Raw genomic sequence first — 72,089 nt, forward strand, 5'->3', positions numbered from 1 at the left:
TTATTTTCATGAATGACAACCAATAATAAGAAATTCCCTTGTGTAAAAAAAAAGTGCGTGCGTACAAAGTACACATGTCAGAAGTGAAACTTTTTTGGCGAACTAATTTATAAGTCTTGCTTATATTTATACAAATCTAAAACTTTAGATTTCCGAGACTTAGAGGAAGGGAAAAAGGAAGATATATTCCCGCCAAAAGTCTGTTGTCAATCTCAAACCTCAGTGTTGACAGTCACATTATGTTTAGATTTCTAAATTGTAAATAATTAATATTTTGCCAATTGAATTGACTAATTTAATTTCGTGCTATTTGATTAATGTTCCAAATTCTTTTCATTTCATTTCAATTCCTATTAACATTTTTCACAATAAAAATATAAAATATTAGGCTGTATGGTATGATACATTTGCCTTTCCATTTGGAAAAATACAACAACTACTACTACTGACATTTGACAAGTACTTAATTACAATAGTAGTCACTTCCGTTGCATACCTGCGTGACGTTCTGTAAAAATTTTACCCTCATGCGCCTAAAGAAGTTTCACTTTAAAAATGCGAAATTATCTATTTCTGCCGCGCCACAGCCGTGCCTTCCAGCTTAAGTCCGATGTGACGTTATTTTGATCATCTCCTAAAACATTTAGATCGCCCTGTAGCTCTAGTCGTGAGCCGCTATCTGATGTCCGTGAAAGCCTTCAAAATGTCTCGTGTGTGAGTTTCCAATACTTTGTACTCAATTTTTTTTTTTATTCCTACCTATACTGATAGCCATGAGATGCTATTTCAGCTTCTCCTTGACGTGTAGGTGAGCTCACGGGGCTCTAACCGGAGTGTTGCTAACACTAGCCCTAGCAAGAGCAGTGCTTCGCAGAATCTATCACCGGATCGGAAACGCGACCCACTGAGAAGATCCGGCGAGAAACTCGGTAGGCTGTGTCTATGAGTTAATTCACTCGTCGAGCCCTTCGTCACAAGCGACGGGTTCGACGAGGACGGTGACCGGATACTCAACTGACACAGTCGCTCTGCTGCGTACATGTGAAGTCGCCTCAATTAGACCACAAAGGATCCAAGTATCATCGAATTATGCAATAAAATAATAGATACAAATTATCATAAACCATGTTTGTTTGCTAAATATAGAACAATGCAGCATTCATAACGTTTCGACTGAATTTTATATTAGACTAGCCGTACTCGCCCGCTTCGCTGGGCATTTAAAATTAACATTATTATTCATTGTCATTATTATTCGGGAGTCCAACGCTCATATAAATATCAGCCTATCCATTAAGTACATGTATTCTCTACATGGATACCAAGTTTCAAGTAAATCGGAGACATGCTTCAGTAGTTATAACGGAACATCCTTAAAAACCACTGTAGATTTATATATTAGTATAGATTGCAATTTGGAGACGGGTTACGTGCTTGTGTCGTCAAAGAGTAGCGTCATTGTGATAATAAGAAACCAAATGAGTCGGTTTCTACGGTTATTCCCAGGGCTGGTTGTTCTAAACATTCAGCTTATTTTGACATTCTGTCAGCGTGTCTGTTATTATAATGTTTTGGACTATAAATCGCACTTTTAGAAGTGAAACTTCTTTAGGCGCGTTGAGAATTAAAGCAAGGTGGGTGGCGCATTGACGTTGTAGATGTCTATGGGCTCCGGTAACCACTTAACACATAAGTTCTAAGATCTCAGTATAGTTACAACGACTGTCCCACCCTTCAAACCGAAACGCATTACGGCTTCACGGCAGAAATAGGCATACCTACCCGCGCGGACTCCCTAGAGGTCCCACCACCAGTAAACCATTAAAAAAAAAATCTTATAACTTCGCTCCGATATTATGAGCAACAGAATAAAAAATATGTATTATTAGTGCGATCTGCTATTTATGCGTGTTTAAAGTTTTTAAACAACACACATTATTTTATTATCTCTTACCTCTATTTCGCTGTCAACCCTAATTCGTTATTCAATAATTTCAGTGAATACGAATTATTCTCACTTCAGTGGTCTCTATTGATAAATTCTAACTAATCTGAACACAAGGCTGCGTATATTTGATATTGTAACTTGTTAAAAAAAGGCAAAAGCTCGCACACGTGGTGGCCGCTACAGGGGGAGGCGAGACCTTGACACAAAACCACCAGACCATTTGATTTCACTTTTGTACGTCCACGCGCTAATTACTACATCTTTTATTAAAAACCACTTCTCTGGGTAATAATAAAACGGAGAGAGAGAAAAAAAAACTGTTTTAATATTCATTATGAATTTATAATTTTGTTTACTTGCAACACAGCGTTGTTTACAGCGAAAATGTTTGGCGGGAACTTGATGTCATATTGTGCAGTTTTGTTTTATTGTTTCTACGTTGTTTTTTTTGTAGTTAGTATTTGACGAAGTGCATAAATATGTAAATGTAACGAAACGGAAATTTATCGGATTCCTCCAAGAAGCCTATTCCGGCTATTATATAGAGGATTATTGTTAGAGTGTATTTAAACAATAAACACAATAAAATTATATAATAAGTACTTATAGAGCAAGAGCTCGCGACGGTCAGACCTTCGTTATTTTATAAAAGCTGAAAGTTTCTCTGTGTAGGTATGTCTCCAACACAGGTAAGAACGACCCGCGACTATAGAGTTCCGATTGTGGTTACTTGGGCAGGTAACAGGCAGTAAAGGTATATAAAATAGTACCTTAAATTCGTTAAAGTATAAAGTTAATTTTTTTTTTATTATTTACTCCAGAATATCTATCTTTAGAAATCATGGATAGGAGACATACACAAGGAAACTTTCAGCTTTTATAAAATAACGAAGGTCTGGCCGTCGCGGGCTTTTGGGCTATTATTTCTATTAGCAACAAGCAGAATTTTGTTGAAGTATGTTTGTTGAAGCTTAAGTTTGAATCGACAATGCTAGCCACAATTCTCCTGTATCAGATTATAGTGTGTAAACTCAATGCCGATAAATTTAGTGTAGAAAAAAAACCTAAAATGTTTTTTTTTATACTCTGACAGCCTAAGCTATTCCAGCTACGAGCGGACGGGAAAAATAATTACGGTGCCTTTTACGAAACTAAACCTCAAGATTTAAGACGATATCTGTTGCTTGTACTATTATTTTCATACGTATGAACGTTCTCATACGCACCTGGTATTCACCGGTTAGTGGAGTCCATGGACATCAGAACGTGAACGGCGCTACCCAACTTGAGTCACGCGATCTCAGAAGCGGCAGTCCCACTGTTAAGACCGGAACGCCTGGTCATACGCGACTTTTTTTTCCTCACCTAAGCTGATTACCTTGACGATATACGCCTAACCCTAGGACCATACTGGACCAGAATTGCAGAGGACCGAGTCCAATGGAGAGAGCTGGAGGAGGCCTATGCCACGAGACACGCCGAACTGCGAGATATATTATAAGAAATAAAATGTAAAAAAAACACAAAAATGTTAAATTCCATCATGCATGTAGTTCGGAATTAAAGGGCTTTATTATTTTTATTTTAAGCTGATTACCTTAAGAGGCTATGTCAGGGTAACCATGTGTAGGTGAACTCTCGGGCCTCTAGGAGCGTTGCTAACACTGGCCCTAACAAGAGCAGTGCTTCGCAGAATCTACCACCGAAGGTAGTCCCACTCTTAAGGGTTTGGGTAGACTCACAAGACGCCTTACCACCACTAAAACAGTAATTAATTTGTTGATTTTTATTTTTTTTATTGCTGAGATGCGTGGACGAGCTCACAGCCCACCTGGTGTTAAGTGGTTACTGGAGCCCATAGACATCTACAACGTAAATGCGCCACCCACCTTGAGATATAAGTTTAAGGTCTCAGTTTAGTTACAACGGCTGCCCCACCCTTCAAACCGAAACGCATTACTGCTTCACGGCAGAGGTAGTTAGGGTGGTGGTACTGACCCGTGCGGAGTCACAAGAGGTAGAGACAGCTAATACGGTGATACAAACTAATCCGGGCCTAACAGTGAAAATAACTGTTAACGCCTCGCCCGGTCCCTTACAGGATGGGTGACCGTTTAGCTTATCTCCCACAAATAAACAGGGTCGGAATGAGTTAATTGAAACAAATTAGAAAAAATATAATATTTTATTTTAACCCAAAATTTTAATTTTTTATTGGTTATCGTATTAGATACTCTTATGCCTTACGCTTATAGATCTATCGCCGAATAGTCGAACGAATATCGAAGGCTCTAGTAATATCTAGAACGCTCGAGAAGTACAATGCCATCTATTGTCAGATAGCGGAAACATACAACACTAGACTTTTTGTGGTATATTCTCGACGTTTCTAGGGATTTCGTCTCGACTATAAAAGTGTTGCAGAAATGGCACTAAGTCAGTTAGTAATCGGAACTACTCGAAGCGAAACAGCGAACGGGTCACCTGAAGCGAAACAGAAGACGCGAATTGAGAATTTTAAAGTGTTATAAGTTTTGAATACAGTTTTTAGTTGTACTTTGGTGAAACATTCATTTATCCCAAACCTCAGCGCGTAACAGTATTTCTGTCGTGAAACAGTAATGCGTTTCGGTTTGAAGAGTGGTGCAAAGTCGTTGTACTGTAAAAACTGAAACTTAAGACTGTCTCTAGACGAGTGGCCGTGAGTGACGCATTAAAGTGATGAGGCAGTGAAGGTGCGTGCCGTACAAGCAGGAAGCGGGGTGAGACGGAGCGGCTGCGACGCTGGCTTGCTGTGGGACGACTGTTGATAACTTGTTTAATTACAAACAGTCAAAGTTTATGACGCGCTAACTATGTATTGCGAAGGCTGCAGTTGTTTCGTGCAGATCACCAGTTTGGGAGTAACAAAAAAAGGAAAGATCTTCCACCGAGAGTCACGTCATTTCGGATCCTCCCGATCCACTAACGGTGCTTTTAGGTACCTCAAGCACCGGTCATCGTTCTTGGTAAATTAACCCTCAGACACAGCCCACTGAGTTTCTCGCCGGATCTTCTCAGGGGGCCGCGTTTCCGATCCGGTGGTAGATTCTGCGAAGCATGGCTCTTGCTAGGGTTCGTGTTAGCAACGTCGTCAGGTTTGAGCCCCGTTACGCTGTACTAGTTAAGGTTACGCTGATATAGCCTCTCAAGGCTCTCAGCTTAGGTAGAAAAAAAAAACACCGAGAAGTGAATTTACTCAGTAGACCAACGATCCTCTTGTTAAAATGCACCATGTAGCCTTCCAGGGACCAGAGTCATCCAAGGGAGGGCAAACGTCCCAGTGAACGCAATCACACTTGATGGTCGGACCAAATTCGGTCTTGTCTGGACATCAAGCTCCACGATGCCCTCCACGAGGCCAAGGATCGCAGCAGATGGAGAACAATCGTACAGACCCTCAGTAATGAGGAGAACGACGCAAGGAGGAGGAGTCTTCCAGGCGGACTCCTATAGGGGTCCTGGTGTAACCATTTCAAGTGATGGCCTATTTTGGTAGTGTCAACGCCGCTGGCCATTTCAGACCGGGTTGTACAATGATTGTTAATGGTATCAGTATTTGTTTCGAATAGGCTCCGAAACTACTGGACCGATTTGAAAAATTATTTTTCCATTAGAAGCCGACATTGTCCCTGATGAACATAGGCTACTTTTTTTAATGTTTTTTTTTATTTTTTGTTTCATGTGTGTTTTAATGTTTCCGAAGCGAAGCGAGGGCGGGTCGCTAGTTTTAAATAATCTTATCAAACTTATCTTGAAAATGTTGTTAGCGAGATTCATTCACCTATTACACATCTTGTGTTCTATGATAGCTACCAACACGGTACAAATAAACTAGAAAAAAAATATCTCAAATAACGAATTTATAAAAATTTACATGACTAAGCGGTTAAAAAAACATGCAACAGTAGCATTACTTTAATAATACGAAATAGTGACGAACGTAACCAGATAGAAATGACTAATGGATTTATTATTATGTTTAACAAAGAATGCTCCTTCAGTATTCAAATTGTAATATGGTGTTATATTCTAGCTAAAGACGTCAAATTGTTACACAACACATTAATACATAGTTTTTAATTAATTTATATTAATATTGATATTATTGATCGTATATTTGTTTTAAGACAGTAAGTAATAAAATGAACTATAAAGAACAACAAAAACCCGACTCCTTTAAAAATGCTTACCTAAAAGCGGACAACGAGCTTCTATACCATCACTCTAATATATAATAAATTATTAAGTACTACGCAAACTTAGGTTAGCATCAGAGCCTTTAAGTACTTGGTACTGGTGGTAGGACCTCTTGTGAGCCCGCGCGGGTAGGTACCACCGCCCTGCCTATTTCTGCCGTGAAGCAGTAATGCGTTTCGGTTTGAAGGGTGGGGCAGCCGCTGTAACTATACTAAGATCTTAGAACTTATATCTCAAGGTGGGTGGCGCATTTACGTTGTAGATGTCCATGGGCTCCAGTAACCACTTAACACCAGGTGGGCTGTGAGCTCGTCCACCCAACTAAGCAATAAAAAAAATAAAAAAAAAGTGATACAGACAATGCAACAGGAAGAATGAAAATCATGTAAAACACAGATTAAAGATAATCGATATCAATTAATATTTACGACAATTCCCCCGGTCAGGCGCGCGGGGTAAGGGGTTACGGCGACCAACACTGCAAGGCTAGGGCCACCCCTAGGACGCCCGATCGATGGAGCCTTCCAGGCGAAAAGAGGGTCCGTCAGGCCGCCCATGCGGCAGGGCAGAAGAGCTCTCCCTCTCTCTGAACGGAACGCCGCTGCCCCTTTCTGCGAGATGGTGGACTCGCCGAAGTCGAACTTCGCCTTCCAAGATGCGTTGCTATTAGGCATTGTAACCAGGGACGTCTTAAATCAGGCTGGGGCCCTTGGGCACACAAGAATTTGAGGCCCTTTTGGAAAGTAAAAAAAAGCGAATTATAATAACATTGTTTTATTGAGTATGACCATTTATTATAGGTAATCAATACAGTATGACATAATATGTCATTAATGATATTAGAATGCTGAGTGGCTTTTTGGTAACGATAACGGAAACCGTTATCGTGATCGCTAGATGGTGTACTTAGTAAATTAGGTAGGATGCGTTCAGAAATATTATTAATTAGTACAGTTGAAATAGTCATCGATATAATGGCGTAGTATATGCCTTGTAATAATATAACCTTCTGATAATATTACTGATTTGTGAAAAAAGTGTAATGTGCCCGACAAAAATGTTTTGAGAATAAATGTGTGAGAGAAATTGTCGGGCCTTCGGGGCCCCCTGAGAATGGGGGCCCTGGGCACGGACCCCGTGTGCCCTTATGGTAAAGACGGTATTGATTGTAACCATAACAGTCGGCAGCGACAGGTTCTCTCCTATGACCGCGAGTGTGTCTTCGCTTTGCCCTCCGCGTCGCATCATAGCAATGGTGGTGGTGGAACTGCGCCGTCTATTCCGTCATCAATCATGGTCGATGAGCGCCTAAACCAGCCGAAAGAAGGCGTGGATATATATTTGTACAAACTCTTGCTAAGAGACTATCCAAGTTTAGTTTTGCAGAGTTAGTGCCACCCTAAATAAGACCCTGTGCGTGTTTCGCACAATACTTATCTGATTACCCGTTAACGATAACGTTTTAAATAAACATTGTAAATGGTGGTTCACCGTTAGTGAATGAAAGAATGAGTGTGTGGCGTTTAAGAGCGTACATTTTTATGATGCGTAAGCCGGAACGCTCAAGAGGTCGAAAAAGGAATATAGTCTGTGACACGGGACCTTTTTAGGCCAAATATTTAAAACGTAAAAATAATTTATAATGTGTTAAATAACTAATGTAATATAATTACTTAGAATTGTTTATGCCGCTACAACAATAAAATTTATATTGTTCCAACTGTGGTGTTAATTACATAAAACACGACTTTACGGCGAAATAAAGAAGGGACTCTATATGAACTCCCTCAAGTGTAATGTTAGAACTGGTTTTTTGCAAATTGAAACTAGTAAATTACGTTTGAACTATAGAACATCATGAGGACGTATCTGTAAAAGTTTTAGTTGATATAAAATGCACAGAGAAACTTTAAGGTAGAGATATCTCTTTTTTTTTTTAATCTAGCAATCTACTTTCGTAACTGCGTGTATTCTATGACCTATATTTAAAAAGTTCGACGGAAACAAAATATAATGGCGTCACTAAAAAAATATCGTAGTCGAGAGAGTAGTACGAGTCTGTACAAATTCTACACAGAAAACGTTTAGCGAGAAAGAGATAGAACATCTCTCTCAATACCCCGCGTGAAATCAAAATTGTTACTATTGTATACGGCACGTGTAATCACGATCATACAGCCTACATCGCGTTACTTCTACGGATTTCACAAATATGAAATATACTAAGAAACAGTGCATGTCACATACGTACTGACTTTGATTATCACTTAATTTGCTTAGGTTGGTAGACCTGTTGACGAATCAAATAAATTCTCTTAACAGTAGCAACCGGGTAATTTCTCTATCTTATTCTAATAACTTTCAGTGCCTTTTTGTAAAATTTACTGTAGCGCCACCCTTATTTAGCAGATTTTAACGGACACTTTTTCACACACTGAGACCGTTTTTCTTACCTCTACCCTCCCTCCATACCTATTATGAACAACCATCAATATAATTCTCTGTAAACAGCCTTAAGTTAAGCTTGTTTAGCCATCGGAAAAATATCCAAAAATCCCTAAACGTTAAAAAGTTTATCATCATTAGTGGTCGCCCGGTAGTCGAAATTCGACTATAATTAATTAAAATTATAGGTCTGTACACTATTATGATTCTATTGTCAAAGACTATTTTACTTCTATAATCAAAGATTTCGCCAAGAGACAAATATTAATAAAGACAAACAATATTAATCTATTGTTCATTTGACCACAGACTTTAAAGAATAAGAAAAGTTTGACAATATACAAATATTATGCATGCGTGTGTGTGTCGAATACATGGTAGTGTGTGTAATGTTTTTTTTATTGATTTAATGTATTTTTAAGGCATAATTTAAAAAAATATTAACATACTGCACTCCTTCTCTATATTCTCTAGAAGTGTGGGAAATTTCATACTCCTCCGTCCGCGCAATTTTCGTAAAAAGGGATACAAAGTTTTTGCTTCACGTATTAATATATAGATACCACACTGACATTTAATTCACAATCGCTTAGCACAGTTATAGCGATGTTATTAGTCATCTGATGTTTTACACGTTCATATATTGAACCAAACGTGAAAGTTACGACGAGCTCCTGCGTCCCTATTTCTGCCGCAAAGCAAACTTGCATTCCCATCTGCGATACAACAATCATATCAGTACTAATATCGACATCTGATAAAAGCCTTCGTCTTTTAACTCGTCTCTAACTTTTACTGATTGTAGGACGTCTTGTGAATCCGCACGGGTAGGTACCACCGCCCTGCCTATTTCTGCCGTAAAGCAGTAATGTGTTTTTGAAGCACGGGGCAACCGTTGTACTGTTAAAAGTGGGACTTTAATACTCTTGTCTTGCGGTGGGTGGCGGCATTAACTTTGTAAATATTTATGGGCGCCGGTAACCACTTAACAAAAGGTGGGCCGTGAGTTCGTCCACCCATTTAAGCAATTAAACACAACGTTTTTTTATTTTTATTTTTATAACAACGAATGGCAAACGAGCAAGACGGGTCACCTGATGGTAAGTGATTCACCGCCGCCCACGGTCACCAGCGTTTACGCCAGTGCGTTGCCTACCCTTCAGGTAAGAATATGCTTATAAATTTCCTTATCATTACACTAGTGTTCGAATATGAGGTGTTAAATGGTTGCAGGAGTAGTTAAAGCGTGAATGCGGTCACCTGCCTTGAGACATGAGGCCGAAGTCTCAATCGTAACAGCAGCCCCACTGATCAGTCGGTTCGTACGTTTGTTGTCTATTTAATTTCTTTAATAAGGGTATTAAAAATTACCACTGACAGTGAATGGTCATTCTCGTTCAATTGTTTTTCCCGGTCTTCAAAATCATACCTGTCAAGTCTTTGTCTTAATCTCTTTATTTTTATTTTTTTTATTACTTAGATGGGTGGACGAGCTCACAGCCCACCTGGTGTTAAGTGGTTACTGGAGACCATAGACATCCACAACGTAAATGCGCCACCCACCTTGAGATATAAGTTCTAAGGTCTCAAGTAAGATACTCTCTTTTTTTAAGGGATTTTATGACTTGGTAACTAAGACCTTTAAGTCATTTCTTATTTTAATTCATATTCTTATTTTTGCGAAAAATGATATTAAGGAGTGAAATGAAATGGATTGAAGATGATTAATTTGAGACATTAATCAACTAGGATGAAATTAAATGAAATGAAAAGAGATGATATGGGATGAAATATAATCTCAGTAAACTGGTGGTCATTTACTGAGACTTTTTCTGTGAACCTTTTTGAGGATCCCGAGAAGTTACTTCCAGCGGCTTTGTTTGATTTTCCCACATTTGTGCACTTTCACAGATATCAAACAGTTAATAAACCACCGTTATTACGCATTTAAACCTGAAGAAACACTGCATAAATAAAATAAAACAAATCACACAACTTCACACCTCGCGTTCCCGCCAAAAAATCTCTGTCTTAGTCTATGTCTAGTCATTGTAGGATTTCTATCAAAGAGGTGATACGCCACGACACCCACCCTTGAAACTGAAACGCACGACTGATCAGAAACAAGTGGTCTTATTGAAAAAGGACTGATCTTAATCTACTTTTAATATCCTTCTGTCTCTTTCTTGTAGTAGTGATACGGAGCATCTGTATGATTACGTGACGTTGAAAGACAAAAAATATCAAAACTGTTTCAATTTTAATTATAGTTTTCTTAATAAAGTCCTCGGTTACCAAGAAAACTGACGCAATAACAGATGGAATTATAAAGGCGATATTAAACCATCAGCTTTTGCCTGCGACTTGGTCCGCGTGGAATAGTTCACAAAGAATGCTTTATTTTATAACAAATTTGGTTAGCATAAAAAACGTTATAGTGAACCAACCTTAACATATAGACATATGCTGTCACGGACTTTTTTTTAGATCTTTTAAAGGGGAACAATTCTGTCAGACATTATTTTAGCGAAACTTTAACCGTTTCTGCAGCGCACGCAGCGGAAGCTCTCAAAAGGGAAAAAAACCCCGATTTTTAAACATTCTTTATTGGTGCTCCGCTTGTATTGGTCTTAACGTGATGTTATATAGCCTATAGCCTTCCTCAATAAATGGGCTATTTAACACTGAAAGAATTCGGCCCAGTATCAAATCGGCCCAGTAGTTCCTGAGATTAGCGCGTTCAAAGAAACCAACTCTTCAGCTTTATAATATTAGTATATATTAAAATGAACTTTTAATTATTATTATGTCTACGATTCGCCAAAATCAAACTAAATACTACAAAGAATATCCGCATGATTAAAGCCCGTAAATTAATCACTTGAAACTTTGACCCTGGGTTGGGAACACGCGAATTTTTAATCACCATTACTTAGTGAATAAATCATTCGAACTTTTATTATCAGTTGAAAAGTCAATGTATAGGGTATAAGGTATAGGCTACTTAATAAAATAATGGTAGTCTAATGAGGTGTTCCAACTACGCCAGAACTGGCAGATGTGCTCACGGAGCTCAACCTCCGAGGACTTTATAACACTAACCTTAGGAAGAGCAGTGCTTCGCTGAATCTAGAACTGAACCGGAATTGCGACCCACTGAGAAGATCCGCCGAGAAATACAATAAGCTGTGGAGAACCCACAAAAACATCATGTTTATAAGCCTTGGGAGGTTGTGAACTAATCCGGTGGTAACCGCTTCAAAATCGCCAATATCTTGCTAGTAAGCTAGTCTAAATTGTAGACTTTATCTATACTAATATTATAAAGAGGAAAGATTTGTTTGTTTGTATTGAATAGGTTCCCAAACTACCGAACCGATTTGAAAAATCCTTTCACTGTTTAGAAGCTACACTATTCCCGAGTGACATAGGCTATACTCTTTTTTTTTTTAAATGAGGGATCCTTACTAAAACTCCAATAATGTAACCCAAGGTGTAAAAAAATTACCTAAACTATTCTTTACATCGCGTGCCCTGCGAAAACTATTGATGATAGAATAAAATAATGTACTACGACTTTGTAGGACACATTATTATTTACAAAAAGTGTCGTGACAGCGTATGTCTAACTATTATAGTTGTGCCGCAATAAGTGTTCGTTTATTTAAAAAAATAAAACAAAGTCAAATATCGTTGAAATTTTTGTTAAAAACCCGAGCGGAGCCGGAGCGGGCCGCTAGTTAGTAATAAAATATCTCAACGCTGTCGAGAAATAAAAAGTCTTTAAAGAAAATTGACGTTTCATATCTAAATCTAAAGTTTAACAATATTTGGTATGTGTATGTGCATTACTATAATTCTCATGTTGTATTTGTTATTTTAGTTATGTGTTATTTGTTCTACACACACTTATCACTTTTTATTATTATTCTCATTATCCTCTCGCAGGTCTGCTGGAAGAGATTTCTTAAAGAAATAAGCAGTGCCTTTGTACATAATTTTCCTATTACTCTGTACTATGTCTTTTTTTCTGTGTGTACATAAATAAATAAATAAAAAAATCTAATACCACATCCCCTAAAAAGTCTAAGGAAATTTGGTCTAATACCACAATCTAATAGTCTTAAGTAGATCAGATTCGGTCAAGATTCCATAAAATATTTATTCATCACTGTTTCATTCAAATAAAATAACGAATAAATTACCAAGGAACGCTTTTGAGAGTATCGAAGTCAAATTCTCTCAAGTCTGCTACAAGCAAGCGTCGATCATCAAAGAACCAGAAATGAAAAATGCAATCAAACGAAACACGACCGAGTACAAACCTGTAAAGTTCGCAGGTAGGTAGGTATGCGGGTACCGCAAGCCGTGAGTGGCCAACGGCGAACCGGTAACGGTTACCGTCGCCGCCGTGAATCATCTTTCCGCTTACCATTAATACCGTATAAGCTTAAGATCAAAGTGCATTTTTGTTAAGTTTATTTTCAGATTAAAACACATTATATCACATTATTTTATACGTATTATAATATTATAGGCCGTCAGCACAAAAGTGGCCTAAGCTTACAATAGTTAGTATTGAGATAATGAGGTCTATGAATTTACTTTTACACTACTACGTAAGCAAAAACAATACGTGCAAAAATCCTATTTTCGTATTAAAAGTGTGCAATTTCAAAAAATATTTTAAAATTGAGTTAATACGCGGAATAATTTGGTATCACCAGTATTTTTCTCCTAAATACTGTCAAAAGAGCGTAGTTTAGTTGTTTACCTATATTTTGACTACTATTAACAAAATTAATACATAATTTTATCTTACTTTGAAAGACAGACGATGTAACTGGTTAAAAATAAAAAATAAATGTTGCAAAGATGATTAATATTAAAAATATCACATGTTAAACCTTTAAAACACTCTCCTGTAAAATTAGTAAGTTTTGAGATTATCTATATATTAATACGTGAAGCAAAAACTTTGTATCCCTTTTTACGAAAATTGCACGGACTGAGGAGTATGAAATTTTCCACACTTATAGAGAATATAGAGAAGTGCACAATGCTAATTTTTTTTTTAAATAATGCATAAAAGATACATTAAATCAATAAAGAAAACATTACACACACTACATACCATGTATTTGACGCACACACGCATACATACTATTTATTGTCAAACTTTTATTCTTGACGTCTGTTGTCAAATTGAGAATAGAATATATGTAGTTTGTCTTTGTTAATATTTTTTATAGTATAGTCTTGGCGAAATTTGTGATTATAGAAGTATAAAATACAATCATAATAGTGTACAAACTTACAATTCCAATTAATTATAGTCGAATTTCGACTACTGCGGGACCTCTAGTACAGTTTTAATGCGAGAAGATGAAATAATGTTTATAAAGCCATCTAATGATTATAAAGCCATCACTCTATGGGTGAGACTAGGTATAGGCCGGTTTTGCAAATTTATTAGATATGTTTTAAATAAATTGCAATATAATATATAAGCACGAATATGAAAAATTGTGGGTAAGGCCACTTTTGCGCGGACGGCCTCATATCATCTTTTTATATTAATACGTGAAGCAAAAAATTTGTACACCTTTTTACGAAAATCGCGCAAACGGAGGAGTAGGAATTTCCCACATTTATAGAAAACATAGAGAAGGAGTGCATAACGCTAAAATTATGCATAAAAAATACATTAAATCAATAAATAAATAAATTACACTCCCTACCATGTATTCGACACATACACACTCTTTTGTTTATTGTTAAGTCTGTCTTCAAATTAAGAACAAGTTAATAAAATCTGTGGTTTAATTGACAATAGATTAATATTGTTTGTCTTTAATATTATTTGTCTATAGTGTAGCCTTGGCAAAATCTGTGATTATAGAAGTACAGTCTTTGACAATAGAACCTAATAATATTCAAACTAATTACTTCAATGAATTATGGTCGAATTGCAACCACTAGGCGACCACTAGTCCTTATTAGAATTCATATTATACCCAATCAAATTAAAAAGGTTTAGCTCTAAATAATATAAGATTAGTTATGATGTATTTATGTCAATTATGAGTCATAATTTAATCATATTTGTCACTATCTTTGAAGTTTTCTTAACTCATGCAAGCAGATAGTAAGTTGAGTACTGCTGCCTGTGGCATGTGAACATTCGTGAACACTGCCGATTTCGGATTTACTAGAGCCTTAGGTTCTATTGCGTAATTTATCAAAGTGGACTGATTCAACTCCAACTCAAAAACAAAAGGTTATTGAAAAAAAAACAGGAGACAGACAATTAAAAACCAACTTCAATTCAACTCGACAATTACCAAACAATTTCTATCAGTATTTTGAATGTATAAAAGCGTCTTTTCAGTCAGTAATTTCATTTTCGATCGACGGTTCCCAAGTTGGTTTATATGCATGTAATGTCTATTGCCAATGATTTGTGCCCATATAAATTAGAATCGCAAAAATCTGGAAGGAACCGGAAACATTTCTGATAGATAGTTTATTGCCTTCGAAGGCTGGTGAGCATCGTCACACCTGAAGGAGTGTGTTGTTACCTATGAACACAGGGGAACAATCAAACCGCAACCAACAACTTCGCATTCCTATCTGACCTTCAAAGAAGAACAAGTCATAGATACTATAAGCGGATTTCATAAGCGATTTTTTTTCTAATCTATACTAATATATAAATCTACAGTGGTTTTTACGGATGTTCCGATATAACTATTGAACCATGCATCCGATTGACTTGAACCTTGGTATCCATGTAGAAAATACATGTACTTAATGGATAGGCTAATATTTATATTAGTGTTGGACTCCCTAATAATAATGACAATAAATAATAATGTTAATTTTAAATGCCCCACGAAGCGGGCGAGTACGGTTAGTCAACAATAATTGTACCAGTCAAGTGTTCCTTCCAATTTCTCATAACTATACACAGCTTAAAGATCTTCTAAAGAAAATGCAGATTTATGGTAGGCAGCGGCTTGGCTCTGCCCCTGGCATTGCTGACGTCCATGAGCGACGGTGACTACTCACCATCAGGTTGGCCGTATGCTCGTCTGCCTGAAAAGGCAATAAAAAAAAAAAGATAAACCGACATTGGAATCAAAAATTGGATCAAACATATCGTAACGGTTGCATGAGCTAATGACGAAAGAATTTTAAATTATATTTTATCTAGATTGTACGAAGAAAACTATCAAACTTCAAAAATGTATATAGAAATTTGAATATTAGTTATAATTAGGATGGTTGATTGATGCACCGGTTTAATCAAGAAGTCATTTTGTACCGTAATGTTAATTAAAATCGAGAAATATTGAGGCAATTTCGTGAATCGATTTGCATAACATGCATCGCGTACACGGGATAATTTCCCGTAACTGCTTACAGAGGTCAATATGTACATCGATGTTAATGTTTATTGATTAGCTAATCTCGAAATTGTGGTGACCGGTAAAATAGAGGGAAAAAGGCCTAGGGGTAGAGGTCCCAAACGACGGTCGGACCAAATAGCGGAGGAACTGGGGATACCTATCAGCGACGCACTCCACCGGGCTGCAGGGCGGGATCGATGGAGACAGTTGGTTGACGAAATCGGACGGAGTCACGATCCTCAGCAGTGAGGAACCGATCGAAGAGAGAGAGAGAGAATCTCGAAATTTAAAAAATAAGAAAAATGATTGACAAATCAAAAAAAATGTAATTAAAAACACGACTTAAGAGCGCAATAATTAAACTGACTATCAAATTAAAAGTTACTATGTGCCTTACGATCTTTTTCCTTTGTTCTAATATAAGTTCTATTATCAAATGAACAAAGACTTTACTGGTGGTTAGGACCTCTTGTGAGTCCGCACCCGGCCTATTTCTGCCGTGAATCAGTAATGCGTTTCGGTTTGAAAGGTGGGGCAGCCGTTGTAACTACACTTGAGACCTTAGAACTTATATCTCAAGGTGGGTGGCGCATTTACGTCGTAGATGTCTATGGGCTTCAGTAACCACTTAACATCAGCCGGGCTGTAAGCTTGTCCACCCATCTAAGCAATTAAAAAAATAAAAAGTTACTCTGTTCAACCTTTTCCTTTATTCTAATATAAGTCTAATTATCTGAAAGAGAAAATGTGACACATAAAATCACAATCACGGGATGTCCGTGATATCGGTCCATCAGTGAACATTAGTAAACGCTAATTGGCTTTGCAAATTCGTATTTCGTGAACCCGCTAACGTTACGGCAAATGGCGACCATCGGAGGTCGTTGAACCGCGCGTCAGCTGATCTTCAATTGCATACATTACGTGCAGTGACATACCATCGTCATTTTCCTCGAGACAATAATTTGCAGTCTTCAATTCGATGCATGATTTTTGAATATTTCTTTTTTATATTTAATTTTAGCCAATTTCATATCGAAATGGTTACTTTAAAAATAAAAATTTTCGAATTTGAAAACCATGTCAATATTTTTGTTAAAAATGACGACAACTTCGACTATGATTTCCTAGTCGGGTTAGACTGTATACAAAATTTTCATTTAACTCAAAATGACAATTTAAATATATTAACCTCTATACGAAAAAGAGGTTAACATGTTATAAAGATGACATAAATGGAATTTTGAATATTGAAACATTAGAAGAAGGAACATTAAAAATATTAAAACATTTTTGAAGATTGAAATATAAAAAACATAAAAAGTTGTGAAGCAATAGCTTTAAATGTTGTTTCTCTTTATAGAGCAACTCAGTTTGTGTTACTAGGCTAAACTTGATTTTGATGTAAATAATATAATACATTATATACATTTTATAACAGTCACCCGCGCTATTCAATTATTTATTAGCATTACAGCATACGATTTTTCATTTTACCTATTACTTATTAATGTAGAAAAACATCTAATAAAACTGCGAATTCACCTAGAGACAGCAAAATTTTGAGATACATATATTCAAGGGTGATTTAATATTAACTAAAGGTCCGGCAGTAGTCGAAATTCGACTATAATTAATTGGAATTGTAAGTTTGTACACTATTATGATTGTATTTTATACTCCTATAATCACAAATTTCGCCAAGACTAACAATATTAATAAAGACAAACAATATTTAATCTCAATTTGACAACAGACGTCAAGAACAAAAGTTTGACAATAAATAGTATGCATGCGTGTGTGCGTCAAATCATGGTATGTAGTGTGTGTAATGTTTTCTTTATTGATTTAATGTATCTGTTATGCATTATTTAAAAAAATATTAGCATTGTGCACTTCTTTTCTATATTCTCCATAAGTGTGGAAAATTTCATACTCCTCCGTCCACGCTATTTTCGTAAAAAGGGATACAAAGTTTTTGCTTCACGTATTAATATAAAGATGAATTTACAATTTAGATCGATCTGATAAGGAAAGAACATTTGTTGTTTCGGAAACATTAATACATACTTTATTTTTTGTTACTAGTTTAGTAGACGAGAACTAGACTTCCGCGGTGTTGCTACCGGGGGTATCTATACACATTCGAACGCTGTTTTTTTTTATTTATTGCTTAGATGAGTGGACGTGCTCACAGCCAGGTGTTAAGTGGTTACTGGAGCCCATAGACATCTACAACGTAAATGCGCCACGCACCTTAAGATATAAGTTCTAAGGTCTCAGTATAGTTACAACGGCTGCCCCACCCTTCAGACCGAAACGCATTACTGTTTCACGGCTGGCTGAAATAGGCAGGGGGTGGTACCTACCCGTGCGGACTCACAGGAGGTCCTACCGCCAGTTAACTGAATTCGAACGCTGATTCCATCACTCCTTTTGAGGCGTGAGGTCCAAGTCTCAATTGTGTAACGGTTGTGCCAAGCTCCTAACCGGATTCACGGCATACGCAGAGTTGTCTATAACCCAAACCGGACCACGATACAAAAATTTATATGGTAATTTAATTATTTTTTGGCATTAAACAAACACCTAGATACATAGTTGATTACGTATCAAAGCTTGATCTAACGTGTGTTCAAACCAATTTCACGATGAAAGAATAACAGTGTAACAATAATAATAAAACAGATTTATAACATTCCGGTAAGCAGCGGTGGTATCTTCAATTTGTTTTTTTATTGCTTTGATGGATGGACGAACTCACAGCCCACCTGTGCCGGTATCTCGTCCACCGATCTAAGCAATAAAAAAAGACTTAAATGATTCAAATTTACTAGTGGTAGGACCTCTTGTGAGTCCGCACGGGTAGGTACCACCACTCCGCCTATTTCTGCCGTGAAGCAGTAATGCGTTTCGGTTTGAAGGGTGGGGCAGCCGTTGTAGATGTCTGTGGGTTCCAGTAACCACTTAACACCAGGTGGGCTGTGAGCTCGTCCACACATCTAGGAAATAAAAATAAAAAAAGAAGTCGCGTTGGCTCTTGAACTTGTTGACCCCTTGAGGCGAGTTCACAGTAGTTTATTGACCAATCCCAAGAGACTATCAGATGACAAGCTAAAAGCGCTTCCGTCGCGAATGTCATTAACAATGTTATTGTACTAATTGTGCATTTTCATTTAATGAAATGAAATGCAATTCACGCGAAACGGAATGTTTTTGCAATAATTATTTCGAGAGGTGAAAGGTTATTTGGTTTAAGCGACATTTATCCTTGTAATTAAAGGTCCGTTTTATTTGGCATTAGCATCAACAGTTCGATGTTTTTAATTGAACCTCAATTAAGTTTACTCCATTCAAATAGCCGAAGAAGTTTTATTGTTAAATTGTTTCAAAATTTTAAACTTTAAATGGCTCTCCTGACTCTATTTAAATAGCTTGAAAGTGTTTTTGTTACGATTTTTGAAAATTCCAAAATTTAATCTTTATATTAATACGTGAAGCAAAAACTTTGTATCCCTTTTTACGAAAATTGCGCAGACGGAGGAGTATGAAATTTTCCACACTTATAGAGAATATAGAGAAGAAGTGCACAATGCTAATATTTTTTTAAAATAATGCATAAAAGATATATTAAATCGACAAAGAAAACATTACACAGACTACGTACCATGTATTTGACTCACACACGCATGCATACTATTCATTGTCACTAGCTTTTGTTCTTGACGTCTGTTGTCAAATTGAGAATAGATTAAATATTATTTGTCTTTGTAATTATTTTTAATAGTGTAGTCTTGGCGAAATTTGTGATTATAGAAGTATAAAATACAATCTTAATAGTGTACAAACTTACAATTGCAATTAACGGGACCTCTAGTGCTCTTAAATGGCTCTGCTGTAAAGTTGTAAAAATGTCGCTTAAACCTTTTCACCTCTCGATTTTAATTTTTCTTTTTCCTACCAATGCTGATATGATAGTCTTGACAGGCTATTTCAGCTTCGCCTTAACGTGTAGGTGAGCTCACGGGGCTCAAACCGGAGTGTTGCTAACACTGGCCCTAGCAAGAACAGTGCTTCGCAGAATCTACCACCGGATGGGAAACGCGACCCACTGAGAAGATCCGGCGAGAAACTGAGTGGGCTGTGTCTATGGGTTAATTTGCTCGTCGAGCCCTTTGTCGCAAGCGACGGGTTCGACGAGGACGATGACCGGTGCTTGTGGTACATAAAAGCACCGTTAATGGTTCGAGAGGATCCGTAATGACGTGTTTAGGGCGACGTCGACTGTTTACCATTCGGTCCACTGGATCGGGCGTGATGTTCCACGGGGAGTGCTTTAAGTAAATGTTTATGTTGGCTACCGAACTACCGGTAGCCTCCCTTCCCTATGGATATTCTGGCTTCTCTATGGCGAGATCACGGCTAGATCGCACGTGCATATTTTACTGATGGTAGGACGTCTTTTGAGTCCGCACGCGTAGCTACATCCACCCTGCCTGCTTGTGGTACATAAAAGCACCGTTAATGGATCGGGTGGATCCGTAATGACGTGTTTTGGGCATTTTATTATTGATGGTCAGACATTTAATGGCTCGTTTTGACGCTCGCCGAGCAGAGACGAATTGAGACGAACACTCGCCTGCAGTTTCTGCGCGATGGTTTTATACACGAACCAAATGATTATGGACATTCGCTCGGTAGTTACACATCCCTACTAATATATAAATGTGAATATAAGTTTGTTTGTTACGCTTTCACGCGAACACTACTCAACCGATCATCATGAAACTTTGTACACATATTCTTGGAGGTATTAGAAGTAACATAGGATACTTATTATTAAGAAAAAAAATTTTTTTTTTACCAAATATAAAAAAATTGTTTGTCAAAAAATCTCAAAATCTAGCTTCTTCAACGCCATCTACCGGTTCAGTAATGAAGTTCCAATCCTGAGTGCTGTAAATGAAGTCGCGGGTAAAATTTAGCGTTATGCCAAAGTACATAACTATTCCACGCGGACGAAGTCGCGGGCAAAAGCTAGTTCTTCATAATTCAGTTGACTAGTGAACTTTGTCGTGAGCGGTTCACTATTTGCGATGGATTGGACGAATGAATTATACCAAAAAGTTTCACAAAGAAAACGTGTTTTTTTTGTAGCTGATTTCAATGTTAAGGTTTCACAATTAAGACTAATTTTTTTGTGCTTTACCACAGTAGTTTACTACTCTAAATGAACCAATATTGATGACACTTTTATTCAAAAAAGCGTGCTTCTCGTGTGATCCCATTTAAATTTTATCAAGATAATTATGACTAACAGTTTCAGAGATATCATTAATAATACATAGTTATCTAATTTCGACTATATTTATGACGTCATTGTATGAGTTGTCGATGTAAAATGTACAAACATATAAAGCAACGGTTTGAAACAGCAACGGTTTAATGGTGTTAAGACCTCTTGTGAGTCCGCGCGGGTAGGTACCACCACCCTGCCTATTTCTGCCGTGAAGCAGTAATGAGTTTCGGTTTGAAAGTCAGGGCAGCCGTTGTAACTATACTTGAGACTTTAGAGCTTATATCTCAAGGGGCGCATTTACGTTGTAGATGTCTATGGGCTCCGGTAACCACTTAACATGGGCTGTGAGCTCGTCCGCGCATCTAAGCGATAAAAAAAACAGTCAAGAGGTCAAAGCTCGATTAAAGAAAGCTCGTCACGGATGACGTCATTTGAGACCACAATAAATGTCGAGCTATCAATGTATTGCATATTATTAAACCACATAAATAATAATGCCTTGTAGAATAATCTAAGTCGAAATTTATTTTAAATTGTTAATTTGGTGCTTTAAGTTTTGAATTTCATTAGCATCCGTATTAATTACCTTATATAATGGTAAGTTTGAAATAAATTATCTAATCTTACGCGTCTATCGCAATAAGCAACACCGGCCGAGAGTCGAACCTGGACCCTTGACACTATTTTTTTTTTATTGCTTAGATGGTTGGACGAGCTCACAGCCCACCTGGTGTTAAGTGGTTACTGGAGCCCATAGACATCTACAACGTAAATGCGCCACCCACCTTGAGATATAAGTTGTAAGGTCTCAGTAGTTACAACGGCTGCCCCATCCTTCAAACCGAAACGGCAGAAATAGGCAGGGCGGTGGTACCTACCCGCGCGGACTCACAACAGGTCCTACCACCAGTAATTACGCAAATTATAATTTTGCGGGTTTCACTTTTATTACACGATGTTATTCCTTCACCGTGGAAGTCAATCGTGAACATTTGTTGAGTACGTATTTCATTAGAAAAATTGGTACCCGCCTGCGGGATTCGAACGCCGGTGCATCGCTACATACGAATGCACCGGACGTCTTATCCTTTAGGCCACGCCGACTAACCATTAGACCAGTAGCAACTACTACTATATCACCTACTACGTCTTTAGCTTCACCTTATCAGGCACTGTCTATATAATGGTGAGTGGTCGTCGTTGCCCATGGACATCAGCAACGCCAGGGACAGTTAAACGTCCATCGTTGAGGATTCGCCAACCTAGCTTGAAGCTCTCCGAAAACTGGATGTTCATTTTAGAGCCGCGTGGTAAGTGGCTATAATATTGACGCGCAATGTGATTTAAATACGCAATGTATTGACAATAAGATTAACCTAGACAAATGTCAAACTCTGAAAGACTTTTTGGCGGGAAACGCGAGGAGTGAAGTTGTGTGATTTGTTTTATTCTGTCTATTTAGTGTTTCTTCAGGTTTAAATGTGTAATAATGGTGGTTTATTAACTGTTTAGTATCTGTGAAAGTGCACAAATGTGAGAAAATTAAACAAAGCCGCTGGACGTAACTTCTCGGGTTCCTCCAAAAAGTTCACTGAAAAAGTCTCAGTTAATGACCACAATTTTACTGAGATTATATTGCATCCCATATCATCTCATCTCATTTCATTTCACTTTATAAAATATTAGGCTGAATGGTATGACATCTTTGCCTTTTCAGTTGGAAAAATAAAACTACTACTACTACATAAAATTGTAAAATTGACAAGAGACCGTAGAAGCAGAAGCACTCTGACTTCCTCGTCGAATCTTCTCAGTGGGTCGCGTTTCTGATCCGGTGGTAAGATTCAGAGAAGCACTGCTCTTGCTGGGGTTGGTGTTAGCAACGTCGTCAGGTTTGAGCCCCGTGAGCTCACCTACTTGTCAGGTTACGCTGACATAGCCTCTCAAAGCTATCAGCTTAGGTAGGAAAAAAAGAAAGGCGTCATGTCTGGTGGCAGGCAGTGCCTACAGATCATAATAACGGATGTGGCATCAACATTTCAAACGTAACACAATCAAATTAATGTAATTAGCAATTAATGTATTTAAACGAAAATACTTACGATAAGTTAATCAAGTTATTTGTTAGTCCACGGTATTGTTATAACGGTTTTTAGTATTTCAAAATATCTACCCTCACAAAAATGGTGAAACGAATTTCGGCTTTATTATTCCGGACCAAAGACCAAAATTATTAAATACAAGCGCACGATGTGGCATTGAAATGTAAGCCTTATCCTCCCTATTCTAGTAACTTCGAAGGGTTATACTAGAATCACAACGAGTAAATGAGCTCACGGGGGCTCTAACCTGACGACGTTGCTAACACTAACCCTAGCAAGAGCAGTGGAAACAGAGATTCACTAATTGAAACTCACACTGAAACCAGACCCACTGAGAAGATCCGTCGAGAAACTAAGTGGGCTAACCGTAAGCCAACTGAATAGATGTGAATTAAATGATCAGCTGTTACTAGATTGAATCGTAGCGTTTCGAGTGTCCTTGGATTTTGGCGGTCCGACCATGTAACACGAACGCAGCTGCTTAAAGATAATTCGCCTGAAACCGGTCCAGCAGTGGTACGGTCACATAGCAGCCATTGGGTATCGAATGTTGAACTTTCTTTTAAATCTACCAAACAACGAACGGAACACAAAATTACTTTCTAAATAATCTAACTAACGCCTCTTAAGAAGTTACCTTTCGCATATTTCGGTATTCCTTTTTTGAGTTTTGAACTAACAATCAAGTTTTTATTTTATTTTTATTCTTACGGTTAGGTATTCAAACTTTGATACGTTTGAAAATTTTCTACGAATTACGTACGAAAATAATGTAGGTATCCATGAATTTACATTGGCTTCCGGTGGTCTCGTACTCGGAAAAACACATCTATTACGTGATATGTTAACTGATCTTTTTTTTTTTTTTTTTTTTTTTTTATTGCCCTTGTAGGCAGACGAGCATACGGCCCACCTGATGGTGAGTGGTTACCGTCGCCCATGGACTTCAGCAATGCCAGGGGCAGAGCCAAGCCGCTGCCTACCGCTAAAGCCAAGCCGCTGCCTACCGCTAGCCAAGCCGCTGCCTACCGCTAGCCAAGCCGCTGCCTACCGCTAGCCAAGCCGCTGCCTACCGCTACACAATGATCTTACACAATGTTACGAAAACTTAATGCATTAAAACATGCGAACGCTCCAAATGCTAATTTATTAAAAACTTGTTGACCTACCTCATCGGAACAACGTGCCCACGGATTTTGGGGTAGTAAGAACATTATTTAGGAGGGTATATTCAACGAGTTTTTCCTCGAACCTGTTCGCACAGTACTTCTCTTCTGGAGACCGTAATGTTGAGTTGGTTCACGTAGAGCTGTGGCCACAGGCAGGCCGGGATTGGTGCAATTTGATATGAAACACAAACGTTTACACCTAATCGCGTCCTAAGCGTGGCCACCGCAGTGAACGACCGACCGGCCAGCTAACGGGATCGCGCGCCGCGGATGCTGAGCGCCTGAGTAGCGGTCTCGACTCTCGACGGACGGGCCCGCTCGGATAGGCCGGGACTGGTGCAATATCGCACACGTACCGAATATGGCGCCAGTCACTGCCCAGCCAAACGGGCCTCCCGGACAAAGGATGACGAGCCGCTCCTGTGCCGCGCCCTGTGTCCTTGACGCCTCCGCTCCTCTGCACACGTGAACGCAACGCAACTATCGTCAACTGGAAAGTTTGAACTCACGCACTGACTCCGACTGAATGTTACGCGCGTATTTCGCGGGCGAACTGACGTACGCGTACGCACCACCCGAACGTCGACGGCGGAGTGACGAAGCGGAGCGGGGATAGCGACGCGCGCGCAGCTGCTGTCGCGCCGTGTTCCCCCCGCGCACTTTCCCATCCCCGTCCGGCCCTTATCGTTCTGGGAAGTGGTTCCTGAACTTCCCGACTGGGTTGTCACCGCTAAGATTTTCCTTGATATCAAGTGAAATGAAACTGCAAAGCTGATTTGAAAGTTGTAATCCTTGACACGTTTTGAGTTGTGTCTGTATGGCACGACGTGTCTTTGATAGTCTCGTGACGCATAAAGCAGCTTTTCGTATTATTTGAGGTAAAGTTCACTCGGTCGAAACTGGAAATATTGGATCATTGATAACTTACAGAATACTGTTGTATCGAAAACAGTAATTTACAAAACTTTAAATTACTCAAAACAGATAGTAGTGAATTGACTTAAAATGGCGTTTCACTTATTGAGCATAGAATTAAATTAAAAGAGTGTAAATGCTTTACATTTTTAACAGCAGACCGAACTAATAATTCGAATTTACATTTATTTTATATGTGGGGATTCCGTCTTTATAAAATTTACCTAATTTCATCGATCCTTGATACTTTTCTAATATTCTAGTTAATTGGACACCTTCGTATTGGGTACCTACCATTTACGTTAAAAGTTTCCAAATTGGCTAATCTCTAATTAACCTAATAAAAGCATGTAAAAATAATTAATAGAATAGGTATTTATTCGGAATAACTTGTTGTTTTCAATATTGTCCCAAAAGATTCGTTTAGTTTAAAATTTGATTTGTTTTAGTTTTAGCTGGAATGGAAATTACGGTTTCCTTTCCTATAAAAATAATATAATAAAACAACAAATTCTACAACTATGCCTTCAAATACACTTTTTTTAACGAATTTTCTTTTTTACATCACCTTCTTTGAATATTATCAAATCCAGAATTTAGCACACCACCCCGACGAAAAATATTACTAATGTATTTTTTTTCTCGAACTGACAACACTGCAAAATTCGACATTCAAACCGTCCATCCCCAGCTTGCTACCTGCGCTTCATCTACCACAGAGTACATGAAACAGAGGGGCGCAGCGTATAGCTTCGCAAAATGTTGTTGCACGATTGAAAAAAAAACCACGCATTAGCCACGTGCTGATAAATTATTATGTTACATTTATGAGACATTATGACGTCACAGAGGATCAGATGTGATCATGACCTTACAAATACAATATTTTTTTTTTATAATTACGATACATACTTATTCGCCTGCAATTTTTTTTTTACTAAGCTGATTGTCCCTGCTGTATAGTGTCCGTACAATGCTGAACAACTTTAAATTTAACTGTAATAATAATGTTTTAAGTTTCTTAATCTTATCGGAAAAATAAGATTTAAAAACAAATGTGTTATTTATTAGAATAGTATTATTGTAATATTTTTAACAAAGAAACACGCGGCATTAACTGATTGTCGAAGACTAATATTATTTATTTTATGTCTAGTTTTTTTTCTGTTGTTGTAAATTGAAAAAGCACATAGCCTATGCTAGATCCAATTTCACTAGAATACGTTATGAGAGTCGTCTATTATCAAAGGTGGCAATCTGTGCATTTGGACAAAAAAAAATTATTGATATGTCAATACAGATTGATTTGAATATAATCGTCTCCTTCAAAGAATACGGTTCAAAACCTGCATTAAATAAAGGTTAATAGTTAACCTGTTATTTATCTAAGATGTCGTTCCGAAGAGTTTTGTGACTGCCAATGGAATACCAAGTCAATAATTCGTTTTTCTGATTTACCAATCATTGTCCAAAAGTCAGATTACCGGCTTTGATAATAGTCGACACATGAGCAGCTGCAGAAATAAGAATAGTTTAGACGACATACTCCATAGACAAAAAAATAATTACAACAGTCAAAATTCAGAGTCTCTCAGATAATCTAGAAATTCTATGAGGAGACTGTCGTATCATCCTAGATGTGTACACAAGCCCATGTCACATCTGATGCTAAGTGCTTGTAAGGAACGCATCATTAATGCGGCCCCCATCCTGGGACATTAGAACCTCCCATTTTTTTGTTCTTCAAGCTAAACCGTAGGCGACGCTGACCTCCTCATAAACAAAATGGTAGTGCCTGTGTGAGCTCAAAACGTCTTTTGTAAGATAAGCGCGAAAAACTCTAAAGATTTTGATGGTCCCTCCATCGGAGCAAAGTTCTTCTTCCTGGAGCCAGTGCTTTTATACCCTTCTTTTTTATGTTTGATGTGACGATATACTCTCCATTCTAATTTGCAAGGGATTGGAAAAGTTCTCTACGTTAGGCAGCGGCTTTGGTAAACTTCATGACTGTACTGGGGGCACAGATAACCCCCGGGGTTATCTGTGACTGGGGGAAACCAAATAAATTCGCTACCTAATCACTGGTAGCCTAAGGGCCCAGCTATGCCCAGACGTGTAGGTGAGCTCACAGGCTCAACCTGAGAGAATTTGCTAACACTAGTCCTAGCAAGAGCAGTGCTTCGCTGAATCTACCACCGGATCGGAATCGCGACCCGCTGAGAAGATCCGGCGAGAAATTCAATGGGAAAAGGCGGCCACTGAAACGTTAACGGCGATCAGAAAAAGAAACTTGTACAATCAAACACCATTATTGAATCAAAAACGAAAATAAATTTGTCCAAATCAGTAACATAAAGGTACTGTTACACATGCTCTAAAATAGCATGCTAAAAAGCGTGCTATTGAGTATGCTCAATACGAGCAAGCTTATGAACAGCTTACATTTGCTAGCAATAGGCATGCTAGTTTTAAGTATGCTATTTATTTATGTATTTTATGTATTTATTTGTATTATACCTGTTGCAAACGACTGATCGATACTAGCATGCTCAAAAATCGCACGCCTTTTGATTTAGCAAACACGAAATGAGCATGCTACTTTTGAGCAACATTCCTGACACACATGCCACTAAGTAGCAACTGCTCAATAGAAGCATGCTTTCATGCTTGAAACGAGCATGTGTAACAGCACCTTAATAGTTTTAGTTAGAACATTTGTTAGGGAAGACGCCCGATTCGTTTTTTCTTCAAGGGACAAAAGATCTTTGTTCAAACGAGACCTTTTTCTAAAGACACGGGGGGAAGCCCTGCGCGTATTTATTTTTTTGTTATTTTATTTTATTTAGTGGACCCAAACGTAAATCGTAACGAATTCAGCGGAAGGAAACATATTACGATTCACATTTTTTTAATGTGAACACAACGTTAAAATTCGTTAATATCCTTATGATATTGCGTATAAAATTTCTTTTGATTTTGTTCTCGGTTGAAATTTTTATGAAATCTATTATCTATCTATCTATATATATATAAATGAATTGCTGTTCGTTAGTCTCGCTAAAACTCGAGAACGGCTGGACCGATTTGGCTAATTTTGTTCTTGAATTATTTGTGGAAGTCCAGAGAAGGTTTAAAAGGTAGATAAATATGAAAATGCTCGGAATTAAATAAAAATAACAATTTTGTTTTTCATTTGATGTCCCTCCCGTCGGACGGATTCCTTTTGTTTGTTTTAAGTTTATTTTATACAAAAGTTTAGATCTTTTATTTATCTATTGAGGCACTACGAAGTCTGCCGGATCAGCTAGTCTTTTGTATATATTTTTTTATGTGTGTGTTTGTCACTAGACTCCTCCTAAACGGCTGGACCGATTTGAATGATTTTTTTGTATGCGGTTGGATGGCACCCCTGATGCTTTAGATTCACAAATCAGCCCGGCAGATGGCGCTGCAGTCGATATCTAGGATAATTTATCTTTCCTAGAAATAATTTATAAGGCCAACAACGTTTGCAGGGTGAGTTAGTTACACTGTGATTGTGTAAAAAAGGGTTTATTTTAACAAGCTTTTATCAACTTAACCCTGAACGTCAATCCAACGGTATCTTCCAACATGAGTACAAAGAAAAAAACATTTTTTTTACAATTTCAAAACTTACCATTAACTTGACAACACGCGCGCGCATCCAAAATTAATGACGATACAATAATTTTATAACTTCGCTCTGATATCCTGATCAGTATCAAGAGTATTCTAATATTTTAATAAAGTTTATTAAATAAGGATTCCAAATGAACACGACTGCTCTGCTAAGAACAACCGACTGTGATGATCAAGAGTTTTTTTTTATTGCCCTTGTAGGCAGACGAGCATAAGGCCCACCTGATGGTGAGTGGTTACCGTCGCCCATGGACTTCAGCAATGCCAGGGGCAGAGCCAAGCCGCTGCCTACCGTTTAATACTCTCCACAAGCCTAATTTTTGTACATTAATTATATCATTATTTTTATTTTATTTCGCCATGTTATGTATTATGTACGTAGTATGTAATAAAATATAGACTTAATAATAGAAATATATATACTTAGACAATAAGCAGAATTGTTTTTTTTTCATTGTCCTCGCAGGCAGACGAGCATACGGCCACCTGATGGTGAGTGGTTACCGTCGCACATGGACCTCAACAGTGCCAGGGGCAAAGCCAAGTCGCTGCCTGCCATTATATGACTGTGACTATTCCGTTTGTATATTACAATTCATGGCGTCTATTCGATTCTCGATCTAATCTTTTTTAATATTGCTACGATGGATGGACAAGCTCACGGCCCACGTGGTGTTAAGTGGTTACTGGAGCCCGTAGCTGAGAAGCCACTCACCTGAGAAATGACTTCTAAGTCTTAGTTGTTGACACTAAAACGGCTGCCCCACCCTTCAGACCGAAACGCATTACTGCTTCACGGCAGAAATGGGCAGGGCGGTGGTGCCTACCCGTGCGGACTCACAAGACTTTTATTATACACTGCATGTCTTATATTATGTACAAAATATTAGCTATTTATGCAAAAGAATTAGCACACTGAGTTTCTCGTCGGATCTTCACAGGTCGCGTTTCCGATCCGGTGGTAGATTCTGCGAAGCACCGCTCTTGCTAAGGCTAGTGTTGTTAGCAAATTCTCTCAAGTTGAACGCGTGAGCTCACCTACCCGTCTGGGCGTATCTTGAATACCCTCTTAGGCCACCAACGAATATTAAGGGGATATAAAAAAGCAAAAGAAATGCGTTAAAAAAATTCAAAAACTATTTATTACGTAAACAAAGTTCCCATATCTATATCCCTTTTTTTTTTTTTTTTTTTTTCGGGGGGAAATCCTCATGGACTACCTTCGCCTAGGGAAAAGCGAAGGGGCGTGCCGGACTCCTACCGGCTAAAACCACCCCGGTGTCCACCCACACGTGCGCGCAGGGCCGCGGGAATCCAAAATTCTTCCGCAGCATATCTATATCCCTATAACAACTATTACTGCCTTCGAAATTTGAACCATGCGAATTTCGTTCATTTAGAACAAAAGGATACGCCGTGCTACTCTAGAAGTTTATGTAAAAGCCTTCTTTTTATCGTTTTTATGCTTTAATCCTTACGTGTAAGGTTCAAAATATTTTTTCGTGTAGGCAACGTTAATTTAGCCCGGGCGTACGACGTTTGGTTCTCGGAAAACATAAAAAAAAATTCTTGTTCTGTTTTTTTTTTTTTTTTCGTGCATAAGTAACCTCATCGAACATCTTCGGTTGTTTAGAATTGCAATAATGATAATTTATTATTAAATGTTGCAAAGTTTATATTGCGCTCTAGTTTTGTTATTCAATTGTTTCTCATATTACGTAATATATTACGTAATTACTAGAAATGTATATTTTGAAGGATCAATAATATCAGTATTGTTTTATAGACACTATTGCCTATATTGCCTTTGCAAGCAGACGAGCATACAGCCCACCTGATGGTAAGCGGTTACTGTTGCTCATGGACGTCAGCAATGCAGGGACAGAGCCAAGCCGCTGCCTACCGTTGAGTACTACTCTCCACCAGCCTCGTTTGAAGAAGGACATGTCATAGCGCTCGGGAAACACCGTGGAGGGGAGCTCATTCCATAGCCGGATGGTGCGTTGCAGAAAAGATGTTTGAAAACCATTAACGAATTCAATCGACATTTAATTGATAATTTAATGAAAAAATCAGCACTGATATGATTCAGTAGAATGAAAAAAGTTTGCACACTTTTTTATGTAGGTAGCATCTGTATTTAGGATTAATATTAGTGCGAGTTACGTTCCGGCGAGGATTGACATCGTACCCTGGATATTTCTCAAGAATTTATCCTTAAAACGATATCAAAATCGTGATCATAAAATCTACTCTATGATCCTGCTTTCATTATTGATCACCGATTCATCATCAGCGTCATTTAAAGTCGTATTTGTCCAAAGCGCGTCTAATATCGAAGGCAGCTGCCAACTTTTGCTAATTGAAATAAGATCTTTTACATATTCACGAATGATTTACATGATGCTTTTTTTTATTGCTTAGATGAGTGGACGAGCTCATGGACCACCTGTTGTTAAGTGGTTACTGGAGCCCATAGACATCTACAATGTAATCTACAACGTAAATGCCGCCACCCACCTTGAGACATGAGTTCTAAGATCTCACTTTAACTACGGCTATCCGGCCCTTCAAACTGAAACGCATTACTGCTTCACGGCAGAAATAGGCAGGGCGATGATACCTACCCGTGCGGACTCACAAGATGTCCTACCACCTATGCAAGAATTAATAAAAATCAAACTCTCGATAATTGTAATTTGCGTAATAACCGGTTTTGTGGGCCCGCACGTATCACCCTGCCTATTTCAAATAGACAGTCATGAATCCCAGTTTGAAGGATTAACTATACATTCCAATTGAGACTTTATGATTCGGCAGCCACGTGGCCGGTGATCGGTGAGAGAAAAACAAAAAAAAAAAAAAAATGTCAAAAAATTATATCACGTCGAAAATCGCGAGACATATTTGTTTAAACCAACATTTTTGAACTTCATTTCCACTGGCTTTGAGACGCCTAATTAACTTGACAACTCGCACGCGCATCAAATATAGATGACGGTGCAATAATTTTATCTTATACCTTTAAACGAGCAATTCTTGTATATTAATATATATATAATCAGAATCTCGGAAACGGCTCCAACGATTTTCATAAAATTTCGGGGACAATAAATCGATCTAGCTACGATTTATTTTTCAGAAAATGTTGTTTTATTCGTGTTTTCAATAATAAACTCTTCCCGACGTCTATTGGCGAATAATAATACTATTTTTCTTAATTGAGGGCAACTAACCGCTTTAAAGACACAACAAGATTTTGTTATCAAAAAAAATCATCATCTAGTTTCTTTATATACGCAGTTTTTTTCCTACCTATGCTGATAGCCTTGGAGGATATTCCAAATTCTCCTTGACGTGTAGGTGAGCTCAGGGGGTTCTAACCGGGAGTGTTGTTAACACTGGCCCTAGCAACAGCAGTGCTTCGCAGAATCTACCACCGGATCGGCAACGCGACCCGCTGAGAAGACCCGGCGAGAAACTCAGTGGGCTGTGTCTATGGGTTATTTATTCGCTCTAATATCCTCACCAGTATCAAGAAAGAGACTATAAAAAAATTAAGATGAAATGAATTGTTAATTCCGACTTGCTATTTTAGCACGTTTTTGTTTTGTTTTTGAACTACATAATAATATCGAGGGGTAAAGGATGTTCGCTTTAAGGGACATTCCGCTTAACACGGGACATTTATCTTTGTAATTAAAGATACCTTTTATTTGGTATCAGCATCAACAGTTTGTTTTTAATTGAACTTCAATCAAGTTTACTCCAATTCGAATAGCTGAAGAAGATTTTTAATTACGATATTTATAACAAACTAGCTGACCCGGCAGACTTCGTAGTGCCTCAATAGATAAATAAAAGACCTAAACTTTTGTGTAAAATAAGCTTAAATCAAATAAAATAAATACGTCCGACGGGGGACACATTCAAGGAAAAACAAAATTGTTATTGATATTTAATTCCGAGCATTATTTATGTACCTTTTAAACCTTCTCTGGACTTCCACAAATAATTCAAGACCAAAATTCGCCAAATCGGTCCAGCCGTTCTCGAGTTTTAGCGAGACTAACGAACAGCAATTGATTTTTATATAATTAATTATATAGATAGACTAGCGACCCACCCTCGCTTCGCTTCGGAAGCTGTAATTTATTATTGATTTCTCCACTATTTAATGGATGTTATTATACATATAAACCTACCTCTTCAATCGCTCTATCTATTAAAAAAAAAAAAAACCGCATCAAAATCCGTTGCGCAGTTTTAAAGATTTAAGCATACCTAAGGACAGAGAAATCGACTTTGTTTTATACTATGTAGTGATTAGATATTAAACTTTAAATAGAACTCCTGTAAAGTTGCAAAAATTTTGGTTCAAACCAAAATTCCTTTCACCACTCGATATATCTGCTTACAACGAAATCAAACGGATATCATTGGTAGTAATGATCAATTAATATTAAAGTACAAAACGTTACATTCGTGAGAGCAAACAATGAATTGCGCTTGTGTATCTAGCTGACGAAGCTCTGGTTTATCAGTGGACCGACGCCATACACCACTGGGCAGGATGTTTAGGCTAGCAGAATAACTGCTGACAGACCACCGTGGACCACGGTCTCCGGTAACCCAACGCCGATACAATAATTCCCAGAGCACTCGAATTAAATGAGTTACGAGAAAAGTAACTAGGAAGATCGGTTTAATGTTTCATTTTATATATTATGTATATTTTGTTTCTTTCCTTTTTATTGGAAATCTTATTCGGCACAACACGGATTGAATCAATGTGTGAGTTTCGATTTAATAATTCATTAGGGCGGCTTTTGTATGCTACTAGGCAGATGAATTTACTACTCACCCGATGGTAAGTGAGGGCGTCGATCGTGGACCTCAGTTGTGTTTAGCCCACTGAGTTTCTTGCCGGATCTTCTCAGTGGGTCGTGATTCCGATGCGGTAGTAGATTCAGTGAAGCACTGCTCTTGCTAGGGCCAGTCTTAGCAAACTCTCTCAGGTTGAGCCCGTGAGCTCACCTACCCGTCTGGGCGTAGCTATAGCCTCTTAGGCTACCAACGTATAGGTAGGGAAGAAGAAAACAGTCAAATCTCGGCCTCCTGGACCTCTTAAGTTTTCTGTCTATTATACCTTTGGCTCCGATTTGAATGACGATAACTTGGTGTTAGCAAAATCCAGAGACATCAAAACGTGAATACTCAACCTGTGTTCTTGAATTAAGAGCGATCCATCATGAAATGCCTTTATAAAGCTACGTACCTATAAGCTTCATGTGCCTAGTGCCTCCTCGTTCTAAATAAATAAAACATGAATTCATTCATATTGTAGTTCAACGATAACACTTTTCTTTTTTTATGGATTGATTGGATGGATGAGCTCACAGCCCACCTGGTGTTAAGTGGTTACTGGAGCCCATAGACATCTACAATGTAAATGCCGCCACCCAACATATAAACTTTTTAATAAACACCACCCATACGAAGGATGTTCGAAAATCATTTTAAAAAAAAGTTCGAACGAAAACAAAACGAAAAACAATAAAAAAAAAAGTTTCAAAGTTTTTTTTTTGTTTTTCTTTTATAAAAATCAGTAATCCGTAGTTAATAGCCAAGAAAATTAATAAATATTTCATTCGTATGATTTCAGTTCAACAAAACAGAATTAATGGCAAATAGGACCTGTCCATAAGGCCTTCAGAAATCAAACGTCAATGAGTGACAGAAAAAAAAAATTATTAAAGCGCCCACGAAAGGTGCTCGGCGACATAATGCGTTCGGAGCGCGTGCGTGGGACAGCTGCGGGTGCATCTGCCGAGCCCCCGCTCCCCCCGCACCCCGCAACACGGTCATCCAACGCGAGCATCTGGGAGGCTCTAGCCTAGTTTCTCGTTTTGTTTTTATTTTCATAATCTTTGACCATATGTCAAATTGTAGAACGTTTCGCTTGGCGCCAACATCCGCTTTCGAATGAAATTCTTTTTTTTTTTTTTTAGGATCCAATAAATAATAATGGTATCATGTGGCAATAATAAATTGTTGTAGATTAAATTTAAAAGTTTAAAACGAGTTTTTTTTTTTCGGAATTTTAATTCTATTTACAAAATTTATTGAACAATATTTATCTTTTTTTTAAGGGGTTTTATGACCTGGTATCTAAGACCTTTAGGTCAAGTCTCATTTTAATTTATATTCTTATTTTTATGAAAAACGATAATATGGAGTGAAATGAAATGAAGATGATTAATTTGAGACATTAATCAACGGAGATGAAATTAGATGAAATGAGATAAGATGATATGGGATGAAATATAATCTCAGTAAAATTGTTGTTATTTACTACTGAGACTTTTTCAGTTGACTTTTTGGAGGATCCCGAGGAGCTACGTTCAGCGGCTTTGTTTCATTTTGACCCATTTGTGCACTTGCACAGATATTAAACAGTTAATAAACAATCGTTATTACACATTTAAACCCGAAGAAACACTAAATAGACAAAATAAAACAAATCACACAACTTCACTCCTCGCGTTCCCGCCAAAAAGTTCAATATTTATCTGAGTATGTAGTGGCAAAGAGTACATTTATTTGGTAATAGTTCAATCTCGACGTGCGTCCCTGTTCTGATTTTTTTTTGTATTATTCATTGAATATAAATAAATAACTGGTAACAAATCACGTACTGTCATTCGGCCCGAAATTAGGATTCCCTGCGCTATGGGTACCAGAGACTAACATACATACATACTTTATACGTTTAAATATATACATATGTATATAGTTAATTAGCTCCCAGCCGTTGTAACTATACTGAGATCATAGAACTTATATCTCAAGGTGGGTGGCGCATTTACGTTGTAGATGTCTATGAGCTCCAGTAACCACTTAACACCAGGTGTGCTGTGAGCTCGTCCATCCAATCTAAGCAATAAAAAATAAAAAAACAAACTGCAAATAAACCTTAATCACACGAGTGTTTTCCCGACATGGGAATCGAACCCACGACACTTACCGCAGCTGTCAGGCCCTCTAACTAATGTACCACTGAGTCAGTCAGAATATAATATATTAACGTATAATATAGTTCATGTTTTAAGGATCTTATGTACATACCTACTTTTGTTTTATAGTCCGTAAAGGAGTTCCACTAAAATTTGAAGTCGTCGTGGCCTAAAGGATAAGACGTCCGGTGCATTCGTATGTAGCGATGCACCGGTGTTCGAATCCCGCAGGCGGGTACCAATTTTTCTAATGAAATACGTACTCAACAAATGTTCACGATTGACTTCCACGGTGAAGGAATAACATCGCGTAATAAAAATCAAACCCGCAAAATTATAATTTGCGTAATTACTGGTGGTAGGACCTCTTATGAGCCCGCGCGGGTAGGTACCACCATCCTGCCTATTTCTGCCGTGAAGCAGTAATGCGTTTCGGTTTGAAGGGTGGGGCAGCCGTTGTAACTAAACTTGAGACCTTAGAACTTATATCTCAAGGTGGGTGGCGCATTTGCGTTGTGGATGTCTATGGGCTCCAGTAACCACTTAACACCAGGTGGGCTGTGAGCTCGTCCACCCATCTAAGAAATAAAAAAAAAACAGCAAATCGAAAACAGTTCATTCCCGATCCTGTGGACCGAATAGTAAACAGTCGACGTCGCCCTAAACACGTCATTACGGAACCTCCCGATCATTAACGGTGCTTTTAGGCACCACAAGCACCGGTCACCGTGCTCGTCGAACCCGTCGCAAGCGGGTTCGACGAGTGAATTAACCCATAGACACAGCCCACTGAGTTTCTCGCCGGATTTTCTTAGTGGCTCACGTATCCGATCCGGTGGTAAATTCTGCGAAGCACTGCTCTTGCTAGGGCCAGTGTTAACAACACTCCCAGTTTGAGCCCTGTGAACTCACCTACACGTCAAGGAGAAGCTGAAATAGCCTCTCAAGGCTAGCTAGCTATCAGCATAGGTAGGAAAAAAAACAGCTCTCTCTCTCTAGACCCTAAGGACAAAATTAGCTCTGCGTCGATAACATGCATTAAGCCTGGAAATAAATTGAGCAAGTTATGGCATTCGGTGGATCTTCATGGTCGACATACAGAAGAATCGTCACAGAAGGTCACCCAATTATTCTAGTTTTAAGCTTAACCCAGATCACGAATTGAATCTCCACATAACGGAACGAATCGGAAAATGAAGACTTTATTGTGGAGATTAAAAATCAAAACAAGTTTTACGTTTAAAATATTGGCAAAAATAAACAGAACAAAACTAGAATTCGCCTGTACAATTTATACGACCGATTAAAAAAGTTATTTACCCAAACACAGACTATAATACATTTACATTGCGACCGGAAAGTATTTGTAATTAGTCGGGTTAACAGCAATGGCGCACAGCTGGCGTCGCAGATGCGCGCGCAGATTGCAACTGTACCTGTTGTTGTTCCTTGGAACATTTTGTTAGCGTACTACTCGATTATTTCAAAATTAACAATTAAAAGTATGCTATGTAAATGTTATACTAAGCAAATGAAGTATAATTGAGGCGATTGCATATTATCTATACCTAAATCTTTAGAAAAAAAAAGGTATAAAAATTAGGTAGGTATATCAACAGAAGTTAATTTGTGGGTTAATAATAATATATATAGGCCATTAGTGTATTTTCAACACGATTTTATCAGCTTATTAAATATGCATGTTTGTTTGTATGTGGCCGTTTTCCAATTATAGCACAAGAGCGCATTATGCGGCATAATGCTCAGCTAAGCTTCAGCATTATTCGGCATTGTGCGTCACTGAGTCGCATTATGCTCTGTAATTGGAAAACTACCATTAAGTAATGGTTAATTACAGAGCATAATGTGACTCAGTGACGCACAATGCCGAATTATGCTGAAGCTTAGTTGAGCATTATTCGGATGATTAATTACAGAGCATAATGCGACTCAGTGACGCACAATGCCGAATTATGCTGAAGCTTAGTTGAACATTATGCGGATGGTTAATTACAGAGCATAATGCGACTCAGTGACGCACAATGCCGAATTATGCTGAAGCTTAGTTGAGCATTATTCGGATGGTTAATTACAGAGCATAATGCGACTCAGTGACGCACAATGCCGAATTATGCTGAAGCTTAGTTGAGCATTATGCGGATGGTTAATTACAGAGCATAATGCGACTCAGTGACGCACAATGCCGAATTATGCTGAAGCTTAGTTGAGCATTATGCGGATGGTTAATTACAGAGCATAATGCGACTCAGTGACGCACAATGCCGAATTATGCTGAAGCTTAGTTGAGCATTATGCGGATGGTTAATTACAGAGCATAATGCGACTCAGTGACGCACAATGCCGAATTATGCTGAAGCTTAGTTGAGCATTATGCGGATGGTTAATTATAGAGCATAATGCGACTCAGTGACGCACAATGCCGAATTATGCTGAAGCTTAGTTGAGCATTATGCGGATGGTTAATTACAGAGCATAATGCGACTCAGTGACGCACAATGCCGAATTATGCTGAAGCTTAGTTGAGCATTATGCGGATGGTTAATTATAGAGCATAATGCGACTCAGTGACGCACAATGCCGAATTATGCTGAAGCTTAGTTGAGCATTATGCCGCATAATGCGCTCTTGTGCTGTAATTGGAAAACGGCCTGTATAACAACTGAATTTGAACGTCATTTTCACTGACATCAAGATTTCAAATTAATTGCAATAGTTACACGCTTATTAAGGCTGATGATGACTATACGGTATTTTTCGCTCTATTGTGCTCCAGAATCAAAAAGATAAAAAAATAAATGAAATTTAAACACATATACATATATCTATACTATACTATGTAATATTATAAAGCTGAAGAGTTTGTTTGGTTGAACGCGCTAATCTCAGGAACTACTGGTCCGATTTGAAAAATTATTTCAGTGTTAGATAGCCCATTTATTGAGGAAGGCTATAGGCTATATAACATCACGCTAAGACAAGCGGAGCATCAATTAAAAATGTTTCAAAATCTGGGTTTTTTCCCTTTTGAGAGCTTCCGCTGCGTGCGCTGCAGAAACGGTTAAAGTTTCGCTAAAATAATGTATGACAGAATTATACCTATTAAAAGATCTAAAAAAAACCGCGACAGCATATGTCTATATGTTAAGGTTGGCTCACTATAACGTTTTTTATGCTAACCAAATTTGTTCTAAAATAAAGCATAATTTGTGAACTATTTCACGCGAGCGAAGTCGCGGGCAAAAGCTACTATAATATAAATGTTCATTAACACAATATACAAATTGCAATTTTATGCAAATAGTTCAAATACTCATAGTTTGAAAGAAGTGGTCGTTTAGTCTTCCGAGACCGTATTTCCAACTCATAAAATTAATTAGTCCCCAATGCGACCATAATTGATTTATCGGCGTCTAGACAAAACAGGTTTTTTTTTTTTATAAAACAATACTGACATTGACTGCATGTCACAGAACTAAAATGCTCTGAGGAAATAAGTGCTCTGAGGAATTGTTCGAGATGATACCGTCATCTCGTTTTTACCATCGCACCGCCCGCCACCGGAGTAGAGTGCATCCATACTACCTGGAGCCACTGCGTTCATCCACAGTGCGTTTCCAGAGGTCTTTTTTGCCACGTACCATCCGGCTTTGAAATGAGCTCCCCTCCACGGTGTTTCCCGAGCGCTATGACATGTCCTTCTTCAAACGAGGCTTGTGGAGAGTATTAAGAGGTAGGCAGCGGCTTGGCTCTGCCCCTGGCATTGCTGAAGTCCATGGGCGACGGTAACCACTCACCATCAGGCCCTATGCTACTAATTCCGTCTGCCTAATAAGGCAATAAAAAAAAATATATTAGGCCTGTTTCCTTTTGGCAGTTCCCGCGTATCTGTAATAGCCTCTTTTGGCTCTCAGCAAATAGGTAGGAGAAAAAAAAGTTTCCTTTTAATTTCAAATGCTTTCGCGAATATGTATGTAGCGTAATGTTATACAAGTTGCGGTTGATTTTCCTAGAGCGCGACAACCGGTTCGATCCGGGCCGACCGTTACTCGGCCCACGTGCCCTCGCACTCGAGTACAACTTCCGCGGATCGTGGATTCAATTTTAATTCGGAATTTGAGGAGAGTAGACTTTTGGTTATGACAAAAAAAAAAAAACTTCAATAAGTATTCATTTCTCTCTCTCTCTCTCTCTCTCTCTCTCTCATTTTCTTTTCCTATCTGTATATCCTATACACAATTATGTACCCATGTAAATTTTATGAAATATTGTCATCTTTCATTCTTCAGTACCAATTTATAGTTTAAATATTTGGTGTGTAAGTATATGTATACATGTACATTTATGAAAATTTTATTATCCGTTTCAAACCTCTTACTACTTATCTGATCCTTTTCCGTGTTCCGTATCCTTTTTTAACTTAGTTTCTCAATCTTTTTATTTACGTCATTGGCAAAAAGTAAACGCTATTGCCAAAAGAAGAAGAAAAAAAATCATGTAGATTTGTAGTTTTTTAAAGCGTTTTTAGAAGTTTTGCTGGCGGTAGAACAAATTTTCAAATTCAAATTCAAAATCATTTATTTCAACTTAGATGTCAGTATGACACACTTGTTGAATGTCAAAATATAAATAACAATGTTAACTCTACCACCGGTTCCAAAAAAAGCCACAGTCCTGAGAAGAACCGGCAGACATCTTGTGAGTCTGCACAAAGTATCACCACTACTCACCACCCTGCCTATTTCTGCCGTGAAGCACTGATGCGCTTCAGTTTGAAGGGCGAGACAGCCGTTGTAACTATATTGAGACCTTAAAACTTTGTCTCGAGGTGGCGGGCGGTATTTACGTTGTAGATGTCCATGGGCTCCGGTAATCGCTTAACAGAAGGGCTATGAGCGCGTCCATCCATCTAAACAATAAAAAAATATGTAAGTAGGGTGAACCCCATAGGTTTTAACTAATTGGTATTCTATGGGTATTCATTATGAGTTGCGGACATTTATGATGACAAATTCTCAGCGGAACCTACAATGAATTTTGTCTAGTCTTATCTCGGCAATCTCGCGATGCCTCTCGTGGTGATTTTTGAGACGAACAAACTGCCACGCTTCAAAATACTCGCCTTCCGTATGCAAAGAAAAATGAGTAAGCTTTCGGAGCTTGTGAACACAACGATACCGGTCACCAAAAGAATTTCAGCACGCCCAAAGCTGCGAAGTCATATTGGAATATTTTTACATTTTCTACCGTCCCAGATAGAAGTCGCAGGTTAAACTTGAAAATCATTATTATTATGTAAACATGTAGGGTGTTCATAAGTACTCATTATTATTCGCCTGTTAATTGACATTTGAGAGTCCGAATTTTTGCGTTCAAAGCCTCAGTCCCAGCGCCGAAATAATTGAATTTTAATAAAGAAAAAAAAAAATTTTTTACTAATCCAATATACGCATTTTGTCGATAAAAGCATGCCCTGTTTAAACAGCCAAAAATAATATCGCTATGAACGGAACGAACTTGACGCTGTGTCAAATATCACACGGTTCATGATGGCCACCGCGCGACACAGTACAGATAAATAAAAATATTATCGTTTCTATTTTCTATATGAGGATTTGAATTAAAATGTGTTTGTTTTTTGTTTATTTCGCTTTTCTGTAAATGGAGTTTAAAGAATAATATTTAATACTTAGAGTATAAATCGATTATGATAGCTTATTTAAATCGATTTCCGCTAAAAATTAAGGATCACCTTTCTAGTTATACAATTCTCCATCTTAATGTCCGGTCACTGAGAAAATTGTGTTCGTAATCCAAGGGTATCACTTTTCTTTGTGATTCAAGGATCACATGTGACCCGGAGGTCTTTCCAGTTTCACCAGTACAGGAAGGCGAGCAAAGGCTCCGTCAGGAGAGGTAGCATTTACTAACAGCTGCCCGAGCGCCTTTTTTTATCTATTTATTTTATTGCTTAGATGGATGGACGAGCTCACAGCCCACCTGGTGTTAAGTGATTACTGGAGCCTATAAACATCCACAACGTAAATGCGCCACTCACCTTGAGATATAAGTTCTAAGTTCTCAAGTATAGTTACAACGGCTGCCCCACCCTTCAAACCGAAACGCATTACTGCTTCACGGCAGAAATAGGCAGGGTGGTGGTACCCACCTGCGCGGACTCACAAAAGGTCCTACCACCAGTAAATGATAAGCTATGTGATAAAAATTACAGTTAATAATAAAAATACTTGACCGACTGTAAGTAATCTACACTGTGCGCTTAGTCAACCACTCCAATTAATGCGTCACTCAAACATAACTAAACATAACTGCACTTGGCAAGTTCAAGTGTAGTACGTACAAACTTAAACAGCTCAATAATGAAGTAAGTTAATGAATTTACTACATATTCATGTGTTTGCAAGGCGGATTATGTCGGAAGGGATAAAATTATTTTCGTTGATATCCATCAGACACTTTTTGATTGTAATTACAAGCTTAGGCGCCATCAACCATAAGATATGAGGTGGAAATCTCAATTGTTTTATGTAACTGCCCGCCCTCAATGCAAACGCACGACCGTAATTAAAATTTATAAGATTGTATGTTTGATTTTGTTAGAATTCGTATTATTTCATTGTGAAAGTCGTCTTTACTTAAAAACATATTTTATAGTAGGTACAATAGTCATCTCATCCTTCAAACCGAAACGCATTGCTACTTCACGGCAGAAATAGGCAGGCTGGTGGTACCTACCCCTGCGGACAATATTGGTACCTGCGGGATTTGAACACCGGCACATTCGCATCGCTCAACTAAGCCGGGCGTCTTATCTTTTGAGCAACGTTTCCCTAAAGATAATTCTAGAAACATCTTTTCAGTGTTCCATAAAACGTTATTGCTTCGAACACATCAGATCTTGAACAATGTCCCCATCCGGAAACAGTACAAAAGCGAGCCCTTTTGTAACATTTCTTTCTTAGAAAACAGTACGCAGGTAAAGATTCCATTGGCATGTTATTATCTACGAAACGCGTATTTGAATACGTACCTAAAACTGACAATAATACATAATGAATATTGGAAGGCCGGTTTTTGTTTTGGGGTAAAAGTGTATTTGCAGTTACGGGTGGGTGCCATAGAAATATTTTTGTTGAGGCAAATTTACCCGGCCAATGAATCGGTCCAGTTATTCTTGGAAAGGTTTTGAGGCAAGAACAACGATTATTATCAAAGTTTCTAGCATTGTTAAAGTAAAGTATGTTAAAAATGAATTTATATTCGATTTTCTTACTGGACGTGAACGTAAATGCGTAAATAGGTAACTTGTTTTGGTTTTTTTTTATAGTTAATAACGCTTATCATCCAGCTGGCATTATGTTTCATAGGCCATAGACAAAAATCGCACATTTAATAGAGCTATAACAGGGATATAAATAAAGTTCTATATCATCAAAATAGCTTTAGCGATACGACATTAATACATTATCCATCTAAGTCATTCTAAGTAAATACTTTGACGAAATCACGCATCCACACATGCGACTCTAAACACAGCTGACATCAAACAAATTGGCGGGAGAATAATTAAATTCGTGCATCTCATAAACGTCAAAAGTATAAATTTTAGCTAAAGAGCCAATAAGTACCAAGTAATCCTTCCATATCGTATTTTTAGATTTTATTAAAACATTTACTGGTTTTTAAGCGGCGCCTTCGCCGTATGTTCAAAAGGTGTAAATTATTTCCTCTAAGCTTTCACGTAATTGTTCTTAAAAGAATAAAATCGTTTTCAGTTGGAAGCTTTTTTCGGGACAAAAGTAATGGCAATATTATGGTATAATCTTTCTAATCTAGCCTAGGTCATGGCATAAAACTATAATATTATATTAGGTAGGTATATCATCGCGTTACCGACCCGTTGTTTTGTTTCAGCTTGAATGAAGGACAAACAAACACGCACTTTACAAAAAAAAAACCAAATACTTTCACATAGCATGGATCACCAACATTAGTATGAATTTTGAATATATTACAATTTACAATGCATCATTATTAATGGAAATTTCAAAATGGATCTGAATGAAAATTGCGAGGGGCCCGTTAGTCAAACCTGACTAACTTGAATCTAACTTCCACTTGTAATCTGAAACTTTAGTGGTGCCATAACGCATGTTTATATGTTTTTGAAGATTCAATTTTAACTACACAACGTTACATCCTTCATCGTAAAAGGGTGAAGTGAGCCCACCGCGTTTCTCGCCGAATTTTCTCAGTGGGTCCTTATTCCGATCCGGTTGATCCGTATATTCAGCTTTTTTTCCCCCTACCTATGCAGATGAGGCTATATCAGCGTTACCCTAGCGTGTAGGTGAGCTCTCGGGGCTCATACCGGAGTCGTTGCTAACGCTGGCCCTAGCAAAAGCAGTGCTTCGCATAATCTACCACCGGATCAGAAACGCGACCCACTGATAAGATCCGGCACTCATTAGGCTAAAGATTCAGCGAAGGACTGCTCTTGCTAGGGCAGATGCTAGCAAAGTTTCCAGGGCTGATCCTTCATCAAAAAAAATCTCCTCATACAAGTAAAACAATTTAACAGATTTGACATTTAACATACTACCGTGCAAACTCTACGATTTTTATTTTATTTTTTTACTGCATCGATGGGTGGACGAGCTCACAGCCCACCTGGTGTTTATTTTTTTTTATTTTTTTTTATTGCTCTGATGGTTGGACGAGCTCACAGCCCACCTGGTTTTAAGTGGTTACTGGAGCCCATAGACATCCACAACTTAATGCCGCCACCCACCTTGAGATATGAGTTCTAAGTTCTCAGTATAGTTACAACGGCTGCCCCACCCTTCAAATCGAAACTGCTTCACGGCAGAAATAAGCATGGTCGTGGTACTTACCCGTGCGGACTCACAAGAGGTCCTACCATCAGCAAAATGACGGAATCATTAAACTACGGATCCATTACGGAATCCAGACACTTTGTTCGGCTTGATATTCTCAGCTAAACAATCTAGAAACCGTTTAGTTTATCGGTGGCAATACACGAATTTTCACAACGCCGCTCCATCCCTAACTAGAAACGCCCTGACGTACCCACTACGACTTCACAAAGAGCGCCGAATGTGTTTTTTTTGGCGCTCTCAGGTATCGCTAACATCTTTTATGTAGGTACGCACTGAATATTATAAGTACGTACGTATTATGAATGGGTAGGCAAAAGGAATGTTTGTGTGCGCGTTTGAAAGACGCAGGTGTTCAATCTTGTAAAGTTTCCCAACGCAGCTGTCTTTAAACAAGATGTCCGACGTGCGATGCACAGATCTACAAAATCGGAATAAGTTAATTTAAATTATATAAAGCTATTGTGAATTGAATACGGTCGTGTTACTTCTAATTCACGATGCTCCACACTCGGCAGCAGATGGAAGCAAATGGCGTGGAAAGATCCTCACGACCCTCAGTATTAAGGAAACCAAAGCTAGAAGGAAAATACTTCTAATTGGGGTCACAAATTAGTTAGGTACCTATTAGTTTATTCTTCGATTATTTATTTCAAAGCCTTCGGCTCAACCGCTGAACTCAAGGCGAATTTAATGGTAAATGATTACTGTTTTCAAGGAGGCGACGGACATTGTCAAGGAGGCCACAAACACCAACGTCCCGGGCGCCATTAAGCAGGCCGAATGCAGGCAACATTGAAGGAAGCTGGTGCAAAAACTGGACTAAGGTGGTCACGACCCTCAGTAATAAGGAAGCAACGAAGAAGAAGATTACTGTTTGTTGTCATTGGACATCAGCAACGTCGCCTAATGCCGAGAACTCTCCTCGGACCTCGTTTGACGAAGGTAATGTCATAGCGCTCAGGAAACACCGTGAAGAGTTGTTCATTGCAGAGACTAATGGTACGTTGTAGAAATAGTGTCTGGAAACGCACTGTGGATGAACTCGCTCCCGGCTGACCCGTGCTCGCCCAACTATCCTGATAAACTAGAAAGGCCCACAGACAACAAGCAAAAGTGTTGATTGTTGCCTTCCTAAGAATAAACAACTCTACTTCGGTGACGATGCGATGAGTTTTTTTTTTTTCGTAAATGCCGCCACCTCCCTTGAGATACGAGTTCTAAGGTCTCAATTTTTACAATACAACGGCTGCTCCGCATTTCAAACCGAAACGCATTACTACTTCACGGTAAAAATAGACAGGGTGGTGTAGCTACGCGTGCAGACTCCCAAGACGTCCTACCACCAGATGCACGTGCGATCTAGCTGTGAGCTCGCTCTCCAGACATAGTATAGCCAGAATATCACCACGAGGCTACCGGTAGTTCTGTAGCCAACAAAAACACTTACTCAGAGCACTCCCCGTGGAACATCATACCCGATCCTGTGGACCGAATGATAAACATTCGACGTCGCCCTAAACACGACATTACGGATCCTCCCGATCCATTAACGGTGCTTTTAGGTACCTCAAGCACCAGTTACCATCCTCGCCGAACCCGTCACTTGCGACGAAGGGCTCGACGAGTAAATCAACCCATAGACACAGCCCACTGAATTTCTCACCGGATCTTCTCAGTGGGTCGCGTTTCCGACCCAGTGGTAGATTCTGCGAAGCACTGCTCTTGCTAGAGCCAATGTTATCAACACTACTGTTTGAACCCCGTGAACTCACCTGCACGTCAAGGAGAAGCTGAAAAAGCCACTCAAGGCAGGAACACACTATTCAAAATAAAGATAGAGCCTTTCCGTAGACCCAAAGTAAGTACCTAAATTGATTTGACGCTCAACAGACTACAAAAGAGGATGTCGTGACGGTGGAACAGCGACTCTAGCGGCAAACGTTCCAACTACATACGAATTTGAGTTAACTTTTACGCTATCGAGAACATTAAAAAACTCTCACTAAGCACACAGGACGCCCTTGGCAGAGCCCATTCAGTCTTCTTCTTCTTTCTCTGCCTTTCCTCAAGTATTCCGCTGGTAGATGCATAGTTCAGCACGGTTTTGTTTAAGTTACTGATGTAATGGATACGTGATGTATAGAAAGATAATTTTCTATAAGATATCACTTAGCTCACTTGACTCAAAAAGTCATGTCTATTGCAAATAAAATTTGCGTATTTATAATGCACATGCAAAATATTCAATCTACTTGGTCGGTCCGGAATTCCGGATACAGTTTTTATTGTTGCCTATAAAAAGATTTAGCATTAATCGACACTAAAATATTTAATGCCTACGTATTTGGCGCCATTTTTGAATCCGTTACATTTAAATCAAAGTGGAAAATGGATATATCATTAATCATCACTTTTAGGGTTTAATCTCGTATTTATTAAACTTTATTTAGTATTAATTTATTTCAGACGTCAGTTCTCCGCGACCACGCAAACCGTAAAGTCTATGAAACGTTGGAAAGAATGTGTAATAACAATAAAAAATGGGAGATTAGATAAACCGTGAAACTAATCTAAACTATGTCTATATCCGGCGAAAACCGAAGAAAACACTGGACAATAGCTGTTAATTACATCTAAATATAATGTAATTACGTGTTCATGAATCTTATATAAGACTGTTATTTGACAAGTAAAATTACCGTTAACTAAAATTAACACGTGTTTCGTTTATTTTTTCTAAACCGACCTTGTAACTTGGCCTTGAAATTATGGGGTCCTACAGAATATGCACGTAGGGCTGTCAGTTTGCAAATTTAGGATGATTATTTAATGAATATTAAGATCACTGTGCAAAAAATCAAAGTGCAAAACATGGTGCTTTTAGGTACCTCAAGTACCGGTCATCGTTCTCGTCGAACCCGTCGCTTGCGACGAAGGGCTCAACGAGTAAATTAACCCTTAGACACAGCCCACTGAGTTTCTCGTCGGATCTTCTCAGTGGGTCGCGTTTCCGATCCGGGGGTAGATTCTGCGAAGCACGGCTCTTGCTAGGGTTCGTGTTATCAACGTCGACAGATTTGAGCCCCGTGAGCTCACCTACTAGTTAAGGTTACGCTGATATAGCCTCTCAAGGCTCTCAGCTTAGGTTGAAAAAAAAAACAAAACAATTTTTTTTTTTTTACGCTGCCCCTAATTTTATCAATACATTGTTCTTTTTTGTATCGTCGTACGAAATTTGGAAAGTGACTTGAATATATATTTATTAATTTTGAAATAAAGAATTGAAATTAACTAAATGGACAATGTGAGAAAGAGTTCTACAACTTGGTTATCTTTAATAACCGATTGAAATTTCAATAAGTACAAGTTAAAAAGCATAAAAAAAGCTTTTAGACGACAGCCCTACTGTAATTTCAACCCTGGAAGTATGTAGGTACCTACGTTAATAAACCAGTCCAGAATGAATAGGCGGGAAGCCCTTTGTATAGACCCAACGACATTATGTATTCTGTACTCTATGACAGAGTCGTTTTCTATGGTTTATAAATATTTTTACATTTTTTACTAGGCAATAAAATCGTATTTGAATTTGTGCTATTGACTATTTATAATTATTTAACGAATTTAGACCTCTTGTTTTCAAATTTATTTAAAACATTACTCTTTACGAACAAGGTAAAAAAATCCTATTCATTTTAAGCGTAATCCGACTACCAAAAATACCAATACGTATGATTCGTTTTTTTGGCGGGAAAGTTAAGTCGTCATGTAAATTGTTTTATTTTGATGTTACATTTATATGTAAGAAACAAAACGTTTAATAATAGCTTACTTAATAAGTTTAAAAGTACTGGAATAAATGCACTGCGGCCTTGAGGATAGGAAGATAGGGGTAGATATTTGTATATAACGATGCGTTCATGCTGGTGTTTAAATTTAGCAAGAAGAAAACGTTTTTCTGAAGCAAAACTAACAGAAACACGGTGCTTACAAACGTCTTAGCCGATGAAAGATCAGACAGAATGAAACTTAAAAAAAAAATGTATTTGCATAATTACTAGGTGGTATGAAGTATTATGAACTTTTACAGGGGACGATAATCATAGATATAGAAAGGCATAAAAAAAATAGAGGAATTTTCTCGATTCAATTTGTATTAAGATAAATAAATAAATAAATATTTACTAACAATCACGCCACGTTAACTGGTCCCGTGCTAAGTTCGTAAAGAACTTGTGTTACAAGTACCAGAGAACGGAAATAAATGTAAGATTTTTATTATACACATACATACATTTAATAGACATCCATAGCCCTGGGAAGACATTTTTTTATATTTATCATACAAATATCTTCCCTTGGCGGGATTCGAACCCGCGACCCCCTTGTGTAGTGACCATGTCACTCACGATTACACCAGAGGGCTGTTATTATTATTAGATATTTTTCCTGAACTTAATTTCCTAGTTATTCCACCGTTATTTCACTACCAAACTCATTTATTGCTATCTTGTGTAAATACTAATCGTGATACGCAGTTTCACTCGCTTAAAATATAATATTTGGAAAGAATGAAACACATTAAAATATTTGATGTTCAAGAGTTGCGGTTGTCACTGTCTGGTCTATAAACTAGGTACCAACCTTATCGCAACGGTAGACAAAAGTCAGTTCTTAGTGAGAACCTTGATCGCAAAAGTTGCGTATGTGCCAATTTTAGCCTCCTCCGTGCGTCGTATTCCTCAGTTCTGAGGGTCGTGACCTTTACTGAGCACTTTTGTCAGGACTATGTTCTTCCATTCACTTCTGTCCTCCGCGCAGTGGATAGCGACATTGATGCTGGATTCCAAAGTCGTCTTGATCTGATCGGACCAGCGCATGGGACTACGCCCCCTAGGCCTCTTTCCTTCCACTTTGCCGGTGATGAGAAGTCTTTCGAGATTGTCACCCTTTTTTCTCGCAACGTGACCGAAAAACTCTAAAATCCTACGTAGGCAAATGGTGGAGAGTCTTAAGGAGACGCCTAGTTCTTCCAGGATTGATGCGTTTGTCCGATGCGCCGTCCAGGGAGTCCGCAGCATTTTCCTCCAGCACCACATCTCAAACGCGTCGATCCGACTTCGATCAGCCTTCTTCAGAGTCCATGTCTCCGCCCCATATAAGAAAATAGAAAACACAAGACTTGTTACAAGTTTACGCTTGGTTTTTATGGAGATGTTTCTATCGGACCAGATGCTATCAAGCTGAGACATGGCAGTTTTTGCTATCCCGATACGTCTTCGAATCTCAGGCTCGCACGATCCAGTATTCGCAATCATGGAGCCCAGGTATATGAATCTTTCTGTTGTTTCAAGATGCAGTGACCCCGTGTGCTCCAGTTTGTTCATGCGGTCTATTACCATCACTTTTGTTTTGGATCGGTTAATGGCAAGACCAAGTTCGAGGCTAATTTTTTCAAGCTTGCTCATGAGAGCAGCCATCTCGCTTTCATTAGCCGCGAGAAGAGTGGTATCGTCGGCGTATCGGAGGTTGGACAATTTTACTCCACCAATGGTAACTCCACCATCCCAGCCTTCACAAGTCCGTCTCATGATATAAAATAACCTATCAAACCGATAATTACAGATATCTCAAAGAATGGTATTTTGTTTACATATCCATACTTATTAATAGAACGCCTTTGGGCATGTGACGAAATGACAATGAGGTTGTTAAGAGAGTGTTAACTATGAATGCGAAATGCTTTAGAGGAAGACCAAGAGATAGACCAAGAAATGTGGATGGATTGCGTGAAAGACATTATGTGTAAGGGAGTGAGCAAAGAAATGGTATATGATCGAGGAGTATGGAAGAAAACATATTGCGCCGACCCCAGACAACTGGGAGGGCAGGAGGATAATAATCCACACTTAATCTTCTTTTTCTCCACCATATCCCACTAGGTGGGGTCCGTACAGCTAGTTTTTCTCTTTCATTCTCTTCTATCAGCCAGTCATCATCTCAACACACACACACTTGATCCACACTTAATATTAGATATATTTCAGTGTGCTTGTTTGATATTACCTATTAGGCCAGGAGAATAACATAAGCTACGTTTTACTCCGAAAAAAAACCTCTCATTTACAGAGGAAGCTACACAGACACTTTCCCTTGACCTTGCAAACGAAGCCGCGGGTATCGACTAGCAGGTATGTAAATAATGGGGTCGAGTGCCCGGACTAAGCTATGATGTGTAACAAAACGCTTCATGAATTAACTGCGAAACAATCGTAATCTCGTTTGAAGGTGGAATCTTAATTAAAATGCAATGTGATTTTGAAAGCCGTTAAGGACAGCGCGGTTTCAGTTTGTAGCTTAACACAGGGCCGATTCTTCCAAACATATTAAATTATGAAACTGAAATATTAATAAATATTCAATAATATAGGTACATATCGACGCGTGAAAGGCTATTTGGTTTAAGCGAGGTTATTGAAACTTTACAGGAGTCATTTAAAATTTGAAAAAAGTATGAAAAATCTTCAGCTATTTGGATAGTGTAAGCATAATTGAAGTTTGATTAAAAACGTCGACCTGTTGATGATAGTACCAAATAAAACGGACTTTTAATAAAAAGTGTTGCAAATGATGTGACAATAAAAACCAGCAGCGTAACGACAAGTTCTTTTATTTGTGCAAGAATGCAGAAAAGTAGGTAGAAATGGCTGGCACGGCTTGTTTTATTAACACTATCCCCCCTTCATTGGCTTTGGCTGGCGGCGGCGGCGGTGGCTGTGGCGGAAGGGGGCGTGTTAATATGGCTTGGCGGCTTGGCTGGCGGCAGGGCATGACAGCTGACGTCACGTCCGTTACATTCGGCCATCCTGCAACAATTGCTCCCGCAATGGGGAACACACAAAGACATTTAGTTCTCAAATAAATCAATAAGGTCTTCAGTTTCGAGCTGCTCATCGGAACTACTAGCGCTAACGGACACATGGGCTATACTTTTATAGGGCCTTAATGAATCTGTTGATACCAGGCCAGTGAAGTTTTTACAACTTCATAAACCTTTTTTTAGATATACTTCTAATTCGATACCGATTGTTACCTACTACTTTAGTTACTACATACGGACCTGAGTACAAATCGTCTAATTTGGTATTAATCCTAGCGGCGCTACTAACCAGTTGGAGCCTGTCTCTACTATACAAAATCCCTTTTTTTATAAACATGAGCATTTTTTTATATTAATGTTGTGTGTCATTATTGTTCTCGCTTATTTTATCCTAGCTGTAGCTATCTTACGCCGTGCGTCAACAGTTTCTGGTTCGCGACCAGGAATCGAAACATCACATATTGACCTACCAGAGCGCGCAAAGATTAAATCACAAGGCTTGTAGCCGCTGCTACTTTCAATTGTGTTGTTTGTGCCTCAAATGACGGAGTTCACTAAATTATTTGAAGCTTCACTAGGATCAGTTGCCCCTCATACCGACGACGAGGTCGAGCGCATTGTCCGGCTCTGTATGCTCCAGTGCGGGAGCATGGTCAATGCTCGTATGGAGGCAATTTCTCGGCGCCTCCCTGCGGAAATCCTCCGTCCGCCACTAGCGGCCGATACACGGCGGAGGGCTGAGGAGCCGCCGAGACCTAAGCCTAGGGAGGGGAAGCCCGCGGAGGGTGTTAAAAAGCCCGTCGAGGGAGCCCCATCGAGCGATCAGCCCACGACTGCTGGGTCTAAGGGTGAGACCTGGGTTACAGTCGTGGGCCGCAAGAAGGCACGCAGGGTCGCCAAGGCGGCCTCAGCAGCAACGCATGCCCCCGGCCAAACCGCAAAGGCGGTTGCGCAGCCTGCGCGGCGGGCTGCCAAAGGCGGTCGCAAAGGACCGGCGATACGTGCTCCGCGTTCCGAAGCTGTGACGCTCACGCTACAGCCTGGAGCTGCGGAGCGCGGCGTAACGTACCAGTCGGTCATCGCCGAAGCAAAGGCCAAGATCAAATTATCAGATCTTGGTCTTCAGGCCGTCACCCACAGGCAGGCTGCCACGGGTGCACGGTTGTTCGAGGTGGCAAGTACTACGAGTGGCAGTGCCGAAAAGGCGGACGCTCTGGCCGCCAAGATGAGGGAGGTCCTCAGCCCCGAGGACGTCCGGGTCTCCAGGCCAATGAAAACCGCAGAGGTGCGGATTACTGGCCTGGATGACTCCGTGACCTCTGAGGAGGTAGTAGCGGCCGTTGCCCGAAGTGGAGAGTGTCCATCGGACAAGGTGCGGGCCGGCGATATACGCACCGACGCCACCGGACTCGGCGTGGCCTGGGTTCGGTGCCCTGTAGCGTCGGCGAAAAAGATCGCCTTAAGCGGCAGATTGCTGGTTGGCTGGGTTGCAGCGAGGGTGAAACTTCTGCAGCCCCGGGCTTTGCGGTGTTTCCGGTGCCTGGATAAGGGGCACGTCCGGGCAAAGTGCACCGCTGAAGTTGACCGCAGTGACCTTTGTTATCGCTGCGGTCAGCCCGGCCACAAGGCGGCTCAGTGTTCCGCGGCGCTCAACTGCAGCTTGTGTTCAGCTGCAGGGAAGCCAGCGGGACACAGGCTGGGTGGAGGAGCCTGTGGCGCACCAGCCAGCAAGGCCAAGAAGAAGAAGAGGAACTCAAAACCTGCCGGGGAAACCTCGCCACCCCCGCAGGCTAGTAGCTCCGTAGCCGACTCCCGGCCCAGGACCGTTGCCGAAGGAATGGAATGTCAATAATGGCACAATTCCATTTCCTCCAGGGCAATATCAATCACTGTGCCAGAGCTCAGGATATTTTACTCCAGAGCATGGCAGAGTGGTCGATCCACGTGGCTGTGGTCGCCGAACCGTACTTTGTCCCCGCCCGTGACAACTGGCTGGGGAGCATTGACGGCTTGGTGGCCATTATCGGCCAGACTCTGATCAACCCGTCTCGGGGCCGCGGCTGGGTTGCTGCGGTCTCGGACGGTATCGGCATTGTAGGGGCGTATTTTTCTCCCAACAAGAGTCTCGCCGACTTTGAGGGGTTCCTCGTCGAGTTGGGCGCCGTCGTAGGCCGCTATCACCCTCGTCCCGTTCTGGTGCTCGGGGATCTCAACGCCAAGTCATCGGCGTGGGGATCTCCGGTCACTGACCATCGGGGCGAGGTGCTAGAAGAGTGGGCGGTGACAACTGGTCTGGTCGTCCTGAATCGGGGTTCGGAATACACGTGCGTGCGGCAGCGGGGCGGCTCGATAGTGGACGTCTCGTTTGCTAGCCCCTCTGTCGCCAGCCGAGTCCGCGACTGGCGTGTCGCCGTGGAGGTGGAGACGCTGTCGGACCATCGGTATATCCGGTTCGACGTCTCTGCCCAGACCGCGAGCGGCCGCCAGCCAACAGCCCCGATTAACGACGGCCCACGCTGGGCACTTAAGCGCATCGACAAGGAGCTACTCGAGGAAGCTGCCTTAGTCCAGTCCTGGATTTGGGAGTCGACAATGAACGGTCCCGTCGACGTCGAAGCGGTGGCGCTGTGGTTTCGAGGGGCGATGACGCAGATCTGCGACGCGTCCATGCCCCGTGTCCACCAACAGTCCGCAAGGCGCCAGGTGTACTGGTGGACCGACGAGATCGCGCGGCTGCGCGTTGAGTGCGTCGCGGCTCGCCGCCGGTACACGCGATACCGGAGACGACGTCGACGGGATTCCGTCGAGGAAGACGCGCTGTATGAGGCGTACCGCGCGTCTAAGGAGACTCTGTGGCTGGCCATCGGCGACTCTAAGTCGCGTGCCAGGGAGGAGCTGCTGGGGTCCCTAGATCGGGATCCGTGGGGGCGCCCCTACCGTTGGGTACGGGGCAAGTTGCGTGCCTGGGCGCCTCCACTGGCGCAAAGCATGCAACCCCAGTTGCTAGAAGCGGTTGTATCGGCCCTCTTCCCTGAGCGAGCGGAATACGTTTCCCCGGCGATGGCTTCACCCTCAGCCACAGACTCTCGAGAAGAGGAAAGCACCGATGTCCCCGAGGTGACGCAAGCAGAGATGAGAGCGGCCGTGTCGCGACTCCGGTCTAAGAACACGGCCCCGGGACCCGACGGAGTTCCTGGTCGAGCACTCGTCCTGGCTCTGAAGGAGCTAGAGCCCCAGCTGAGGGGGCTCTTCACGGCATGTCTCGAGCAGGGTCAGTTTCCTAGTGTATGGAAGGAGGGGAAGCTGGTCCTGCTCAGGAAGGAGGGGCGCCCCGCGGACTCGCCGTCCGCGTATCGGCCCATAGTGCTGCTCGATGAAGCGGGCAAACTTTTTGAGCGCATTATCGCAGATCGCCTCGTCAGCCACTTGTGCAGGGAGGGGCCGGACCTGGATGACAACCAATTTGGTTTTCGTCGGGGGCGCTCCACCATAGACGCCATCATGCGCGTGAGGGCCCTGGCGGAGGAGACGGTGTCCCGGGGTGGGGTGGTACTGGCGGTGTCTTTAGACATCTCCAACGCTTTCAACACCCTACCCTGGAGTTGTATTCGGGAGGCTCTGAAATACCATCGCGTGCCTCCCTACCTCCGCCGCACGGTAGGGGCTTATCTGGAGGGTAGATGCGTCACTTATCGGGGACGTGACGGTGCCGGTCGGCACCTCATGTCGTGCGGTGTTCCACAGGGATCGGTCTTGGGACCGCTCCTATGGAACATCGGCTACGACTGGGTGCTGAGAGGCGAGCTCCCGTCGGGCGCCAACTTGACGTGTTATGCGGACGACACGCTTGTCACTGCCCGGGGGAGCTCGCACAGGGAAGCGACGTTGATAGCCGCGGCTGCGGTGTCACTGGTGGTGAACCGCATCCGGCGCCTGGGCCTGGAGGTGGCCCTAAACAAGTCGGAGGCTATGGTGTTTCATGGCCCCCGACGTGCGCCGGCGCCGGGATCACACATCGTGGTAAGTGGGACCCGGATAGCTGTCGAGTCCACCATGAAGTATCTGGGATTGGTGCTCGACAGCCGATGGGAATTCGGGCCCCACTTCCGGCGGCTGGTGCCCAAGCTGATGGGTGCAGCGGGCGCGCTTTCAACGTTGCTTCCCAATTTGGGGGGCCCGAGCGCCGCCTGTAGGCGGTTGTACGTGGGAATCGTGCGGTCCATGGCCCTGTATGGGGCCCCTGTGTGGGCGATGGACATGACGGCCAGCACACTCGCCATTCTGCGTAAGCCGCAGAGGGTGATGGCCGTCAGAGTCATCCGCGGGTACCGCACGATTTCCTACGAGGCGGCTTGCGTCCTGGCCGGATCCCCGCCCTGGGACCTAGAGGCGAAAGTACTCGCGTCATTATATCGATGGCGCGAGGAAGAGCGGGCACGGGGCTCGAGGCTGGTGCAGCGGCAGATCGCGCTGCGCCGAGAGGAGCTCCGTCTGGCCTTGGTGGCGGAATGGCGGCAAAGGCTTCTGCGCCCTACCGCCGGCCTCGCAACCGTCGAGGCGATCCGGCCAGTACTCGACGACTGGCTCGGGAGAAGGCACGGATCCCTGTCGTTTAGGGTGACACAGGTGCTGTCGGGGCACGGTTGCTTCGGCAAGTACCTGTGCCGCATAGACAGGGAGCCGGACGCTCGGTGCCACCACTGCGTCCACTGCGGGGAGGACACGGCGCAACACACGCTCGCCGAGTGTGTAGCTTGGGAAGAGCAGCGCCGTGTCCTCACAAATGAAGTAGGAAGCGATCTGTCGCTGCCGGCCGTAGTGCGGAGGATGGTCGGCAGCGCAGAGTCGTGGGACGCGGTGGTGTCCTTCTGCGAGGACGTGATGTCGCAGAAGGAAACTGCGGAACGGGAGAGGGAGATCTCGACTCCCTTTCCCGGCCGCAGAAGGCGCACCGGGCGCAGGACAAGGGCGGACAATGCCCTTTTCCGCCCCCCATGAATGGGTCCAGGGGCGAGGGACTTGGGAAAGCCCTCGCCCCCTATTCGATGGACCTGAGACGGAGGCGCATGCGGGTGTCGGCGCGTGCCTCTGAGGCGATGCACGGAGTAGCTGAACGCCTCACTACTCCGTGCAGGAGACGAGGCCTGGATAGACCGGGCCAGCACTGGTGTGGGGCTGCGGAAGAATTTTGGATTCCCGCGGCCCTGCGCGCACGTGTGGGTGGACACCGGGGTGGTTTTAGCCGGTAGGAGTCCGGCACGCCCCTTCGCTTTTCCCTAGGCGAAGGTAGTCCATGAGGATTTCCCCCCGAGAAAAAAAAAAAAAAAAAAAAAAGGATCAGTTGCCCGCAACACAATCAACCTGGCCAATTAGCGCGCGGACAAGCAATACCGTTTAACGTATGCCTAAACTGTTTAGCTTCCGATATATTTTTTAAAGTACCTACTCGCAAAAGCTTTCCCATAGTCTGTCACCACGTGATTCGGGTATCTGGACAAACCCTATTAATATATTTTTCAATGCACGAATGGTCCCGACTGAATTTACAGTACGCGTTAGTTCAGCTATCACAAATTTAGACAACGCATCTTTCATTACGATCATGTACTGTTTGGTGCCCTTTAGATGTCCTACAGAAGGGCATCAATTATCTATTTGTACCATGCGCATAGTATCAAATGGTTTAGAGATCGGATATAGACAGTCTTCTTTTTTTTAACATAGCTATCCTTCTCATGTGTACAATAAAGATATGCTGCCACGTATTTCCTAATAAAGCATAGTCATTTTAAAAAAAAACAATATTGGCTTTTAATCAAAGCTAAACGATGATTTAGATCCACGTGACAAATGTCGTCATAGTGCATTTGTACAATTTCCCATTTAGCCGAAGGGACTGCGAGTCTGTTTCCGTTAAGTTTTTCGAACTAGTTCATAATTATCTTTAACATCAGCGCGACTTCGTCCGCGTGGAATGTATAGTGAGCCAACCTTAACATATAGACATATGCTATCGCGGACATTTTTTTTTTTATCTTTCTGCAGCGCACGCACCGGAAACTCTCAAGGGAAAATAACCCGATTTTGAAACATTCTTTACTGGTACTTCCCTTGTATTGGTCTTGGCGTGACACAGTGATGGTCTTAGCGGTCTTAGCGTTATATAGCCTATAACCTTTCTCAATAAATGAGTTATTTATCAATGCAAGAATTTTTCAAATCGGACCAGCAGTTCTTAAGATTAGCGCGTTCAAACAAACAAACTCTTCAGCTTTATAATGTTAGTATAGATTGCTTTATAATCGAACCAAGCTTTTCGTCCTGATATTGCACAGTACAGAATCAATCAGTAACTAAGACGATTCACGTTCATCATGTCAACAGGATGCCTATTAAGCGCGTCTCCAAATGTACCATACGTTCACCAGGTCTATACTCAACACTAATCTCATAATCTTCTTTCAAAACTCACCATCGCGCCATGCGTGGTATAATGCCGCGTTTGGTAAACGTAGCACAAACCACAGTACAATCCGTTTCTACTATATCATGCTTACCTACTTCATAAACACGGAACCTACGTAGCGATTGTACTACCGCCAGGTTATGAGCTCTTAACTATGATACACACTCTTCCTTCCTAGTAACCCGGCTAAAATACATAACAGGCCGCAGTGAGTTGTCAGTTTGTTTTTGTAATAGTATACCAGAAATTCCTAAGTTACACGCATCGGTTTGTATTTCTGTAAGAAGCATAGGATCATACAGAGCTAGCATAGGTTTGGAACGTAAAACGGTTTTTTTGTTCGAAATTCGCGTTATGTTCACGGCCCCACACCCATGATTTTTCTTTTTCTTAACTCAGTTAATGGACGCGCAATCACGGCAAAACTGGGAATAAACTTTCTAAAGTAACATAACCAATAAACTGTCGCACACTATGAGCATTATTTGGCACAGGAAACTGTGAAACGGCCGTCAATTTTTGTTGCATCCGGCTGTATACCGTCTGAAGATATTTCATGACCTAAATAAGTGACTTTTCTCCAAGAATGAGCATTTACTCATTTAATTTTAAGTCTCCATCATAAAATTTCCCAAGTACTTTCTCAATAATTATTGAACCTGAATTTATACCAACTGAGGGTAGAGGTAAATCGTTTCGAATTGCTAGTATCTCTATTTGACCTACATTTATTTTTACCCATTTCTTTTTTACCCACAGACTCAATTATTTTATTTATTAAACGCATTTAACTACCCCACCTAGTGGAATAAGGTGGAGAAAAAGATGAAACGCATGAATACAGATGGCGCATTTGCTAAACCAAAAGGAATTCTAGTGTACTCGAAATAATGACCTTGCGGTGTAATGAAAGCAGTTGTGTGTCTGGCACAATGCTTAATTGATGGTAGCCCTGGGCTAAATCTAAACTTGTGCAGTACTGTTCGGTGGATACTTTTATATTTTACCATAGCGTTTCACGCACGATAATCAACGCATAGCCTACTGTCGCCGTTCTGTTTCTTAATAAGACCACTGGTGAAGCATGACTAGCTTCAGATTATTTTATAATGCCGGCATCTAAAAGTTAAGAAAGTAAAGGTGGCGATACACGGGCTGATCACTAGTAAGCTTAATTTGCATTTGGACTAAATTGGCAATACCTAAATCATGTGTATTCGTAGCAAAGCAATGCTTATACTGTATTTTTTTAAATCTGAATGACCCTTATTTAATGGCTCCTTTTGATTTTTTTTATTTCTACCCTCAAATCTCGAAATATTTGTAATGGCATGGCTAGGACAAGTAGAAATGCAACACACCTGGCTGTTTGGCTGTGGCTCCTCGCAGCTGTTGGCCCTCGGCAGGACCTCGCCCGGCGGCCACATGATGGTCTCCGAGCCCATGTTGATGACTTTGATGTAGCTGTCTTCGCCGCGCAGCAGCGTCGCAGGCAGGGAGAAGGAAGCTCGTAGGCGTGAATCTCGTGAAGCGCCGTGAAACTCGTAGTGCCGCAGTGGAGTAACCACGTTGCTGCTCTTCTAGTTTTCCTCCACGTGAACCAGAATGATGGAAGGACAGGGCGGCAGGCGCTCTTGGTCCGACGACGTCGAAGTCCCTTTGATTTGATTGTTCCAGGTTCTTCATCCTGTAGCTCAAGTATCGCCTTGTGGACCTCCTTCTGAATCCATTTTTCAACACCTTCCTCGCCAGTGGAATAGGAGCTTCATCTTCTTCAAACTTGTCAGAAGACCGAGAGATCTGAGCGTGTATATGACGTTGTTTCATTTCTTTATGCCACTTCTGATTGTTGCAAATGATGTGACAATAAAAACCAGCAGCGTAACGACAAGTTCTTTTATTTGTGCAAGAATGCAGAAAAGTAGGTAGAAATGGCTGGCACGGCTTGTTTTATTAACACTATCCCCCCTTCATTGGCTTTGGTTGGCGGCGGCGGCGGTGGCTGTGGCGGAAGGGGGCGTGTTAATATGGCTTGGCGGCTTGGCTGGCGGCAGGGCATGACAGCTGACGTCACGTTCGTTACAAAAGACAAGTCGTCTTTTCGCGTTAAAAATGTACAATTTCCTAAAATATTCGAAATTGAGTTAATATGCGGAATCATGTGGTATCACCAGTATTTTTCACATAAATACTGTCTCAGGAGCGTAGTTTATTTTTTTTTTAGTTTACCTATGTTTTGACTACTATCAAATTAATACATAATTTTATCTTACTTTAAAAGACAGATAATGGAACTAGGAAAAAATAGATATTGCAAAGATGATTAATATTAAAAATATTACATGTTAATCCTTTAAAACACTCCTAAAATTAGTAAGTTTTGAGATTATAGTTTTAATGCGAAGATACGAAATGTCTTGTATTAAGCGGAATGTCGCTTAAGCCAAAAAGCCTCTCACCCCTCGATATTATGTTATTGACTAATTCCAATTATACTTAAAACTCACAAACACCCAAGAAAACACATCACAATTCCGTAAGCAACAAATAAAACAACAAGAGTGTGTGTTACCACCGTTTATTGTAATTTTACTAAAAAAATTGAATAAAAAATATTTCCATCAACATGTACAATACGACCGACGTAACTTGGCGAGTCCGAACTTCGCGCAGAAGGCTGCGCACAAACGTTTTTAGGAACCAAATGGTGGTATGAGCAACGTGCGCGGGGCGGAGGTCTAGGCTAGGGATTGACTCTATGTAAACACAATCGTCCCTTTATTCAATCAAATATCACAATCGATTTTTATCGGTTTGGAATTTATTGATTTTTGTTTATATGAGATAATGAATGAAAGAGATTTACAAACATATTGAATGTTGTCGTTAGTAAACGAGACTTCATCTTTAATAAAAAAAAAAACTAATAACACTTTATTTTCTTGGTTGAAAGACATGATTTAGTTGAATATCAGTTATTTATCAACAACTACTACAATAGGGACTGTTCGTGAATATTTTAAACCTCCTATAAAATGGAATATAAATATATATTTTTATATAAATTTTAATCAATTTGAAAAAAAATCGATTAAACAACATACTCAAACACGCATATTGGACATCCCTTTTCTTGACATCGTATAAATTCGGTAATTCTCGGTATGCGGTAATGTGTCTCACTCACACGCTAGCATTAGTGTCGTGTTCGTGTCGCTATCTCTGTCTTGAGTACGGGCGGCTACAAAAGTTTTCATTGATTTGTTATTATTATACTGTTTTTGTTTAGTGCTCAGTTTTTTGTTTAGTTTTAAGATTGTTTGTGTTTAAATTTGTTTTAGTATTGAGTGTCCCTTGGCATTTATACTATTCGTTAACAAAGATGCCACCAAAGCATAATAGTGTTTTAAATCGACGGCCGACAAACATAATTTTTGATTTTTTTTTAAAAAGAAAAAGAAGAAGGCGTAAAAGATGTTGACAGTTTTATTTAGAGTTGCTAACGATCTGGTGTATCGCAACGCACAGTACAGCGGATCGCAACTGAAGGCAGTGTTCGGGCTTACTTTCGAATTAATTTAATTACGTTATTTTTACCGCTTTCTGTCTTAATTTATTATTTTTTTATTACCTTTTTTTAATTTATTACGTTATTTTTATAGCTTTCTCTCTCATAGTGTTTTGATATTCATTTTATTTGTACTTGGTCCCTGTATATGGAAATTTTAATTCGTATTTTGATTTAAAAAAATGAATGCTAATAACACTTTTTTTTACAAGTGTACATGCGCGAAAGTTGACCTGCGGCTATATTCAGACTCGCCAAGTTACGTCGGTCGTACTGTAGTATTTATTGTGTAATATTGTATTATGCGGCGTCCCCCCGGCGGCGGGGCGCGGGGAGGGGCGGGGCGCGGCGCGGGGGGACGCTTGGTTGCGTGTCCGGTCGTCAGTCTCACTCGCTGCACTTATCTACTAATCTTCTTCTTCTCCGCTCTCAGACTCTGGAATAAAAGTCATCTAATGTCATATATGCGTTAGCGTGGTATGGACATGTGATGCGTAGAGAGAAGATGCATGTGACTAGGAGATGTCATCGTGTCCTAAAGGATAAGACGTCCGGTGCATTCGTGTTGAGCGATGCACCGGTGTTCGAATCTCAGGCGGGTACCAATTTTTCTAATGAAATTCGTACTCGACAAATGTTCACGATTGACTTCCACAGTGAAGGAATAACATCGTGTAATAAAAATCAAACCCGCAAAAATTATAATTTGCGTAATTACTGGTGGTAGGACCTCTTGTGAGTCCACGCGGGTAGGTACCACCGCCCCGCCTATTTCTGCCGTGAAGCAGTAATGCGTTTCGGTTTGAAGGGTGGGGCAGCCGTTGTAACTATACTTGAGACCTTAGAACTTGTATCTCAAGGTGGGTGGCGCATTTACGTCGTAGATGTCTATGGGCTCCAGTAACCATTTAACACCAGGTGGGCTGTGAAGCTCGTCCACCAATCTAGCAAAAAAAAAAAAGATGTATGGAAATGGTAATGCAAGGTAGAGGATGAAGAGGTCGACAAAAGAAGACATGGATGGAATGTGTGAATGATGATATAAGAGAGAGAAAGAAGTGAGTGTTGAAATGACGGCTGATAGAAGAGAATGGAAGAGAAAAATTAGCTGTGCCGACCCCACCTAGGAAGGTGGAGAAAAAAAAAGAACAAAAATGTCATAATTTCATGTGGAATTCTCATTCAACACCAGCAATGGACATTAAAGTTAATCACTCAACAGTGATGTCTTAACATTTAGATAATATATTTACATTTTTAGATAAATATTGAACAAACAACTTCAGACTTAGAGGAAAAACGAGACAAACAATCTAAGGCGCTTTTTTTGGAATATAACTGTAAAAGCTGACCCATACAGAGATGAGAATGATGATATTGGTCCTCAGGGTTTGGAGTATGGAGAAACCACAATTCAATTGAATATGCAATTTCGAAAAGGGCACATCTCTGAAAATGAAAAATGTTCAAAAATAAAAATAAAAATGATTATTTTCTAAAGCAGTGTAAAATTTAAAATATTAACTAAATTTGAGATATATTTTAGTGTTAATTAGAAATTGAAAATTACTGGAATTATTATAAAATGGGTGTAGGTAAGCCTCAAAACTACATGTATATGAAAAAACGTATTTGACAAAATATGCGACATGTGCTCTTTTCGAAATTGCATATTTAATTATAAAACAAATATAAATAAATACCCTCTTCAGCATTCTGGAGCCAGTCTACAAACTTCTTCATCTGGTCAAGGAACATGACCTTGCCCTTGGAAGAACTAGTGTCTTTGTACCACTTGAGGATCACCTCCTCCGAGAGGACGCTCGTCTTGTACAGCATTACCACCAGCTTACTGAACGCGCGCATGAAGCTCATGTTCTCGTAGCAGTACTCCTGGACCTGTCAAGGGTAATCATGGACTTTACACCTGACGTACCACCAAAACTTAATTGAGTTGTTAAGAGCGAGGACTTGCACTACATTTTTTTTTGGAATGATTGATTGCTAGTGGCCCAGTTTCACCAGGACAGGTGGACGAGCTAATGCTCAGTCAAGAGGGTTGGGATTTGCTAATAGCTGCCCGAGCGCCTCTAAAGGAGACCTAACAACTCAAGAGCAGTTGCTTCGCGAATGAATCTACTACCGGATCGGAACCGCGACCCGCTAGTGAGAAACTCAGCAGGCTGATGTTTAAGTTAGGTTGCACGTCGCATTCTTTGCAGAGTTTGACAAATACAGTTACCAGGGCGTTGCAGACTCAGCACAGTCAACAATTCAAAGACCTTCATTTAAGCAAATTCTAAAATAAAGACAGACAGTAAGACTGCTTGCAATTGTTTACTGGTGGTAGGACCTCTTGTGAGTCCGCACGGGTAGGTACCACCACTCCGCCTATTTCTGCCGTGAAGCAGTAATGCGTTTCGGCGTGAAGGGTGGGGCAGCCGTTGTAGCTATACTGAGACCTTAGAACTCATATCTCAAGGTGGGTGGAGCATTTACGTTGTACATGTCTATGAGCTCCAGCAACCACTTAACACCAGGTGGGCTGTGAGCTCGTCCACGTGCCTAAGCAATAAATAAATAAAAACGTGTGCCACTCGGGAACTGCCGCGGTAAAGCTATTGCATAGCACTTTTTATCAACTTATGCAATTATAATTGGATAATGATAATTAAATATTAAAACAATAATAAAACAAGACCACGCTATATTAAACATTAATAAAAGCAAAACATTAACTGCCCCTTCACACTCATAAGCTAGACCGCGCGAGAGAGTTGGGCAGACTTTTCATGATGCGCATGCAGTGTGACGTCACGCCACGCGCTTATTCACAAACACTACACAAGCGCAACGTGTGAATGTGTTGAACGCGAGCTACATGGTAGGCGGAGTGAGGGATGTAAGGTTTTTTTCGTTACGGAATTTCATGATTCGGTCGCCGCGCTCAAGGCACGTGATAAAAGCTATGCAATAGCTTAAAAACCTGGGTACGACAAATGACAGTTATTGTCACGGAAGTATTTTATTTTCCTAGATATTGCCAGTGTCCCCAGTGTAAGTAAGTACCTTAGTGAGCAGGGCGAGCTCTGCGCGCGCGGACTGCGCGAAGGCGGCGAGCAGCGGCGTGTAGTGGCGCAGGTGCTTGGCCGCCTGCTCGGCGATGAGCTCCTCCTTCTTGTTCCACTCGCCGCGCGACATCACGCACTGCCACACCTGCCAACCCACGGTACTCATCAGTCACCGCCCGCACTGCACACCGCACTGTGAGAGTCGTGCTTGTATTCAGACTGCCATGTCGTCAGGGCGAGCGCGGTCAGCGGCGCGGGCCCGGACCTGCCGAAGTACTCGCCGAGGAGGGGGCCCGCGACCGCCAACCGCGACGCTACGACTCGTCATCAAGTTTCATCATTATTAATTTTATAATCGAATGTAGTTAGTTACCGTTAGATCGGGTCGAATCGGTACCCTTTCCAAATTCAACACAAATTTTCATTGGTTTTTCTTACGGTAATATACCAATAAAATTGAGATTAAAATGGTTCCAGAGGTTTACATTTTTATATACAATGAAAAAAAAACTAGCTTGACCCAATTCACCTAAACTTTGGGGCGAATCAGGTTACGTATGGGGACAATAGTTTTTCGATAGGGCTGGCACTATTTAGTCGTTAGATAGGTACCTAATTTTAAATAATTAACTTTTTATAACTTTAGTGAGTTACTACACTTTGATGACTAAATTAAACTATTTAATATTCTTAAACACTAAATAACAGTAATTTTCAGTTCAACAAAGTTTAATCTAACAACTCAACCAAAGTATTGTGACATCCCAGATTTGACCGTATTCTACCTCTAGTCCCTATTCCTCCCAATCTACTGTACTGAAGGTTTCTTTAAAAATAAAAAAATAAAAGTGTCGTGTTCGCGTGCTGGATGAGCTTGTCACGACACTAACTATTGCAATGAACTATCCTCACACGTGCTATAACTCATATGTACTTTTCTTAAATAACACTAAGTCATTTTTTAGCGTATTTAATTACATTGCAAATTTCAACATTAATTTTAAATATCGTTTTATAATTACTTTATAGCAGAAAACAGTGCAAAATGTGACCAGCATTATTCACTTTTCTGACATAATTAATTGAAAATTATCGTGGGTATTCGGATTGTCGTATCGAATTTTTTTAAATTGAATCATCTTTTATTCCATTCAACCTTACGTTGTATTTGTGTATGTATCATAAATTAGATAAGTAGCTATTTTTAATGGTAACCCATAATTTTGATTGATCGGATGTGGTGGAGCGGACTCACGATGGTGACGACGTCGTGATCGGGAATGTGGTGCCTCTGCGCCATCTCTCGCAGGTCGGTGATGACGTCACGGATCACCTTCTCCTCGGCGAGCTGCTCCAGCAGGGACGCCGTCAGTTCACGGCGAGCCTCCTGCACATCACACACTGCATCATCACTACATAGTATAAAACAAAGTCGCTTTCTCTGTCCCTATATCCCTATGTATGCTTAAATCTTTAAAACTACACAACGGATTTTGATGCGGTTTTTTCAATAGATAGAGTGACTGAAGAGGAAGGTTTATATGTATAATAACCTTCATTAATATAGAGAAGGAGAAATCAATAATAAATTACAGTTTCCGAAGCGAAGCGAGGGCAAGTGGCTAGTTGTATCAATATAAAACAATTTACTAGACATTCATTTGTTTGTTAGTTCGACGATCTACAGAACAAGTTACCAGTCAGTACACATTACCACTACACATTTTGGAATTTGAAATCGAAGCACTTATAATAAACCACTTAACTATGTAAATGAATCAGTGGTAACAAATAACAATAACATGGTATCTTTCTATTATTAGTTTTAGAAAAAGAGTTTCCTGTTAAGAGTTACTGGTGGTAGGACCTCTTGTGAGTCCGCACGGGTAGGTAGGTACCACCGTCCTGCCTATTTCTGCCGTGAAACAGTAATGCGTTTCGGTTTGAAGGGTGGGGCAGCCGTTGTATCTATACTGAGAACTTAGAACTCAAGGCGGGTGGCGCATTTACGTTGTAGATGTTTATGGGCTCCAGTAACCACTTAACACTAGGTGGGCTGTGAGCTCGTCCACCCATAAACTTCAAGTTAGACATGAATACATATGCCCCGCCATCCTCATGCAAATGTACTCAGTGATAGATAATGCTACAGATGCACACCTGCGACGCTTGTGCCCGATGTAGTCGCAGCAGCTCGGCAAGTCCGCGAGAAGAGAAAGCAGCGCCCAGAGCCTCCTCGCTGCGGCGATTAAGCGGGAGGAACTCCAGCAGTCTGCAATATGGGGCTTAATTAAGTAATTGCAAGAGCCAAAGCCCTGTTTCAGTTTGAAGGGTGCGGCTGCCGTTGTAGTATATAAAGTCTAAAAGTGGGTGTTGTGGCATTTACGCCTATGGTCTCTAATAATAACTTAACACCAGGTAGACCCTGAACTCATTTAATTCAAAATTCATAGTGTTGGCAGAAAAAAAAAATCTTATGTTCCTCTTTATTCATTTACTTGTACAGATATATATTTTTCGTCCAATCGATTATTCTAATAGAACAATACAGTTTTAGGCTCGACACCTTGTGGACACGCTGTATCACGTGCACGGATTGCTGTTCACCTCTTTGTGCAGAAAGGCGCTTCCCATTTCGGCCAGCACGTCAGGCCCGTCTCCCGTGACCAGTTATAACTAGGCAGGTGGTCGTAACTTAACTCTAGCGATCGTCAGAGATTAAAAAGAAATTTCGAGAACTATTGACAAATATACTGTCGATTTATGAACTAATGTAAATAACTAGCAAGTATGGTGATGGTTGTGTAGAACCATCTCGCAACGTCGTGGAAGGAAATGTAGCGACAATAATGACAACGCTGCATTAGTTAGTACAGCGCGCCAGTACTATGACGCACTTTTCTCTACCCATTGTGTTATTTATAGTCGATTATATTTAAATCGGCTATTCAGACGTTACACCAGGGATATAATTTGACAAACTAAAACTTATACTTTTCCAATATATATTTTATTGCCCTTGTAGGTAGACGAGAATACGGCCCACCTGATGGTGAGTGGTTACCGTCGCCCTTGGACTTTAGCAATGCCAGGGGCAGAGCCAAACCGCTGCCTACCGCTTAATACTCTCCACAAGCCTCTTTTAAAGAAGGACATGTCATAGCGCTCGGGAAACACTGTGGAGGGGAGCTCATTCCATAGTCGGATGGTACGTGGCAAAAAAGACCTCTGGAAACGCACTGTCGATGAATGCAGCGGTTCCAGGTGATATGGATGAACTCTGCTCCGATGGTGGGAGGTGCGATGATAAAAAGGAGATGAGGGGATCGAATCAATACCCAAGTAGTAGTAGCGAGGTTGGGCAATGAGTCTATTTGCACAAACAACGTTGAAAGTCTACGGACCTGCCTTCAAGCTGTCCCTTCTTGAGCGCCGTGACGAGCGAGGTGACGCCGCGCTCCTGCTTGATGATCGCGAACACTTCCAGCACGAAGTCCAGCGCCAGGTTGTCCTTCAGCAGATGTTCGTTCACCAGGACCAGCAGCACGGATGGAGGCACGCATCCGTTACCTGCATGTGCAAATTTAATTTAATTTATGTTCGTTTGGTACTACATAAGCATAATTGGATTCATATAGCATTTTATTATATACTAAACCCCATGGACATTAATTTAGTTTAATAAAATAACTTATATTAGAAATAATTAACTAGAATAACTTTTATTATATATTAGACAAAATGACCCGATAACTTAGACAAAGTGATTTACAATTACATTGCAGAATTACACTGCAATGGGGTGGTTATTTGGTCACACCAGCGGCTAGGTGAACGGCCGCATGGTCTCTTTCCTTGCACCTTGCCCGTCACCATCACTTTATCCAAGTTATCTGGTCATTTTGTCTGTATAATAGAAGTTATTCTAGTTAACTAGTGGTCTCCCGGTAGTCGAAATTCGACTGTAATTAATTGAAATTATAATTTTGAACATTATTATATGTATAATTGTATTGTCAAAGACTATACTTCTATAATAACAGCTTTTGCCAAGACTACACTATAGACAAACAATATTAATCTATTCTCAATTTGACCACAGACTTTAAGGAATAACAAAAGTTTGACAGTAAACAAAAAGTATAGTAGTACAGTATGATAGATATATACAATATATGGACCGTTTATTTTGAAAGTGGTGTAAGTCCATTTTTAAGAAAAATGAGCTATCACGTAATTCATGCTTAATTTAATGTAATTTTTTTATATATAACTAGTCCTTGTTTAATTTCTCAAAAAAATCCCATGTTTTGTACAACTTAAAATTGGTCGGTAAATGAAATTGCTTAATCATCGATTATGAAAGTTGTGTAAGTCCAATTGACAGAGGTAGGTGGCATAGCAGATGGATGCCGATCAGTATTTTGATATTGGTCAATTGGTTGCAAATATGTTGGTTGAGGTTCCTCAAAATTGCACCATTTACCATTTTTTATAAAACAACGACCGTTATCGCATAATTTAAAATTATCAATTTATTACCTCTACATCCTGGAAGACCGTTAAAATTTGAAAAAATCGCCCTGGAGCCTTTGTACCAAAATGCCAGACCTATTACGTACGAAAAATATAAAGACATGAAGCAGCTACTACCCTATATACCTCCGGTGACTCATGCATATTTTGAAACACTACAACATGCAGAGAATAAGTAAATTCTTGTAATCAGTATCTTGTAATGACAATTTAATTACCATCTAAAATAAAGTTTTATGTGTTGTTATGCGTATTTGTAAACAAAATTATATTAAAACGAAGTATATTTTAAGCAATATTTGATTCTTCAAAATTGAAATTAACCGATTTTTACAATTGTCTAATTTTGAAAGTGGTGTAAGTCCATTTACAGCTCATAAATAGGTTATCGTAGTCTAATTAGCCAAAAACAAATTTATATAAACAAATTAAATGTTGATAAAACAATAGAAACAATACCAGACCTCATATGATTTTCCTGTATTTTTAAATCAACAATATAATTTTCTCGAAACAAAAGAAAATGGACTTACACCACTTTCAAAATAAACGGTCCATATATTATGTGTGTGTCAAATACACAGTAGTGTGTGTAATGTTTTTTTTTTATTGATTTAATGTATTTTTATGCAAAATTTAAACAAAAAGTCTGGGAAATTTCATAATCCTCCGTCCGCGCAATTTTCGTAATAATGGGTACAAAGTTTTTGCTTCACGTATTAATATATAGATTATTTCTAATATATTTTATTAAAAATAACTTATGTGGGGTTTTGGTATATAATAAAATGCTATATGAATACAATTGATAGTATAAATTAATATTTTCCATCACATTACAAATTTGTAAGTACAGTAAGTGTAGTGTGTATAATGATTGAATAACAAATTTAAAGTTATTCAAAAGATAATCCACACGTTGTTGTAGCACACTTCGACACCGAACAAAGCAATTAACGTTGTCCGGCTCTAATTGTGTGCAACGAGACTAATCTTAGGATATCAATATCAGTCGTCGTGGCGGATAAGACGTCCGGTGCATTCATGTTGAAGCGATGCAACGGTGTTCGCATCCCGCAGGCGGGTACCAATTTTTCTAATGAAATACGTACTCAACAAATGTTCACGAGTGACTTCCACGGTGAAGGAATAACATCGTGTAATAAAAATGAAACCCGCAAAATTATAATTTGCGTAATTACTGGTGGTAGGACCACTTGTGAGTCCGCACGGGTGGGTACCACCACCCTGCCTATTTCTGCCGTGAAGCAGTAATGCGTTTCGGTTTGAAGGGTGGGGCAGCCGTCGTTACTATACTTGAGACCTTAGAACTTGTATCTCAAGGTGGGTGGCGCATTTACGTTGTGGATGTCTATAGGCTCCAGTAACCACTTAACACCAGGTGGACTGTGAGCTCGTCTACTCATCAAAGCAATAAAAAAAAAACAGTCATACTTTAAACTAAAATCGAAAGTTTGAGCGGTTACAGACCAATCAACTTCAATTCGTGAGTTTAGTCTTAACTAAGCGATCTCAAAGGTAAAGCAGTAATAACAAAGTAAGTTAAATTATGAGATTTGATTTAAATTATACTCTTCAAAATGGCCACTCAAGATAAACTACTGTTATTTTGTATCTAACCCAGTATATCGAGATATTTGTAAACTCGAGTTTCGCATGAAACTCGCATTAATAAAGGTCCAAGGGTGCATTTTATTAATGCGATTTTGTTATACAAAATCACTTCACTATAGATTGAAAAAGTGACAAAATTCAATTTCAAGAGTATACATACAAGTTAGTAAAAGCTATTCTCAAACAACCAACAGACATTACTTGTTTAATTAATGTCATCAACACAATGTAGTAAAACTTTCACAATGTTTTCGAACCATTCCCATGCCATATTCAAGGTTTATGAACTATCTGCTCACCGATCCACAGTGCAGTCATGCGCGCCAGCTTGATGCGCTGTTCGGGATCGAAGCCTTTCAAGTAGACCAGAACCTGCGGGGCACACGAATACGTTTAGTCACCAAAATTCAACTCCACGCTACAATTGACTACTACAGAATACACAATAATTACGAAATGCACCCTATTGTGTTTGGTAAGAGTACTATATCCAGCCTTCCCAATGCGCCAAAAATGAGTACACAGTTTCAACTCAAGCTTATAAGTGACATGAGAGAACACATATTACACAAGCTATCATATATTTTGTATGTTGAATTTTAACAATAAAATAATAACTTTTAGGTATCAATTTTTCAACTTCTACATTCATATACAAAACATCAACCAGATGGTAGGGCATTAGCTCCCACGTATAGTTTTCATCGTCCTGCCAGTTTCTACCATGAAACAATCATTCACATTCCTGTTTAAAGGGTGGAAGGACTCTTATTCAATACAAATGAGACT

At 40.1% G+C, this 72,089-nt stretch overlaps 1 protein-coding gene, 2 long non-coding RNA genes and 2 other non-coding genes across 7 annotated transcripts in view; 1 reads left to right on the forward strand and 4 right to left on the reverse strand.

Moving 5' to 3' along the window:
• Positions 1-14,937: 14,937 nt before the first annotated feature.
• On the reverse strand, positions 14,938-17,172 carry LOC134199178 (uncharacterized). Its single transcript, XR_009973552.1, has 3 exons — positions 16,983-17,172; positions 15,566-15,730; positions 14,938-15,124 (listed from the first exon to the last, which is right to left on the reverse strand). It is a non-coding gene; the product is annotated as an uncharacterized LOC134199178 (long non-coding RNA).
• A 7,581-nt stretch (positions 17,173-24,753) lies between these two features.
• On the reverse strand, positions 24,754-24,841 carry Mir92b (microRNA mir-92b). The gene has a single exon (NR_107271.1). It is a non-coding gene; the product is annotated as a microRNA mir-92b (primary transcript).
• An 85-nt stretch (positions 24,842-24,926) lies between these two features.
• Positions 24,927-25,007, reverse strand: Mir92a (microRNA mir-92a). The gene has a single exon (NR_107711.1). It is a non-coding gene; the product is annotated as a microRNA mir-92a (primary transcript).
• A 17,547-nt stretch (positions 25,008-42,554) lies between these two features.
• On the forward strand, positions 42,555-47,859 carry LOC119628727 (uncharacterized). The gene is made up of 4 exons (XR_009973563.1): positions 42,555-42,608; positions 43,105-43,220; positions 45,860-46,086; positions 47,611-47,859. It is a non-coding gene; the product is annotated as an uncharacterized LOC119628727 (long non-coding RNA).
• A 13,193-nt stretch (positions 47,860-61,052) lies between these two features.
• LOC778502 (eukaryotic initiation factor 5C) overlaps positions 61,053-72,089 on the reverse strand; it is a 20,886-nt gene continuing 9,849 nt past the window's right edge. For 2 of the 3 annotated variants that reach the window (XM_012690043.4, XM_012690044.4), the window contains exons 6-12: positions 71,600-71,672; positions 68,534-68,699; positions 67,290-67,401; positions 66,385-66,516; positions 65,128-65,274; positions 63,762-63,957; positions 61,053-62,494 (exon numbers count right to left, since the gene is read on the reverse strand). In XM_012690043.4, the coding sequence (XP_012545497.2) occupies positions 62,466-62,494; positions 63,762-63,957; positions 65,128-65,274; positions 66,385-66,516; positions 67,290-67,401; positions 68,534-68,699; positions 71,600-71,672 (855 nt within the window). In that variant the 3' untranslated portion in view covers positions 61,053-62,465. The remainder of the gene's footprint in view (positions 62,495-63,761; positions 63,958-65,127; positions 65,275-66,384; positions 66,517-67,289; positions 67,402-68,533; positions 68,700-71,599; positions 71,673-72,089) is intronic. The other variant, NM_001098327.1, reaches the window with a different exon arrangement.

The sequence above is a fragment of the Bombyx mori genome, chromosome 7 (assembly GCF_030269925.1).
Source record: "Bombyx mori chromosome 7, ASM3026992v2".
Lineage (NCBI taxonomy): Eukaryota > Metazoa > Arthropoda > Insecta > Lepidoptera > Bombycidae > Bombyx > Bombyx mori.